Consider the following 69,100-nt stretch of genomic DNA (forward strand, 5'->3'; position numbering starts at 1 on the left):
CCGATGGGTCCAGCACCCGTGCAGACCCCGAAGGAGCTAGCACCTGTGCCGACCCCGAAGGATCCAGCACTTGTGCTGCCCCCGAAGGAGCTAGCACCCGTGCCGACCCCGAAGGGTCCAGTACCCGTGCTGCCCCCGAAGGAGCTAGCACTCATGTTGACCCCGAAGGATCCAACACCCGTGCCGTGCCCGAAGGCCCCGACACTCGACCCAATGAAGGATCCAATGGAACCACTGAAAGTGGAAAATAAAGGAAAATTATACAGAAATAACTGAACAAAAATTACACGAAAAAAAACTTGTGGAAAGTGGTAAGCCGAGTCGAGGAGTCCTCTTTCCGCAAGACGAGATACGCTCCGGTAGTGCTCTCGGTTTGGCGTGTCGTCCCCAAAGATAAAACGGCTTCGTCTCTGAAGTTGCAGCACCGCTAGCAACAGAGCTCCGGCGAACGGGAGTAAGGCGGGGGTAGAGCTTCGACGGGGAAGATTATGCAGAGAGGGAGAGAGCGTGTATACAAGATGCTTGTGTATGTTCTGTGTTGAATGCAATGGATGCATGCCTATTTATAGGCCAAGTCCACCTGCAGGGCATTGATGGAGCCAACAGCCATTATGTGTGCCATGATGACTTGACTGTAACCGCCGGGGGTTATTGGCTGGTGCACTAGCCAGTGGGAGTTGAAGAGACACGATGCACCTGGACATGCTACACGACGGGATACACCATGGACCGTCGGGGTCCATCGGGGACCTTTTGACTCCCATTGTGAGTCGGGGTCCAGCGGGGACCTTTTGTCTCCCGTTGTGCGTCGGGGTCCAGCGGAAACTTTTGTCTCCCGTCATGCGTCGGGGTCCAGCGGGACCATGACATGGACTAGGACCCGTAGGGGATAGCGTGGAGTTTGAGGTGGTCTAAAAAGAACAAGCGAGGCTCGAACCACGCTCAAAGAACAGCTCCAAAGAATAGCCCAAAGACCACCCAAACACCAATTGCCAAGATCCCAGGCACCAGGCACGGTGCGCGGGTCGCAAGCTGGCGGCGGCGGCGCGCGCGTGGGCTCTGTCACCCGTCTTATTCTATGATAATTATTACACATGATAATTCATCTGATTAAATACTTCATCAAAGAAGTTTATCATCCCCGATGTGGGATAATTAACACCTAGTTAATTAATCCCTTAGTTTTTTCACATAGCTCATTTCTAGCTTTATTGTGACCAACTTTAATATATTATTTCTCACTCACCGGGAATCGGATTTGAGAAAATGAATATACTATGGTCATCTAATCGGAACGTAGATCGACGCGCATTTAATTTCACAAAATTAAATCTCTTGTAACATTTATTATTAGTCAAAAATCATTTGACCAAGCACGATTCCAACAATCTTCGGCTGCATAAGCTGCTTCCATTATTCGCATTTCCAATGGATCTGCTTCATCTTCATCATCCGGAGGGGATGCATAGTGCTGAAGAAATTCCTGCAAGAAGGTAGAGAATTAGGTGATAGATTCAACTTGATTTTTGTTGATACAAATTGGAGGCCAGGGATGATTCTCGATATCATCTATGAGATTCATATGGGAAACCATGGCTGCATAGCCTGCCATATCCAAACGCAAAAAGACTTTGTTTGTTGACAAAGACTTGAATGGAATTTTGGAGTGGACAAGTATATGCGAAGAGTGAACTATAAAAATGGTCTTTGGATTATGAGTTTATCTCATCTATAGTATCTGTCTTTAAAAATATCGCAGACATCCCTAGACTAAGGGCTTATATAAAAAATGGTCCTTTGGGCTTTTTTTTCAACCGAAAATGCCCTTTTGGGGTGTTGGACAATTTGATCTTTTTACACTTTTAACTTTTTAAATCTGATATTATTTTAGTGATGTACTAATTCTAATATTATTTAAAAATTATCATTCTTCTTCCTTTTTTCCATCATTCACTTTGCTTCTTTATTTCAATATTAGATTTAATTTTATAAAATTAAATTTTAAATATAGATTTCTAAATATAAAAAAATTTAATTAAATTATTAATTCATGGACACTATAAATATTGATTAACACTATAAGAGCTATTGTACTTAGCCTTCGTTCAGCTGTTATAATTGCCTGTGATTAAATATTATGAAGTTGACTAAAAAGTTGATACTACTATTATTCTATTATACTCCATCCATTCCAAAAACAGTCTTTTTTTTGTCATTTTTGTCCATCCCACAAAATTAGTTCATTTTTAAATTTTTTAAAACCTTTTTTATCAAAACATTATACTCCGTACTATAATAAGTCTGTGCTGAGCTATCCATTATTTCCTACTACTTACCCATTTGAAGTATTTATATAGGAGTATTTTTGTTTAAATTATCTAGTTAATTTTGATTGTTTTCAAATAAATAAACAAAAATTACATAGTCTTACATTAGATGCATATTTATTTATGATTAAAACTATTAAATATTGATTAAAACTAAATTGACATCAGCATATCTTATTGATTAAATATTAGACACTATCTAATATTGATTAAAACTATTAATTTTTATTATTTAATAATTTTAATAATTAATAAAATTTATTGATATTTAAAAATCTAAATTTGAAATTTAATTTTATAAAATTAAATATAATATTGAAATAAAGAAACAAAGTGGAGAATGACAAAAGGGAAGAAGAATGATAATTTTGAAATAATATCAGATTTAGTACATCACTGAAATAATATCAGATTTAAAAAGTTAAAAGTATAAAAAGATCAAATTGTCCAGCACCCAAAAGGGCATTTTCAGTTCAAAAAAGCCAAAAGGGCCAATTTTTAGATAAACCCTTAGTCCGGGATGTCTGATGATATTTTTAAAGTCCAGAGATTATGACCGAGATAAACCCATAGTCCAGGGACAATTTTTGTAGTTCACTCTTATAAATAAAATACCGTGTATATTTTAGTACAACATCCCATATTATACAGATCCGGATCTTTATAGGTTGTTTGAGGTATTTTTTGATTGGATAGTAGTTTTAATGAAAAATTGATAATATATAAAAAAAATATTATATTAGTTAAGAATGAATCTAGGCCGTAAAATATTGAATGAATCTAAAATTACAAAGTACACCACATACTCTAACGAATTAGAAAGTGAATTAAAAAGGGAAGAGCATCTCGTGAGATAGGGGAGTACTATATTTCTTTTAATATTTTCTAATACCCCGTATACATTTATTTGAAACATGATAATTCTATAAAATAAATGATTAAAATAAAAATCACATAAGTATTTTTCTTTCAAAATTCACATGTATTTAACCTAAAATCACATGCTAGTACTTTAACTTCGACAAAATCAACTAGTACCAATATAATCACAAACAAAATTAGACTTAAAAAGAAAAAAATGAAAGAAAAAAAAAAAGAATGGAAATTGGGTACAGATTGCACACACATATGTAGTTACAATCACAAGTGCTACTCTTTTATCGTTTGAGAAATTTTGTGCATCTCCTGTCATCTCTTCAACTTGAAAGTGCCGCCATGAGCAATCTCGAGCTCAGCTCAGCTGTGCTGTGCGTTCTCTGTTAATAATTTGACTTAACTTATTATTTGGGAAACTTTCATTATAAACACAAGCCCGTGAAGACCTTTACACACTCAAAACTCTCTAAGCAAAACCTAATTACATTCTTTCATGCCAACAAACCACCATCTCTCTCTCTCCTTACAATCAAGTTTCTCCTTTTTTCTCCAACATACAAATATCTGCTTCAACCACAAGTTTAGAAGAAGACTGATCATCAACACTTTCTGCTGTCTCACCTTCAGCACCAGCTTTATCTTCTACTACAATAGCATCATTAGCATTACCATCATCAGTCATCTTCAACTCACACCACCAACGTGACCTTCAACGCCTTCCCCAACCTCACACCACCAACGTGACCTTCAACGCCTTCCCCAACCTCACACCTATCTTGTTCTTCATTCTCCCCTGTTGAATGTGTATTGCTCTCTCCCTCATTTCCAGACTCATTCTCAACAACCTCCTCATCCACTCGCCCCCTTTGCCTTTCAAGCATCAGCAACCTCCTCCTCAGATCTCCCAACTCCCCCTCCATCAAGAACAGCCTCTCCTTGAGATTCAAGTTCTCTTCTTCAAGCTGTGCAATGTGAGTGTCCTGATCATCAACCCGATTCTCCAACACATTGTGATACTCTACCCCACCACCATTGCCGCTATTCGGATCATAGATCATCTCAAACCTACTCAAATCTTGATCCAACCTCCTCTCCACCTCAACATGCTCCTCAACGTCGCTCTCACTCGAGTCACCCTCATCCTCCTCCTCATCTTCATGCCCGAGAGATCTCAGCCTGATCAGCCCCTTCATCGAGCCATAACCATCCACCCCCCACTCTTCCTTGGCCATGTTCCCCAAAACCTCAGTGGAAGGGGACAAGATTGGGGTCGGCAAAACTGACGGGGTCACTGGAAATGGAGAAACCACCGGTGCTATCCCGCCACTTTTCTTCGCCCTAATCAGAAAGGAAGTGGTATTCCTAGGAGCAAATGGGGCAGATCTCCCACCATCACCACCCACATTCATACTCATATAATTATTGAACTTCTTTTTGGGGAAATTTTTCCTCGCCCTCACCCGATTCTGATGCTGCAGCTCATTCAATGTCGGAGGGTTATAGTTCCTAAAATTTAAATCCCCGCCACCACTACCACCGATTCCACCGGAGCTAACTAAAGGTTGCTGCTGCTGCTGCCGCTGCTCCATCCTCGGTTTATTTACCCTCTTGCCCTTCCAATTGCTCCTAGGACCTAAAGACTTATTGAAGGCAGCACGCGGAGGTTTTATGGCGTCGGAGCTCAAATTAGGGTTTTGAAATTGCTGCTGTGGCCCCCACATTCCGTAGCACCGATTCATCGGAGGCATCTGAGGCCGAAAATTAGTCGAATCAGCACGTTTATAAATTACTGGAAATTTTGCCAAGGGTTTATTGTGGATAAATTTGTTTACCTGCGGATTCAATTGACTTGCATTCAACATAGTTTGATTCATGTTCATCAGCTGCTGTTGGTTCATCATTGTTCCTTTCTCGTTCATTTGCTTTTTCTCACAAAATTATTAGTGAAATGAAGAAGAGCTAAAGAAAAATAACAAATCAGAAACTAGAATCTCGATCGAAATATTAAATCTCCGCCAGAAGCCGCGTTATCCCCAAAAGAAAACAAACAAGAAAAGAATTGAGAATCGGGAACCCTAGAAAAGTGAAATCACAACACAGCCTTGAAGCTTTTCAGAGGAATTTGTATTCGCGAGAATTGAAAATCGGAGACGATTAATAAACATGTAAATCTCGAATAATTATTCTGTCTCTACTAAACCCGTTTTTGAAGTTTTGAAAGCAACCACCGGCCGCAGATCTGTTTGGTTGAGATTAATGAGAGACGTCTAATCAAGTTTCCCTCTCACTCCAAATTTATGTAGGAGTAAGAGCATCCACAACCGTGCTCTTGCCAGCGGCACGGTTGTGGGCCCGGGCGGTACTATTCATGCCTGCTCTCTGGCAAGAGCACAACACCCACAACTGTGCTCTTCCGCAAGGACGAGCACAATTAATATAAAATTCAATTACACAAAAACATTTTCATAATACTAAAATTCATTAAAAAAACCACAATAAAAATAACAAATTACAAATAAAATAAAAAGACATAATTAAAATCCTAAAAATTAAAAATTACATAATTAAAATACTAAAAATTAAAAATTACATAATTAAACTCCTAAAAATTAAAAATTACATAATTATTGGCTAATATAACCCGAGGAAGACTACGCATCCGGCGGCACCAACCCCAATTGTTTTTGGAGACCCAATATCATGGACTCGTGCGTTTGAAGTTGCGTGGGGGTCATAGTTGACCTATCGGCCATATTGAGTTGGGCTAAAAGGGCCCACAACGAGTTGTTCGGGGGTGGAGGTGGAACATAGGGTGCGGGTTCGGGAGCAGGGGCAGACGGAGTCGCGGCGCGACGTCGTTCGGCCGCCGCCTTCTTCCTACCTTGCGGTCGGCGTCGGGAACCGCTTGGTTGGGCATCGGGGCTACCCAAGTTAGCTTCGGCGAGTTGGCTAGCCACTTCTTCGCCGGCGTCGGATAGGGATGCCGACCGTGAGCGTTTGGAGGAGCCGCTAGAGGAGGATGTTATGCCTCCCTTATACTTCGGGTGCGTCCGCGTCTCCTGCCAAACGTTAAGATATTTGAACGACTTACCGTTCATGGATTGGTAGGTGCTCAGCGAGGCGGTGATGATGTCGACCTCGCTTCGGCCGCTCCCGGCATTCCGGGACTCCTGGATGAAATAGCCGTTGAACTTGCCAATTTCTTCGTTGGCTCGGCCGATGCAGTTGCGCACCATACTCTCGTTGCGCTCGATCGTTCCCGGCGGCCGGTGTGCATTGTACCGGCTAGAGACGCGCCACCAAAAGTGATCGCCGGATTGGTTCGTTCCAACCACCGCATCTTCGGAGATTTCCAAGTACGCCTTGAACAATCTTTCCATCTCCGCCGGTGAGTACGGTGTGCGGACACCGGCGCGAGATGGAGGATTCGGCATTTGGGAAGGGGCGCGAGGCCTAGGCTCCGGTGTCCACCCGTAGCGCCCATCGGAGGCACCTTGATCGTCGATTGGGTATGGCCGGTAGCCACTCGGAACGCCCGAATCTTGGGTGAGAGGAGGGGCCGAATATTCCGTTTCCGGACTATGAAACGGTTGCGAACCGAACCATTCGGGGTTCCAACCGTGAGAGCCGCTTGGGTTGTCGTCGTTACCGGACATAGTGGTGTTGTAGGGTGTGAGAGGAAGATGAAAATGGATATGAGAGATTGATGATGAGAATTGTGTAGTGAAAGTGTGAATTTTTTGGAGTGAAATTGGGGGTATTTATAGATGAAAGTGTGTATTTTTGGGGTAAAAAAAATAAAAAAAATTAAAAAGTGGGGAAAAACGGTTATAAACGGATATAATTTTTTGGGGAAGTGAAATTTTTTTTTTTTTATTTTTTATCGATTTTTTTAATAAAAATCCGATTTTTTAAAAAATAAAAATAAAAAAAATGTTTGAAACCAACGGCTATGCCGTTGGCGAATGGGAGACCGCCACGTGTGCGTCCGCTGACACGGACGTGCTCGATACATCGAGCAGCGCCGTGCCAGCGGCGCGGTTGCAGCGGTGGCGGTCCTTCGCCTTGCCGCTGGCACGGACGGCGGTGGCGCCAACCGCCACCGCTGCGGATGCTCTAATAATTAAAAAACTTTGGCCATTTACATAAAAAGTAGTAGTATTATCAATAATATATCAACAAAATTTCGCTTTAGTCAGAGCTCTAGTTTGAAATACAAAGAGATGATAATGAATCAAAATAACATACTACTATCTTTCTATTTTTTTTCCTTTCCATTAAGGGATAAAATTGAGTGTAAGTGTAAAGTAAAAAAGAAAGATAGAAAACTAAGTAAACAAAGTCACAACATCTCTACGATATCCTCGCACAATCAAAAGCCTGGGCACATTCTCAACCAACAGATCCATATACTCCATGTAAAAATATGCAGGGTGGTTGAGTGGCGGCGGAGGGAGACTGACGAGCACTACCGCTGCCATCCTCGAGTACCGGAGTATCGTCGAGTTCAGCTTCAGAGTGGTGTAGAGGAACTTCTCCACTTGCTGCTCGTTCACGACGACCTGCTTCCCGTCAGCCATCAACGGAGCACCTTCTTTCCGAGCTCTATCCTTCATTTCACCGAGATAAGCACCGATTCTCTCCTGAGAGGAGCCGAATGCCTCGACTGATTCGTCCTGCTGCTGCTCCGCTTCGGGATCCCACGACTTCATCGAGACGACAATCACCTCCGCTTGCATCCGAAGGTCGTAGAGGAACTTCTTTACGTCGGCCTTCAGTTCCTCTGCATCTGAATCCTCCTCCGCGATGCAGAAAACCTGAATCTTGCAGCTCTCAAAGCTTTCCTTCGTGAGGAGGAGCTGGGAGAGAAGCAGCATCAGACCACCGTCTCGTACGATCCAGTACAGATCGATGGTCCCGTACTGTCTTTGGTACTCATTAGGCCACTCGTCCAGACCCTTGACAATGACAACCGCCTTGTTCGCCACAATGCAGTCGTTTATGATCCCCACGAAAGTGGCCGGTATTTCAGTCAGATTTTCCCTGCGCCAAATCTCAGGGTACCGCATCACAACGATGTTTGGCTTTAGATTGCCGAGACCCATAGTCTGGACAATTCCGCGAAACCCTTCGGACATGTTAGGCGCAACGACTATCTCTGCAACTCCTTCACATCGTTTGTATTCAATGTAGGTACTAAGGGCCCTGCAGGCAACCTTTGCATCCTCGGCACATTCTTGATAGTCACCGTCAAGGATAGAGACGAACATGGACATTCCCCTGCCTTTCTTCTTCATAAAATTGGCAAAATCTGCAAGTTTCGGATGGCAAGGAACGTTCTCCGGCAACTTTCCCCATGGCCGGCAGAATATGAGGGGGATAGGGTACCAGTTCTTGGGATGCACCTGATTTGCTGCATTTGAAAGTCGATGAATGAGCAAAGGATTTTATATACTGTTATCAAAGATATGAAATGAGTGATTATAAGGGAAAAAAGCAAACAAACCTCCTAAAGATCGTAGACTACGGAGAGCGAGCTGAAAGTATGCACTCTTAAAACCATCACCCCAGTCGCCTGCTTTTCCTTTGATGCTTACATAGTAATAGATGAGTGTTGCTAAGGCTAAAGAGATCACTGTGAATGTCCAAGAAATCAAAAACATGATAACTGCAGTAGAAAATTTAAGTTAGAATATATGAATATTTATGTTGTGCAAAGAGCTGAAACATAACTTATGGAGTATTTCAGTAATATAATTGCACAAAGACCGAATTCTATGTAGTATGGCATGGAAACTAACCTATACATATGACAGCCCCAAAAAGAGAGAGACTCCAGTGGTGAAACTTCCATCGGGGACGCCAGCTGGGAGCATCTAAAAGATCCAAAAGAAAGCAGGACAAATTCACGCCCCCATAGCACAGGAGGTAGAACATTGTGATAGTTGGGGTAATAAGGTCCAGATTGCCAATAATAACACATCCGATACAGATCAAGGCTGTAAACAGGGTGGCGGCATGAGGTTCATTTCCATCTGCCACTTTGAAGTAATTAAGGACAGGTAGAATATCATCATTAGCTATTGCTGCAAGAAGCCGGGGAGCACCGGTCAAGCTCTGTAGAGCAGCACCTAAGGTTGATAGAATAATGCCAAGATATGTGATTGCAGGGATAGGCCAAGCAACAGTCGCTGTAAGTAACCTGAAAAGAGGCTCAGTAAAGCTCAAGCAGAAGACATTTACCCTCATCAACCAGCTTTCAGATAATGTCATGAATATGTATATGATTATCACTCACTCACTGGAATCCTTGATCATTCATTAAACATGATAGTTCATTTGCAAGCAACAATACTACCAGAATTCAAAACCCCACAAAGAGTAAAATCTTCTGTATTGTGAGCACAAGATACATCATTTAATATGCTGAACAAGTATAGCTATCCCACAGTGATGATAGAATGAAAGGTACAGGGATGTTGGTCATTGTCCTTTACCACAGAATGACCTAAGAATAAGGAATCGCATAAACATAGGCAAAAACAGGCGGAACATATAATAGCTACAAAATCTAGGCAAGAAATAACAAGCAGCAAAGCCTATGGCTGTCTTGTTGACTAAATAAAGAATCTAACAATAACTAACCAGAATTTACAAACTAGTACCTGTCTGTCAGAAGCTTATCCCTGGTTGCCAGAGCTCCAAAAAATAGAACAGTAATCAGATATAGAACTGAAGTTGAAACAGTTGCAGCTAAGGTCCCAACAGGAATTGAGCGCTGAGTGTCCTTAAGTGAGGCAGACCGATTCGAACCTGCCATAATCCCCGTTACAGCAGGGAAAAAGAGGCCTACCAGTGCGCTACAAATAATAGAAAAGGTAGCAGTTAGAATTCAAATCGGATGGTTACCAACGTCCATGGGCGGAGCCACATGAAGCATTGGTGGGGCAAATGCCCCTCCTAAAAAATTTATAACCATGCTATTTTTTATCAAATTTACAAATTTATTTGAATTTCTCCTTTAAATGCCCCTTCTCAATACTTCAAATTTTTGTTTATAATATATTTTGCCCCTTCTCATATCAATTCCTGGATCCGCCCCTGCCTACGTCCATCTTCAACAATCCTAGCATCACTAGCACAAACTCATATTCAACTATAAGATCATTACAGACATTTTATGAAGTCCACATAGGTCATCCCCATGTCTGTAGTAGGAGTAGGATATCAACAACCAGCTTCAGAAAGGCATTACAAAAATTTGCCACATAACATATGTATAGTCCAAGCATATATTTTAGAACTAAAAATTCCCAAGTGTTCTAATAATCTCATCTGATTGTGCAGAAAAAGCATCTAGTTAAGACCAACATTTAGCAAGCCTCACACATAATGCAATGTGGAAGCACACTTAAAAGGACAGCGAACCACTATCTTGCCAAATTGATGACCTCTATTGGAATTACTTATAACAAGAGTATTTTCCAGAAATCAAATATATGAAAACTAAATCTACATGGAAAAAGGAGAAATTGCTATCAAAGTTAGCATATTGGATAAAACTATCTGTTAATTAAGAATGTTGCTCATGACAAAGAGGCTAGAAAGAAGCACCATACTTATTTGGAAAGACTGATCATTCAGTCCTGAACATGACAAAAGAAGTACAAGTGGAGACTGGAGAAATAAAAAAAGAGTTCTTTTAGAATCCTCACTTGAAATCCCAGTATATTTTCCCATTAGGATCTGGGACTCCAGCATGGTTAGTTGTCTGATAGGCTGAACCCCAATTATCTCTGAAAGATTTCAAACTCAAGCCAGTGATTCCATCTGTTTAACGCATGGGGACCACATTAAGTCATCAAAGAGTGAAAAATACAGCCAGGACAATTACCAAAATCCCGTAATTGTGCCTCCCTCCCCAAGAGAAAAATTAATGAAACATACAAATAACATGAGCATAGAAACTCACCAGTCGGATCATCTTTTCTCGCCAAAAATATCCCAATAAATATGCAGAACAATGAGAACACAACTGGTACAAGAAAGGCTGGTGCGACTCGGTTTATTATTTTGACTCCACCAAATACTATGAAACATAGGATGATTGTCACAACCACCCCATAGACTTGCAAATCATGTAAATTTGGGCTTGTAACAGCAACAGTTTGCGTGACATTTGTGACATTTACCACCATAAGAGTTTGTGTATCTACAAAAATCATATACAGAGTTTCAGCATAAAATCATAAGGTTGACACTAGCTCAAGGAAACATTTTATGATATACTACAAAATTACAGGGGTTCTATCAAACACATGGTTTTATCAGTAAGATGTTTCCATTCATTAAAAATTAACTTGCCAGCATCCTTCATAAATCATAATCTAGATGAACCTAAATGATTATAAGGGATCTTGAGAGAATAGATTGTTTTATCGATCCATTACTTCATGTCAGTGTTTAAAACAGATAAACAGGCTTATAGCTAAGAAATGGAAGAATGAGAAAATCAAATGCAACATTACTGCAGGCCATAAAAAATACGCTAGACATAATAGATTCATATGTTTGACTGTTTGAAACTAAGAAACCACTTAACAACATTTCTAATTGCACATGAAGGAGACTAGTTATACTGCAATTATAATTATACTCTCCCTTTTCCTGATAGCCAGTAGGTAGCATAATCAGGATTTGAATTGATAACAATAACTTTGGAGCAACAAAAGGGAACCACATATTTAGAAGGTTAAACAAAAAATAAAGGAACCTATAAACATTTTACGAGATAACTGGAAACGGGGATTTACCTCTAAAAATCCCTGCAGCAGGTATAGCATTAAGGAAGGTCTCCACAGCTCCTAAGACATAACTGTGCCAAAAGAACATATTTAAGCATAAAAGTCAAGAGGCACAGTAGTTAATTGTGTCAACTATGAAATATGAAAAGAACAGGCAAACCCACAAGTATAGCTTCAGTATACTCACAGTGCACCTGCTACTGCATTTCCAAGGAAAAAGCATAAACCAATGCTCACTCCGACCTCTGGACCCAAGGCACGACCAATAAGATAATAAGGCCCCCCTCCCTGAATAACAACATATAGTTCAACAATGCTGTAAGAGTCGATCGACTTACCAAAGTGAACTGTACCAAAGTTCATATATTGGGTAATCACTAAATGCCTCTATCTATGAGAAAGCATAAATTTTACCAATAAACTTCATATGTACATGCAATACCTTCATTGCACCATTAGTAGCGATTGCACTCAAAGATATAGTTGTGAGAAAAGTACATGAACCACAGAAGGCAACCAGCAATAATGACTGACCAATCCCAGCCATACCCACAATCCTAAAGTTACACAGGTAAATCAGAATATATTCGTTGATAATATAAAGAACAGAACTACAATAAATGGTGTGCGGCTTGTATTACTGGTTAAGAACAAACCAATATAGAGATTGGATTGTCCACACAGCCCTAATCCTGACAGGTCTATATAGTAATGTCATATACAGTTAAAATAATTCTTCTGGTATTTTGTGAACTGGAGTCGTTCAACATAAATACAACTCCATACCAAACCCTGTAAGTAGCTCCTTAGATATAAAACGAACTAACTACAAATAAGAAAAGATTTATTATAGCAACCTTCACATGATATGCATACACGTACTCAAAAGAGTATTCAGACTATTCAGTACAGAAATTGAGAAATTGTCTTACCATGAAAATCTGATGTAGTAGATAATTCCCAAAATATTTTGAAGACAGGGCACAAACACACCCATCATAGTCCCCATTTTGACATTATTTCCCTGTTGACAACTTATATGCTTCAGAGGACATTGATAAAAAAAAGTACTAGTTTCTACAAGACGTGCATTTTATTTTTATTACCAAAATGTGTATTAAACTTTGAATTCATGGTAACAGCATAAACTTTCAGTTCACTCTGATTGCCTAGCTATAAGGGGAGAAGACAAAGGGGCAATTTGGAATTCTGAGTCATTAGGAAAACCAAAACTTTATTCTAGTTCAAAAGGATATGACACATTCATAAAACTAAGTAAATAGGGACAATCAACCTACGGAGTTAAAATTCTTCTCTCTGGCTATAAGTATAATTTACGATTTTGGGAAATTTTTCATCAACAGTCCAGCTTCCCATAACACTTAAAATACTTTGAAGCTGCTGCATCATCTTACAATAAATAGTGGCAAAGTACAGTATGAAATGCTATAATGAAAAGCATGAGCACAACCTTAATCAACCTGGGCCTTATCACCAAAAGTATTAAGAGAGAACCAAATATTCAGAAGGAACACAACTAGTACCAATATGCACTGGTACCTTAGGACGCTCAACACGAATAGGTGCATCTTCTCCATCTCTAGGGCTAGAGGGCGCCTGCTGCTGGTCACTTGCCATGCTGAGAAATGAACACAATCAACAAAAGAATTTAAGTCTTTGATTAAAACAAACACCAGAACACAAAATACAAAGAAGATAGACAATCCTCATACCAAGTTTTTATTAGAAAGAGACACAAATGATTCCTCAAATCTTTCATGAAAATAAGAATGAAAAATTTATCTTTCATGCCATACCTTTTAAGGCCCAAAATATTGACAAGTGAGTCAAAACCAAATAATTCCAGCTTCGATTCAGGATGTGAGCCATTGATGTCTCTATCATTAAGTTGGTACCCATCTTTTCCATCAGAAGCCACTTTAACTCTACATATGCACGAGGGTCAGGCAAATAGAACTTACTGGTAAAGGAATATGACTAGAAAATAATTACTAAACAAAGATATCCATAAGCACCATGCCATGAAACCATGCCCCAAGCACAAAGCAATTGATACAACCAATTCACAAGACCTATATAAAAATGGGAATAACCACAAAACATGCATCTAGCACTCACCCATTAAAATATTCTGAACAAAACAATACGAGGAAATCATTCCTTTTACATGACTGTCATTAACATTTATAAGCTCCAGGATAGCAGCAGGCGAGTCTTGATGGTAAAACCTAAAACCTCCTCAAATAAAGAATTGCAGCATATTCACATAACTGTTTTATTACAGGAACCTAGCAATCTAAGCATAGAAGTCAAAATACAATGACAAACACATTAAACCAAAATAGTGAAGAATAACCAGCAATCAGTGATGAGAACCAACTGTGAAAGTCAGAACAAGAGTCAGTTTTTTGCTTTCCTTTTGCTGCAATACCATCTAATTCTTCACAACTATATTCTCATTAAACCCCTCTCCAATACTAAATCGCAGACTACAAAACCTATCCAAGTTTGGTAAAAACAGTGCCATGATCACCATCAGACCTAACAAAACCAGCTTAATTCAGCTCAGAACGAGCAGATAACAAGCAAATGCACAGCTTCACCAAGTCCACAGCTATTATTCTACTGAAACACAACACGCTTGCACAAAAAAACACAGCTAACAGAAGCGATCCCAATCCAAACACTCAAAATCAAGTCAAACGAGAGTTACTTCAGATTACTAGAACCGATGAGCGAAGCGGAGGACGAAGCGCGGGCAATAGGATCGATCGACGACATTTCGAGGACGGCTCGATCGCTGTCGTGCGCGAACACTGGGCGGTACTGGCGGCCGCCCAAAGCCCTTCCCGCCGCAAACTCATTTTTGTCCGCCGCCTCTATCTCGACGCCATTGTTGTAATCCGCCATTGCATTGATTCAATTGAGGTGGATCTAAATCCCTAGGAAATTATAGGGGTTTAGAATGGGGGGAAAGAAAGGGATTCAGATCTACGAGGAAGGAAACCAATTTGACAGTTCGCACAAACGGAGATTGGAAGTTAGGATTTCTAACTGATGTGGCGCGTGAATGCCACTGTACTGAGTCGGTAGTTCCCTGCGGTTCTGTACAGTTAATTTATGTGTTTATTTTACTTGACAAGTAATTTAGGTGTTAATTTTCGGAAATGTACACTATTTATATTGATCCAAAAATTGAATATGAATTGTTTTAATTGAGCTACCAAAATTATTGTTATTGTGATTGCTGTATGATTATTCAATTAATAAATGGAGCTGGTACTGATTTGAAAACAATTGACCTTTATATGGACAAAAGTTAACAGTGTGTCCTAGTGTTAAACATTGGGATAAATTTTCGGTATAAAAGTAATAACTGATATTTGATGTAAATGGTATAGTAAGGAGAGTTGGATTAAAATTATGAAATTGTTGACGCTAATTAGAGAAAATTAAATTGAATTCTAGAAATAACACCACTACTAGCATAGGCCTGATTTATTCGTTCATGGGCTTAGTAAATTTTGGTAGGCTTGACTTTTTTTTTATTTTATACACTAATAATAATAATAATAATATTTAAGCATCCACCATGGGGCGGAGGATGCATCGGAGGGCGGAGGATAGCCCGTCCGATGCATCCTCCGCCCTATCATCCGTCACTGTAGGTGGGCGGACGATGCTCGCCCCATCCTGCGCGCCCTATCCATCTTCCGGTTTTGCATCCTCCGGCCTATCCTCCGCCCCATTACGGGGTCCGGACGATGCAGCGTACTTTCCTAATTTTTTTTATTTTTTAAATATTTTCTTCAATATATATCACCATTTTTTTACTTCATTTCACATCTTTCACTCCACTCTCTTCTCCCATCTCAATTTTTCTCTAAATTCAAGAATGAATCCTGACAATTGTTTTCCATATTTGCAAACATAAAATATAAAAAAATAAAAAATAAATACTAACAATAGGGTTTGCCTTTAATTTGTGGTGTTTTTATATTTATTTGCAAATCGGCATATTTACAAACATATTAAAATAAATAAATACAAAATAGTACTCCCTTAGTCTCACGTTACTTGAGACGTTTCTTTTCAGCATGAGATTTAAGAAAAATTGTGTTTAGTGAGTTAAATAAAGTAGAAGATGGAATTAAGTAAGAGAAAGAATTGAGAGTAAAGTAAAAGAAAGAATAAAATAGTTGTGATTAGATGTTTTGTTTTTAGCCAAAAAGAGAAATGACTCAAGTAACTTGTGACAACTAATAAAGGAATACGACTCAAGTAACTTGGGACTGAGGGAGTAGTAGTTAAAACTATAGGGCGGGTTATATGGCGCCCCACAGCAGATGGATGAAGTGGGGGGATAAAATGTTGATGTAGCGGAGGATAGGGCGGCCTATAAGACGTCCCATTGTAATGCTCTTAGGGCGTAGACAATAATTCGTTGTTATTTTAATTTGATGGCAGGTTTTTTCTCAAGAAGAATGTATATTTTTCTAAATTCGATTTAAGATGTTATTGCGATTTACAACTTGGTCAATAATTTGTTATTATATTAATTAGATACACATGTATTAGATTATAAAGTCATATTATTAATTTATTAAATTAATATTTCACATTTCTATGTTCCACCATAGCTTTGATCTCTCATTCTTAACAAAACAAAGATAGTCCCAACTTAAAATAAATAAAAAATCATTTATAAATTTCAAACATATTGATGACCTTAGAAATATTGAAGTACTAACGTATCAAAATCACAAAATAAGTTAAATTCTTATATTATCTGAGAATTAATCAAAAATCATATCACGGCATTTTTACCGGCGGCATTAAACTCAAGTATCATAAGTCGACATTTTTCCAACTATCCTAAAATTTATAGTGCATCTGTTTTTAATAATAAAATTAGAAAAAGTTAAAGCTATTATTTCAAGATTTATAACATATGTGAATAAGGCCTTAATTTGGCCTAACCTATGTTAGATAACAAAGAATTGTACAATGGGCTAGAGCTAGACCAAGCCCTCTTCTAGGCACGAAAACAGTCGATACAATGCACGTACATATGTCGCAAAGTCAATGAGTCATCGTCTCTGACTCTGAATCTCGATGCAGATTCGGATTCGGAGACGCTATTATGAATAAATACACGAACTTAAACATCCGAAGTCGGTTAGTTCTTCTCTTTCTCCTTCCTTAGCTTGTCTCGAGATTTCTCATTACCCTCGACACGATCGTTCTGCTTGCTCCCTCTTGCGCGCTGCACATCTGAGACTTCAACCCGAGCTTCTTTGACACGTTCCCCCAAATGCTCCATTTCTTTGCACGCCCCAAGCTCCCGATCTCCTACCTCATGTTCGAGCACTCCTTCTCAAGCTCGGATAACCTACTTCTCATGTTATCCATGCCTGCCTTCAGCGCGTGGTTCTCCCTCATGCCTGTGGCCGTCTAGCCTCCTTCGTTTGGCGCTTGTCTCGAGACCTCAAGGTTGTCCGAGATGAGCAGGCAGCCAGCCACAGAAGTCCTCAGCTGCAGTTGCTCGAAGAACAGGACTTGGATGATTTTTCTCAACGAGAGCCTCTCGTTCTGAGCTGCATGGGTGCACGCTTCTAACGAGAGTTTCTGGCAGTCGATCAGCCGGCAGAGGTGGTCCCTGTCGGAATCCACTAGCCGGCAGAGCTCGTATATTTTAAAACAGATATACATAATTTACATATTCTGTAGTATAATGCGTAGTTTTAGTTTCTGTAATGCATTATTTGTGATATCTATTGAACATTTATCCTGCCCCGTTTAATTTAAGTTGTGTCGTGTTTCGATGTTTGGCGCACGTTTCTTGTTTTCCCTAAGGGTTTAACAAGCCTAGGGACTAGGGTGTAGTATGTTCTAAGTCTAAAAAACATTGTCCAAATACACGAGCTGGAGTAATTCGTCTGGGGTTGCAAATGCATAGCGCGTAGGTATATTTTAAAACAGATATACATAATGTACATATTGTGTAGTATAATGCGTATTTTCATTTCTGTAATGCATTATTTGTGGTATGTAATGAACATTTATCCTTACCCAGTTAATTTAAGTCCGTGTTTCGATGTTTGGCGCACGTTTCTTGTTTTCCCTAGGGGTTTAACAACCCCAGGGGCTAGGGTGCAGTATGTTTGACAAACTCATATTTTCATAGGTGTAATCGGTAGGTTGAAGTGCTAAATGTCGACTTTATCACTCGAAATTGTCTTTATCCAGCCAATTATCCTACCTTTCGGAGTTTTATGTGTTTGTTGAGTGTTCTAGGAAAAACAGCTGAAAAGAGGAGAAAATGAGGCATATAGTGCTCAGAGGCAGAGGAGCAACGAAAACGGAGACCTGGCCGGGTGAATTTACGGTCCAATAATTCGACCCGGCCGGGCAGAGCCAGAGGCCAGTTACGGGTCTAAAAGGGGGACCCGGCCGGGTGTATTTATAGTGTAATAATTACACCCGGCCGGGTACTGTGGTCTAACGCGTCTGAAAGCTGAAAATGCGATTTTTTGAAGGAAATTAAATAAGAGAAAAGGGCTAGGGTTGCAGTCAACGACATTCATTCTACACCTACCGCCTCCAACACTCACACACACCCCAAGAACACCATTGAGAGAGAATTGAAGATTGGAGACTCTAGATCGGAAGATTGAAGACTTCACTCCATAGATTCGTTCCACAGGAGTTCTTAGAATCTATCTTTCATGTGTTTGTTTGGATTCTTTGAGTTTGACTTGGTTTTCTCCATGAACATGAGTAGCTAAACATTTCTTGTAGAATTCTTGGTGATGATGCACTGATTTCATAGCTTTTATCCAATTAATTTTGTTCTTGCCTTGCTCTTGTAGTTATTTGATTATTCTTGGGTTTATTCCTTTCAATTGCTTTATCACCACTAGATTGTGTAGGATTAATTAGATTAATCGGGAGATGAAATAATTAATCTGGAAATAAGAATAAATCACACCTTAATACAATAGAACTCGGGAGAGTTGAGGTTTTGAGTGAGGCCATTGACCTAATCGAGCTTTTGGGAGTTAGGAGTTTAGGATTAGAAGGGGACTTCGATCCTAGCACCTAATCTACATGTTTCTCACCTCGGGAGGGGGTTTAATCTATAATTGTGGTCGGCTTAGTAACTCTAGAGACACCAAAAGGTAAGGCGAATCGATTGGATAAGAGCTTGGAATTGTGCATCGGATCCTTGAGTTCTGCAATTTTCTCCATATTATCTTCTCACATCCTTTTCACACTGTGTTTCCTTACCTTTTCTTGATTGTCTAGATAGTAGTTGATTTTTGTTCGTGGTAGTTAAGTTGATGCAAAATTGTCTCTGTGGGATACGATACTCTTGCTTACTAATTGCTACACTAGCCCCGTACACTTGCGGGTATCACTTGTGTTAAAATAAGTTGAGTCGAGTTTTTGGCGCCGTTGCCGGGGTCAATTGTGTGTCATTGTAGCTTAATATCGTGATAATAATTGAGATTACTAATCTAGATTTTACTCACTTTATTTGTACTTTTTATTTTGAGTTCTCTAATAGATGTGTTCCCTTGTTCAGGTTGTATGCACACGCGTTCTAAAGGTCCACCTTTAGAGCCTATCGATCCCGAGATCGAAGCATCCAACAGAAGGAGGAACGCGCAGAGAAGGTTAAACCAAAGGATTCCGGTTTCTTCACCCGCTCATAGGCGTCTACCTTCTCCTATCCAGAGAACTCCATCACCCAGTCCATCTTCACTTCCGTCACCTATACAGTACGAGCCTCATTCTCCAATCCTAATGGAGAACGGAGGGGAGAACAACAATGAGAATAATCATGAGAACAACAACGAGGATCCTGTCATTCGTCAACTCCGTCTGCAGCTGGTTTCCATGCAGAGGCAATTGGATGAGCAGAACGTGAGGCCAGTGTCCGTACAAAATCAGTTCGCCTACAGACAGGTTACTAATCCACCAGTCAACAATGCGGAGATAGCAGCCAACAGCTTTGAATTGAAACCGGGGTTGATAGACAGAGCAGAAGCAAACGCATTTGGTGGAACAGGCTCAGAAGATGCCAACAAGCACCTCACCAAGTTCATACAAATCAGCAACACAGTGAAGTCGAACGGGGTCACAGATGAGCAAGTCCGCCTCAGATTATTCCCATTCTCCTTAAAAGACGATGCAAGAGACTGGTATGACAACATGGGTCCTAACTCTGTGCCCACATGGGATGCAATGGTGGAGCTGTTCTTAGAGAAGTACTATCCACCTAGCGAGGCACTCAAACGCCAAGCAGAGGTCATTCAATATAAGATGCAACCTCAGGAGAACATTTTGGAGGCCTGGAAAAGGTTCAAGCAGTTGATGAGAAGATACCCCAGCCACGGGTTAAGCCAGGGGCAACAAATCCTAACCTTCTACAGGGGAGGCACGCTGGAGGCAATGCGCGAACTGAACATGAGCGCCGAAGGATCTCTCTTGAAGTTGGGAGAAGCTGAAGCACTTGAGGTGATTGAGAGAGTGGATTCAAATGATGATGGATGGAGAAACGATAGAAGCAAATCCTATAGGATTGCATCCACCTCCGATTTTGATAGGATGGATACAATGTCCAAGCAGCTGGACTTCCTAACTGACAAGCTTGGGTATATGGGAACAAGGCAGGTTGGGACTGAGATGCAACAAGGAATCGAAGATGTGAACTACGTTCACCAAGGTGGCAATAACAGAAATTTCAACAATTACCGCCCCAATCAAGGAGGAGGCAATTACAACCACTATGGGAACAAGGTGCATCCCAACTTGTCCTACGGGAACCCAAATAATGCCTTGCAACCACCACCCAGATTCCAGGTATCAGATGGCCAAATCAAAGAACCGAAGAAGGATGAGCTGAAAGACGTGTTAATGGCTTTTATGAAACAAACGGGAGAGTGCATGAAAGACTCCAACAAAAGGCTAGTGCAGGTTGAAGCTAATGTGAATGACTTGAATATTCACATGAAGAGCATCGATAACCAGATGAGCCAGATTTCACAGGCTGTGGGTATCCAGCATCAACCAGGCCAATTCCCTTCACAAACGGTTGTAAATCCTAAAGACTGTAAGGATTGCAAAGCCATTAATCTGAGAAGCGGAAAAGCTATGAAGGCTCAACCATGCCTGCAGAGAAGGAGAAAATCTCTCAAGAGGGGACAATTGTAGAAGATGTGGTGGAAGAAGAAGAACTAGTGAAAGAGGTGCCGCCTCCCAAGGCAAGCACCGTGATACCTGCACCCCCTGCTGAGGTTAAGATTCCATTTCCACAGCGCGTGCAGAAGAAGAAACTAGATGATCACTTCTCTAGGTTTCTTGACATATTCAGAAAAGTGCACATCAATATCCCGTTGGTAGAGGCGTTACAGCAAATGCCTAGCTATGCAAAATTTCTGAAGGAAGTGATCTCCAATAAGTGGAGATGGGTGGAGCATGGAGAGCTGTAGTGCTATTATCCAGAAAAAGCTGCCTGCTAAGATGAAAGACCATGGAAGCTTCACTATATCATGCATAGTGGGGGATAGCCAAGTGGGAAAGGCTCTATGTGATTTGGGAGCGAGCATTAATCTTATGTCGTTCTCATTCTTTCAGAAGTTGAAGATTGGGACACTGAGGCCCACTACCATCACACTCCAGATGGCCGACCGATTTGTGTCGTATCCTAGGGGGATTGTTGAAGATATACTCGTCAAAGTCAATGACTTCATATTTTCCGTGGATTTTGTGGTGCTTGATATGGAGGAAGACCGGAATGTTCCTCTTATCCTGGGAAGACCTTTCCTCGCTACAGGGAAGGCAATGATTGATGTGCAGAAGGGAGAGCTCACACTCCGACTTAATGATGAAAGCGTCACATTCTCTATCTACAATGCGATGCAAAGACATGATGACGAGGATGCAAGGAAAGCAGAGCACTGCAACATGGTTGAAGTGGTCGATGATTGTGTGAGAGGGGTGGCCCGAGCCATCTCTCCACAAGACCAATTGGAGCGATGCCTATCGCAATCTATCTTTTCTCCTTATTATACTGAAGTTATTGAGCCCAATGCTGATTTATTGAATTTTGTAGGAGCTCTCAACTCGGCTGAGGAAGTCCCAAGGCTTCGACAGAAATTCCAGCCATTAAGGGATCCGAATGCAGAGGAGAAGAAAGAGGAGAAGGAAGAGGAACTTAAGCCGTTGCATTCACACCTTAAGTATGCATTTCTCGGGGAGAATGCTACTTATCCGGTAATTGTATCATCCTCACTCACTACTAATGAACTTGATAAACTACTGAGAGTGCTTAGGAAGCATAGGGGTGCAATTGGGTGGTCTATCTCGGACCTTAAGGGGATAAGTCCTACGGTTTGTATGCATAGAATTCTCCTAGAAGAGGGGTCTAAACCCAAAGCTCAAAACCAAAGGAGACTTAACCCAATAATGCAATATGTTGTTAGGAAAGATGTGTTGAAGTGGTTAGATGCTTGGATTGTCTATGTTATATCGGACAGTGATTGGGTAAGTCCTACCCAAGTGGTAGCTAAGAAGGGGGGAATGACAGTCGTGAAAGGGGGAGATGATGAAATGATAGCCACTAGGTTGGTGACCAGGTGGAGAGTATGCATAGATTATAGAGCCCTCAATGCCGCGACTAGGAAAGACCATTTTCCCCTCCTATTCATTGACCAGATGCTAGATAGGTTGGCGGGGTATGAGTACTATTACTTTCTAGATGGCTACTCCGGATATAATCAGATCTTAATTGCCCCAGAGGATCAGTATAAATCTGTTTTTAGTTGTCCTTATGGTGTTTATGCTTTCAGGAGAATGTCATTTGGCCTTTGCAATGCCCCAGCCACCTTTCAGAGGTGTATGATGTCCATCTTTCACGACATGGTGGAAGATATTATGGAAGTCTTTACGGACGACTTCTCCGTCTATGGTAGCTCCTTCGATCATTGTTTAGAAAATCTAACCCGTGTTTTGCAGAGGTGTGAAGAGACAAACTTGGTGCTCAAATGGGAGAAATGCCATTTTATGGTGAGAGATGGTATTGTGCTTGGGCACAAGATTTCTGCAGGAGGACTAGAGGTGGATAGAGCCAAGATTGTGGCAATTGAGCAATTGCCACCACCATCTAATGAGAAGGCTGTGAGGAGTTTCCTTGGACAAGCCGGGTTTTACAGGTGTTTTATTAAGGATTTTTCTAAGATAGCAAGGCCTTTATGTCATTTACTTTCCAAGGATGTAAAGTTTGAATTTTCTCTTGAATGTTTGCAGGCATTCGAGACATTGAAGAAGACGCTTGTGAGTGCACCCGTGCTCATCTCACCGGATTGGTCACAGCCGTTCAAGATAATGTGTGATGCCAGTGATATAGCAGTGGGATCGGCTTTGGGGCAGAAAAGAGACAAGCTATTCAGGGTGATCTACTATGCAAGCCGGACACTGGATCCAGCGCAAGCAAATTATACTACTACAGAAAAGGAGATGTTGGAGGTGGTATACTCGTTCGACAAGTTCCGTCCCTATCTCATCAGGGTGAAAAATATTGTGTTCACAGACCATGCCGCCATCCGCCACCTCTTTGCCAAGGTGGATGCCAAGCCGAGGTTGATAAGATGGGTCCTGCTGTTGCAGGAATTTGATTTAGAGATCCGGGACCGGAAGGGATGCGAGAATGTGGTGGCTGACCACTTATCAAGATTGGAGCACTTTTGAAAGTGAAAATCTGAAGGTGCCCATCAATGAAGAATTTCCCGATGAGCACATTTTCTTTACTCAGGGCTCATCTCCGTGGTACGCCGATATTGTGAACTTTTTGGTGGCAAGAGTCATCCCCGAAGAGTACAAGGCATATCAAAAGAAGAAGTTCTTCCACGACGTCAAGTTCTACTTTTGGGACGAGCCGTTCTTGTTTAGGCGATGTGCCGACATGGTGATAAGAAGATGCATTCCCGAAGATGAATGGGAACTTGTGATGAGGAAGTGCCACTCTAGTCCTAGCGGAGGACATTTTGGAGCCAACCGAACGGCGATGAAAGTGCTTCAATGCGGTCTTTATTGGCCAAGTATCTATGGAGATTGTCAGACCTTTGTGCTTCATTGCAATGAATGTCAAAGGACCGGGGGAGTTTCGAAGAAGAAAGAGATGCCCATGACTACTATTGTGGAGGTGGAGCTCTTTGATGTATGGGGGATTGACTTCATGGGTCCCTTTCCACCTTCATCCGGGCATCAATACATACTCTTGGCGATTGACTATGTCTCAACGTGGGTAGAGGCTATCCCCACCCACGCCAACTCCTCCAAGGTCGTGATTAGCTTTGTGCAAAAGAACATCTTCACAAGATTCGGGGCTCCAAGAGCTTTGATTAGCGATGGGGGTCCCACTTCAAGAATAGGTGGCTCGAGCTAGTGTTACAAAAATTTGGTGTCAAGCACCGGATTACTACCCCCTATCATCCTCAAGCAAATGGTCAAACGGAGCTAGCTAATAGAGAGATAAAGGGGATACTTGAGAAGACGGTGAATGCCAATAGGAAAGATTGGTCTATGAAGCTCGACGATGCTCTTTGGGCATATAGGACGGCGTACAAGACGGCGATTGGCATGTCACCATATCAATTGGTGTTTGGCAAATCTTGCCATCTTCCCGTGGAGCTAGAACATAAGTCTTATTGGGCGGTGAAGCAATTCAATGCCGACTACTACAAGGTGGGAAATGAGAGACAACTCCACCTTAACCTTCTCGACGAGTTTAGAAATGAAGCATATGAGAACTCTTCCATCTACAAGGAGCGTCTCAAAAACTATCATGACAAGATGATCGAGAAGAGGGAGTTCTTCCCGAGAGATTCCGTGCTACTCTTCAATGCACGAATGAAGCTCTTCCCCGGAAAACTCAAGTCCAAGTGGTCTGGACAGTTCAAGGTGAAAACGGTGATGAAGAATGGAGCCATAGAGCTTCAAGGAGATGATGGAAGAATTTTCACGGCCAATGGCCAAAACTTGAAGATTTTCCATAGCAATGAGCAAAAGGAGGAGGTGTTCATGCTCACCTTGGAACACTCCCAATGAGCTTGCAAACCGTCGAGCATGCGACGATAAAAAGTTGCGCTATAGGGGAGGCAACCCCTAGTAGGTACTTTTATTGTTTTTTTTGTGTGTGGATGTGGTTTTTATTGTTTTTGGCTTGTTTCCTTTTTGATCCTTTTTCTTTGGTGTGCTTGTTTCCTCCTTCATCTAGTGTTGATTCTTTCTAACTCTGAGTAGTAGTGGCTTCCTCTTGGTATTTTGGAATTGGGACTCTTGGTGTTTGAGTTTGGTGCAGGGATTTGGAAAGGAAAAGATGCATAAGGCGACAGAAACCAACCAAAAACTGCACCCGGCCTGGTATGAGTTACGAGTCACTTGAAGTCCAGAAAATAGTTTAAAAATACCACCCGGCCGGGTGAATATTTAGTTCAGAAATTCGACCCGGCCGGGTAGGTGTTACGCGTCACTTGAATTCCAGGAAGGGGTTTAAAAAATGCCACCCGGCCGGGTGAATATTTAGTTCAGAAATTCGACCCGGCCGGGTCCGTCTGCGCGAGCCTTAACTCTATTTAAGGTACAATCTAATATGGCCAACTTTGCTAATCCTCGGGCTTTGAACGTGACTTTAAGAAGCAGAGAGGAGAAGAACAGATGGGCAACGCTGGCGCTATTGGATAGTATGCCGTCCCGGTACCCGGTCGTCGACCTACTCACCGATATGGGCATTCAAGCATCTTAGGAAATCCTCATGGAAGCGGGCCACCTCAATCTCCTATTTGCACACTGCTACAGATCTTATAAGGCCTTAACCTTGGAGTTCATGTCCACTCCCCAAGTGAACTACGTCAACAAAGTCTTGGTCTCCATCACCTTCCGTTTGGATAATATCGCGCACACTCTCACATTGGCGGAATTCAACTCCATCTTCCATTTACTCGATGAAAATGAGGAAGGGTACATTGAAGAGCCTCAAGATTATGACAGGAATGACTTCTGGGGTCGCATTACATTGGAGGAGGCTACGTCTAGCCATGGCCCTACTTTTATCCCCTCCCGTGCCAAGATTAACTCCATTCGGAATCCGGTGTTGAAGTACATGGCCAAGGCCTTGGTCTGTTTCCCGTTAGCACATAAGGAACTGGGTAGCATTTCCTCTGAGATACTTTTCATTCTATGGGGCATGTTGGCCCATCGAAGGATCAATACTGGGTATTATATGATCAAACACTTGGAGAGACACGCAAAGAAGAAAAGTGGCAAATTATGTTGTGGAGGTATGATCACCCGCCTGGCCCTCCATTTTGATGTTGACATAGAGGAGCGACACCCAGATTCGGGAAGCATGTCAATTGATTGGGACATTCTTAAAAAATCAGGCATGATCGCTGTGGACAGCAGGGGCGCCGGGTACTTTGTTCTAGACCCGAATACATTTTTCAAATTCCCCTCCCCTCAGCTAACCGCAGTTGGAGGGTGGACCTATCAAGCAACTGGAGGATGAACTCCGATGATCATATGGCAAGAATAGCAAGTGATCCCCCCAGGGCGAAGGATTTACCGGTCAGCGGCCAATGCGCGTGGGCGCACATCACTTCCCACACCCCGAGATCCCCGACGAGCCCCTACCCAGTCAAGATGCTGAGCCACACAGGGAAGAAGATGAAGAGGAGACCGAGAGCAGCCAGCTTAAGAGGAGGCGTCCGGTTGGCCGGCCATCTAGGGACAGCCAATTGGCGGAGATAGTTGAAGGGATTCGAGGCATACGTCTTGACCAGCAACAGTTGCGTGAGGAGAACCAAATCTGGAGGACTCAGCAGGAGTCCCGACTAGATCACTTTGGGGAGCAGATAGACCACCTTCAAGCTCAAGGTGACGTTAGGTGAGCGGAGGAGCAGGCCTTCTACCGTGGCTACTACGCGAGATTTCCTCCACCTTCCGACTAGAGGTATTCCACCCCATCCACTTCCTTTCAAACTTATTCATTCCTTCGTATTGAATAAGTTTGGGGGAGTCTGACGTGGATTGGTGGTGCTTCCCTTCCTTCCCCGCTATCCCCGTGGATGATTGTTGAACTATTTGCTTTATTTTGTTTTTCAATTTGATTCGTGTACGTCTCTCCTGTGGGACTTGAATATGGGCATGCACTGATCGTATAATTATTCGTACTATGAGGTGTTTACTTTGGGCGCTTATGACGATTTCTTCTGAAAATGCTTTGTGAAAATGGTGGGAATATGCGTTATTGGTTATGATTTGCTTTTGAGTGAATTGCTTGTTTGCTTGTTCAATGCCAATTCCCAGTGAGATTTGAGCCGAACCTTCATTTCAGTGTGATATTATCATATACTTGTTGTTGTTTCTAGAACTTGCTCACGATCATATTAAGTCTACATAGTGAATGTGAGTTTAGGAGATGACGTTAGGCCCTCTTTGTTCCCCCTTCACAAGTGTACATAATTGTCTTAATCCCTAGTTAGCCCTCCTAGCCTAAAAAGTGTTCCGATGATGATTAATCGTTAAATTACCCTCAAAAGTGATAAGCTTACAAAAATTTAGAAGCACATTTTGGGCGACGTGTTGAAAAAAAAAGCAAAAAAAAAAACTGGAGGTATAAGCTAGACGAAGTCTAGAGGGTCATTGGTTGGGTTCCTAAATAAATGGGGACAAGATGGTAGGAAGAAGTTTGACACTGTGTCTTACTTTTCTGAGATGCGTTTTGGGAACTCGTTGTTTGTTGGTAACTGTAATTTGTGGGGTACTTGTGCTTCCTATTCTTTTAGCCACTTAAGCCAAAATATTCCCTACCTTCCAAAAAGCCACGTTACAACCTTAATAAAGTCCTTTCTGATCCCAAACTCACATTCACACCTAGTAGAGGAGATGATTGATTTTGAGCAAGCATATGGTAAACACTGCTTGTATTTTGATTTGAGAGATTAGTATTGAATTTCTATACACTTGAGAGTGAGTGAAACATAAAAAAAATTATACTTCATAAACCTGCGAGGGCATTGAAACCAAGTGATACACGAGACAGTAGCTCAAGGTAATGTTTGATTGATTTTGCAGGATTCCATGACGTTGTTTTTATATATGAATCTGAAGCAAAGCCCAATTTCACCCCTTGTATGAGTTTATTTTTTTGTGATCTTCTTCTTGTTATTTGAGTACAAATAAGGTTTTAAGTCTGGGGGAGTTGACAAACTCATATTTTCATAGGTGTAATCGGTAGGTTGAAGTGCTAAATGTTGACTTTATCACTCGAAATTGTCTTTATCCAGCCAACTATCCTACCTTTCGGAGTTTTATGTGTTTGTTGAGTGTTCTAGGAAAAACAGCTGACAAGAGGAGAAAATGAGGCATATAGTGCTCAGAGGCAGAGGAGCAACGAAAACGGAGACCCAGCCGGGTAAATTTACGGTCCAATAATTCGACCCGGCCGGGCAGAGCCAGAGGCCAGTTACGGGTCTAAAAGGGGGACCCGGTCGGGTGTATTTATAGTGTAATAATTACACCCGGCCGGGTGTATTTATAGTGTAATAATTACACCCGGCCGGGTACTGTGGTCTGACGCGTCTGAAAGCTGAAAATGCGATTTTTTGAAGGAAATTAAATCAGAGAAAAGGGCTAGGGTTGCAGTCGACGACATTCATTCTACACCTACCGCCTCCAACACTCACACACACCCCAAGAACACCATTGAGAGAGAATTGAAGATTGGAGACTCTAGATCGGAAGATTGAAGACTTCACTCCATAGATTCGTTCCACAGGAGTTCTTAGTATCTATCTTTCATGTGTTTGTTTGGATTCTTTGAGTTTGACTTGGTTTTCTCCATGAACATGAGTAGCTAAACATTTCTTGTAGAATTCTTGGTGATGATGCACTGATTTCATAGCTTTTATCCAATTAATTTTGTTCTTGCCTTGCTCTTGTAGTTATTTGATTATTCTTGGGTTTATTCCTTTCAATTGCTTAATCATCACTTGATTGTGTAGGATTAATTAGATTAATCGGGAGATGAAATAATTAATTTGGAATTAAGAATAAATCACACCTTAATACAATAGAACTCGGGAGAGTTGAGGTTTTGAGTGAGGCCATTGACCTAATCGAGCTTTTGGGAGTTAGGAGTTTAGGATTAGAAGGGGACTTCGATCCTAACACCTAATCTACAGGTTTCTCACCTCGGGAGGGGGTTTAGTCTATAATTATGGCCGGCTTAGTAACTCTAGAGACACCAAAAGGTAAGGCGAATCGATTGGATAAGAGCTTGGAATTGTGCATCGGATCCTTGAGTTCTGCAATTTTCTCCATATTATCTTCTCAAATCCTTTTCACACCGTGTTTCCTTAATCTTAATTGTTACTTGCTTACTATATGCTTTTATTAGTTGTTAGAACAAACCAAACTTTTCTTGATTGTCTAGATAGTAGTTGATTTTTGTTCGTGGTAGTTAAATTGATGCAAAATTGTCTCTGTGGGATACGATACTCTTGCTTACTAATTGCTACACTAGCCCCGTACACTTGCGGGTATCACTTGTGTTAAAATAAGTTAAGTCAATGTTCTAAGTCTAAAAAACGTTTGCCAAATACACGAGCTGAAGGGGCTGGCAGCGGAAGCGTGCGTTCAAAACGGATCACATGAATTTGATCTATTTAGCAGATTATTTAGACAAAATCTATTCGCGTAATTATCACATGTATCATGCTCATAACTTGAATTAAAACATGCTTTAGCACATAAAATCCCTAAAACTTGCTTACTACGGAATTAGCTAATTTACCTTGTTGATTCAATCAAGAATCGATGATGGCTTGCTCCGTCTCCACGTGAAGATCTTCAATACAAGACCTCGGATCTTCTGACTGGTGTCCCGGACTATACGCTGATATTTGTGTGGGCAAATCTCACCAACGTACTAGGACTCGAATAATGGAAGACAGAACTCAGCTCACGGAGGAGGCACAAATTTCGAGCTCTCTCTTTAGAGGGGAACGAAAATTTTGATAATAAATTCTTCTTTTTTCTGTCTCCTTTATTCTCCTATTTATATAAGTCACAAATTGGGCCCAGTCAGGGATCTAAGGAAGAATTTGGAACAGGCCTCACCCAATTAGCTTTTTACTAATTAAATTGAACCCACAATTTAATATAAGCTTATATTGGAATATTACGAACAGCCACTACAGAAGTAATATTGCACTGCCTTCCAAATCCAAAATTACAAGTATTCCGGGTTTCCTTTAATTGCATTTGATTCATTTCCCGCGCTTAAGATGGAAACATCCATTAATTAATTAATATCTGCTATAGACTTAATTAATTAACATATTTCGAATTCCAAGAGTGGACTTAGCAAGAAACTCTTATTTATTATTCATAGAGTAATCAAACTCCAACTAGCTAGGTTCCGAATAATAAAACCTCATTTCGAGCTCCTCTTGTGGATGTTATCAAACGAGACTCTCCTCGCGCACGTTTCAACATAATAGCAATCCTAGCACCTCTAGATAATGATCACCACTACCCAATATACCTGGATCGTTGGGTTACGAAAAACCTGCACCTTTGGTAAGTCAAAGTAGTGGATCCTCAATATCGTATGCTCAATGCTAACGTACATTGATTAAGAAATTAATTTTCAAGACCTCGTCTTTCAGTAGATAGCATAAAGACTCGTCTTGCTGTTAGATCCATTCAGTGCTATACCACACCAACGTCATCTTATTTCAATAAGGTTTAGAAATAATCGGACTGACATTGCAACCTTTCGCGATAGGTAGTATAGGCCTATCTAGGTTGTGAAATTCTTATTTTTCTTTGTTTAGAACTGACTGTGTTAACTTAAATTGGACGACGCCCACAACCGGTCTACTAAAACAAAGACTTAGACTTTGTTACGTTTGCTCATACATTTAAATATGTAATAAACAACCATTAAATGTAAAACATAACAACATTATGACAAAAACCCTAACACGAGCTGCAGTAATTCATCTCGTGTTGCACATGCATAGCGCGTAGGTATTTTTTAAAACAGATATACATAATGTACATATTGTGTAGTATAATGTGTAGCTTGGTTTCTGTAATGCATTTTTTTGTGATATGTAATGAACATTTATCCTACCCCGTTTAATTTAAGTTGTGTCGTGTTTGGATGTTTGGCGCACATTTCCTGTTTTCCCTAAGGGTTTAACAAGCCCATGGACTAGGGTCTAGTATGTTCTAAGTCTAAAAAACGTTGTCCAAATACACGAGCTGCAGTAATTCATCTCGGGTTGCACATGCATAACGCGTAGGTATTTTTTAAAACAGATATACATAATGTACATATAGTGTTGTATAATGTGTAGCTTAGTTTCTGTAATGCATTTATTGTGATATGTAATGAACATCTATCCTGCCCCGTTTAATTTAAGTTGTGCCGTGTTTCGATGTTTGGCGCACGTTTCTTGTTTTCCCTAAGGGTTTAACAAGCCCAGGGTCTAGTATGTACACATTCATAACAACGTTAACAAAGACCACTAGTTTGAGTTATAAAACCAGTGTTTTGTTATAATCGCGGCTATGGACTAATTTTAACTGATTTACATAATGTACATATTATGTAAGAGACGATCGCCCTTTCTTTCTCTAGGGTTTTTCGGCTCACCCTGATCTCCAGCCATACTTGTGCCACCTCGGCCAATCTATCCCTGAATCTTTTCGCAAGTATCTCTGGAATTACATCGTCGACCGCTTCGTCGATGTCGAGTCTTAGCTGCTTCTCTGATATGGAACAAACAACATAAAACATCAGAAAATTATCATTAAAACAGAATACAACATGATATGCGCACTTGAATCTTCACTGAGTTGATTAACCAATATAAACAATACCTCTCATAATGCCTAATATACTCCAAATAATGACAATTACCAGCTACATAATGCACTGCCTAAACTAATTAATGCACATATGTAATCTTCACTGAGTTGAGTAACCCATATACAAAATACATCTCATAATGCATAATATCCTACAAAAAATGAAAATTACCTGCTACATAATGCACTGCCTAAACCAAATAATGCGCATATGTAATCTTCACTGAGTTGATTACCCAAAATACAAAATACCTCTCATAATGCATAATATACTCCAAATAATGACAATTACATACTACATAATGCACTGCCTAAACCAAATACAATACTGCACATAGGTAATCTTCACCGAGTTGATTAACCCATGTACATGCATAATATACTGCAGATAATGCACTGCCTAAACCAAATAATGCACATATGTAATCTTCACTCAGTTGATGAACCCATATACACAATACCTCTAATAATTCATAATATACTGCAGATAATGACAAGTAACACATTCATAATGCACTGCCTAAACCAAATAATGCACATATGTAATCTTCACTGTGTTGATTAACCCATATACGCAATACCTCTAATAATGCATAATATACTGTAGATAATGACAATTAACAGCTACATAATGCACTGCCTAAACCAAATAATGCACATACGTATCTTCCAATAACACAAATTCCCACAACAACAAAAGTATCGGGTACATAATGCAAAATATTAAACAAATAATGCATCCCAATACATCAATAATGTAAATTTTAGATTATCTAATGCGCACAAAACAGTCATGCAATTACCCTTCCGGCCATTAACCAGATATGAAGATGAATGCACACTGCAAGCCTAACTGATGTCGAACAACTGAAGCATTTATACACTCATTTTATACACTCAATCAACAGACGCAATTATACACGGAGTTATACCTGCAGCTTGTGTAGGTTGAATGCGAGACGGACGACCTCGTTTAGTCATTGTGAATCTGTCATAACAAAAAAAAGAATACGATACCTGAATCCATCATTTTAAACCCAACACAATGTCTGAGTTTATTAACTAATACACGCAATACCCTACAAAATTCCTAATATACTGCAAATAATGACAAATTATGAATACATAATGCACTGCTCAAACCAAATAATGTATATATGTAATCTTGACCGAGATGCATAAACAATATACACAATACCCAAAAAAAAATAATATACTGCAGATTATGACAATAAAAATCTACATGATGCACTACCTAAACCAAATAATTCACATACGTATCTTTCAATAACCACTTTTCGCACAACAACTAAAGAACCTGGTACATTAATCAAAATTTTAATTTTTGTATCTACAAAATCATGAATACGACTTCCAGAAAGCTCTTTCCGCGCATACCTGGGCGAATTGATGGATATAACAGGACCGTTCTTGCCGGTTTGGCTACGACGTTAGCAACGTTGGAGGGTGGGTAACGGGATCTTCGACGATTAATGGCAAGATTTTCGCGGTCTCCCTCTGAGAGTAAACGGCGGACGAAACTAGGGTTTCGAGAGGGTAGAGAGTGGAGAGAGTGGAGAGGAAATACATAGAATTGAATGTGTGAGAATGAACCGTCTCAATGTTTCAAATATCCAAATCACACAAATTTCGGACCTACCAAATTTCTGGCGGTTCATTATTCGTTCTTTGTCCATAATACCCTCATAATGAATTAAGACAACCCTTATAATGCAACGCGGATATAAAAATGAAGCGTCAATCTGGACCGTTGGTTAAGACGAGCTAACGACTCATATTAAGAAAAACAAAGGATCTTAGGGATGAATAGGAGAATAATGCTCCCATATATATATATATATATATATATATATATAGAGAGAGAGAGAGAGAGAGAGAGTAGTGATATGTGGCAAGTGCCCATTAAGTACATAACTAAAGAACAAATATCAGCCACAAGATTAAGAAAATCAAGGGCTGACATTCAACATATGATCAAGAAAATTAAGGGCTGAATTGGTTCACTATAATAAGGCGGGGGCAAAATAGTCATTTACAAAAGTTGGAAATAGGAGCAGAATGAGCGATCCATGGGATGCCGATCGCGTCGTCATGATCGGCGCCAGAGGCAGCGGTGGAGCTGTGGTCGGTGTTGGTAACTGCACCGCCCAAAACAGGAGAAAATCAAATCAATCAACAAACCACAAATTATTAAACAAATCCAAAATTAAAGACTCACCGTCACAGGTTCGAGAAGGCATCCCATCAAATTGAATATGTCCCTGAAAATTGAACACGAAATTATTTGAATTTAGTAGAACAGAACAAATGTGTATGTAGTAGTAGTAGTAATGGAAATACCCGAGAATCCAAGTGAGGAGGAAGAAGATGGAGATTCAGTGGCCGGATTTGGTTCGGAAATTGGTGATGATTTGAGGAATTTCAACAAACTCCCCAGCAGATGAGGCTGACGAGGCCGGAAGCGAATGAAATCTCGTCGCAATTGTTGTAGAGGCAGTCTTTGAAATACGTCTCCACCCACCCGGCGATGCATGCCTTGTCCGTATTCTGCAATATAGTGATCCTTGCTTATAGTGATCTATTTTGTTCACATCAATGAAGTAAAAACATGCTTAGAGTGATGTATTCCATGGTTAGAGTGATGTGTCTGTGATCCTTGCTTATAGTGATCTATTTTCTTCATATCAGTGAAGTAAAAACATGCTTAGAGTGATGTGTTCCACGGTTAAGTGATGTTTCTGTGATATATGCGTATAGTGATATATTTTCTTCATATCAGTTAATTAAAAACATGCTTAGAGTGATGTTTTCCACGGTTAGAGTGATGTTTCTGTGATATTTTCTTATAGTGATCTATTTTGTTCACATCAGTGAAGTAAAAACATGCTTAGAGTGATGTGTTCCACGGTTAAGTGATGTTTCTGTGATATATGCGTATAGTGATATATTTTCTTCATATCAGTGAATTAAAAACATGCTTAGAGTGATGTTTTCCACGGTTAGAGTGATGTTTCTGTGATCCTTGCTTATAGTGATCTATTTTCTTCATATCAGTTAAGTAAAAACATGCTTAGAGTGATGTGTTCCACGGTTAAGTGATGTTTCTGTGATATATGCGTATAGTGATATATTTTCTTCATATCAGTGAATTAAAAACATGCTTAGAGTGATGTTTTCCACGGTTAGAGTGATGTTTCTGTGATATTTTCTTATAATGATCTATTTTGTTCACATCAGTGAAGTAAAAACATGCTTAGAGTGATGTGTTCCACGGTTAAGTGATGTTTCTGTGATATATGCGTATAGTGATATATTTTCTTCATATCAGTGAATTAAAAACATGCTTAGAGTGATGTTTTCCACGGTTAGAGTGATGTTTCTGTGATATATGCATATAGTGATCTATTTTTTCATCAAAGTGAAGTAAAAACATGCTTAGAGTGATGTGTTCCACGGTTAAGTGATGTTTCTGTGATATATGCGTATAGTGATATATTTTCTTCATATCAGTGAATTAAAAACATGCTTAGAGTGATGTTTTCCACGGTTAGAGTGATGTTTCTGTGATATATGCGTATAGTGATCTATTTTTTCATCAAAGTGAAGTAAAAACATGTTTAGAGTGATGTATTCCATGGTTAGAGTGAAGTTTCTGTGATCCTTGCTTATAGTGATCTATTTTTTTCATATCAGTGAAGTAAAAACATGCTTAGAGTGATGTATTCCGTGGTTATAGTGAAGTTTCTGTGATCATTGCTTTAGTGATCTATTTTGTTATAGTGATCTATTTTGTTAACATCAGTGAAGTAAAAACATGCTTAGAGTGATATGTTCCAATGTTAGAGTGATGTTTCTGTGATATTTTGTTATAGTGATCTTTTTTGTTAACATTAGTGAAGTAAAAACATGCTTAGAGTGATATATTCCAAGGTTATAGTGATGTTTCTTTGATATTTTGTTATAGTGATCTATTTTGTTAACATCAGTGAAGTAAAAACATGCTTAGAGTGATGTGTTCCAATGTTAGAGTGATGTTTTGTGATATTTTGTTATAGTGATTTATTTTGTTAATATCAGTGAAGTAAAACATACATCACAATATTACAAAATTCTACTCCATTTAAGATCTGAAAATCTAAGCAGATTGAGAAAAAAAGACTGAACATGTACGATTCCTATTCACATATCAAATAATCTCAAGAAAGGCGTATACATGGAAAGAAAGCACAATATAACAATTAACAACACACCAATGTATATTCAATTATTAATTCCTTGTATACCAAACACCCCCACCCCAAAAAAAGAAGAAAAAATGAAATCAAAACAAAATGAAGAATTGAAAAGTAAAATTAATAAGAAAGAATATTAGATAAAGCTGAGATGCGGAATCCGTTCAGCTCCTGCAACATGTGATGGCGCTGCAGCCGTGCCTGTAGGGGTTGGCCTGAGCACCGGGGTGGCAGTTGTAGTAGGACACTCCGCGCCGCGAGCAAGGCACATTGTTCCTCTGCAGAGCGTCGTAGCTGATGTAGCGGCGCGTGGCTTGGATGCACCTGTTCGACTCCGAATCCAGCTCGAATTCCTCCTCCTCGTTGGCCAGACACTCCGCCACGGTGCCCCTGCACCCTGATCTAACCGTTGGCATCACCCACCCCATTTCCGCCGTGGCTATTGCGTGTGGGAGTATGAGACAAGCGATTAAGCATAGTGCCAACAACAATTTCCAAGCGTCGCCTGAGAGGAGGTTGATTTGTGCTCCTCCACCTCCTTCGTAGAGAGAGAGAGTATGCATGAATGTGGTGTGTATGTCAAAATATGGAACAATGTATTTCCCAAAATACCTTCATGCAATTTTTATTAATAGAAAATGAATACTTAATTTAGTCATTAGATTAAGATAATGAGTAGCTGAGATTTGATCTCTAGTTATACACTTAATATTAGTTATACTTTGATCATCTCCCTATATATATATATATATGTATATAGAGGAATGATGTGTTACATACCTTATGTGAGCACTATTCTCGTTTGACGCTCGTTTAGCTTTGTTCGTTTCAATTTATATATTTGGTTTGATTCTAATACATTAAAAAATGTTATTGCAATTTTTAATTTCACAAAATTCATAAAAATCAAAGCTTAATTTGTTGTTTTATTAATTTATTTGAAATTATAGAGAAAACGAGCAAATCGAGCTTTGATTTTTATGAATTTTGTGAAATTTAAAATTGCTTTAACATTTTTTAATGAATTAGAATAAAACTAAATATATAAATCGAAACGAACAAAGCTAAACAAACGTCAAACGAGAGTGGTGCTCACGTAAGGAGCCCACCTAAGGTATGTAGCATACATATCATTCCTATATATATATATAGGGTTGTCTTCTATACAAAACAATCTAAAGTGTATAACCTAGAACTACATTTCATCCATTGGATGAGGAAAAAGGATGGTCAAGATCAAATTTCATACATAATCACAATGCATCGGTTATAACCACCCCACTAATCATGTTTTCAATCCAAATTTGGCCTTGGTTCTACATTTAAGATTGGTTCTACATTTAAGAATGGTTCTATCTTGATCACAACCCTATATATATATATTTATATTTATATATATATATATATATATATATATATATATATATATATATTAAAACATAGTCCCTCTATTATAAAAACTAATATATTTTATTTCTCCTATTTTAGCCTTTTTCTATTTTACTTTTTTTTTCTTTCTAATTTCTTCTGTTTTATTCTTTTTTTCACTTATTTATTTTGTTATCTTTTTTACTTTATTAGGTCTCCATTCCAAATTTACTGCATTTCTTAATACCCGTCGAAAATAAACAGGATTGAAGAGCATATTATGAGTAAATCATGAGTAACAATTAAGTAAGAGTATGTTGGAATTGAAGATCAAGAGAATCCATGTGAATAAGTTAGAGAAAGGAAAGGAAGCATGAACATTGTGCCAGTGATTCTTGAACTATCAACTAAGCAAAGCATATTATATAGCCAAAAATTAATCAGCTCAATAATAAAAAAAAGTGACCATTATTAATTTATAATCATTAAGCCCTAGCACAAAACCTTTTTAATTTGTTGGTTGTTCAAAATCTTTTCCCTACATCTGCAGCAATTTATAACAATTCATTATTTTGTTGATAAATATAGAAGTAACATTATAACTACATCAATCTCCCTCCAAATGCTTTGTGGCTTGTACTTGAATGATGATGCTGATGAAGCTCTCAACGACCTACATATATAAATATAGGGTATGAAAAAGATGTTATCTATCTAATTATCATAAAAGTAAAATTGTTATATGATGAGAATTGATGAAATCCAGTTTGAGTGTATACTTACTCGGATGAGCTGAAAGAACACCTTCCATAACCTGACATACATACATCATCCTTATGAATAACATTGCCAAATCCAATTGAAAATTATTTATTTATTATTCTTTTACATATTGAAGTTTGTATGAGAAAATAGTTGGATTAAAGATAAATATATAGTGCTCACTTGGATTGTGCCTAGTGAGAACGGCTGTCCCTCCAAAGTGGCAAGCAATGGCATTGTTTCCATTTTGTTGATAGTAAATGTTGAAAGCATAAGATGCATGGGATAATAGTGTACCGGGCTCGAAACATGTGCCCTCGGCTTGTATGGCGCGACAATCAGCTTTGCCAAGCCCACAAGCCCAATCCAGAGCGATCTTCAGATCGGCCTGAGGGACACCTGGTCTGGCCACGCACCAGTTGGTGCCGGCCAGGAATGTGGTGTTTCCCTCCTGTGGCGATAGACTTGTGATTGGAATTGATGCATCGAACTTCTCTTGTACTATAATTGTTCTTGCCAAGAGTGATCCTTTTTAGATGGAATGTAGGATTAGTAATCATGATGTTGTATTAGTATCATAGGTATTTAGAATTGAAGTAGTTTTTACCATCAAACAAGCAAAAAGTGAATGAATGAGACATACCTTGAAAACATTGAATAATTAAAATGCTCAAGAAAGCCCAAAGTGTAAATGTTCCCATGTCTTCACCAACTAAGAGAGAGAGAGAGGAGTTATAGTGGAGTGAGATGGTGAGGGTACCCTATTTAATGCATAGGGTACATGAAGAATCAAGACTTTCTTGAAGAAAAATCTTCTTCTTTGCTTCATCGTGTAGTTTTTACTTTTCCTTTATGCCAGTTAATGACAGTCTCCACACATCTAATTCCCTATTTTTATCCTATTTTTGTTTATTTTATTCCTACAAATTAGAATTAAAACAATAATTGCGTTGAGTTTATTAGGTAAATGCCTTAATATGACTGGGGAAAAAAATAATTGTAGTATATGTACAATGAAAGGCCTTTATTGATGTAGTTGATGCCAATGCCACTGAAAACATTTTTTTGTCAGGATAACTTAAAATTTGCATGATGCATGCTGATGAATCAAAATTATATCTATTCCTTAATGTATGATGGATTCGATCATTTAACATCATTTAACTGTTTTCTTAGACTTATTTTCAATTTCTTAGTTTTCATTTTATTTCTTTTTAGTATTAAGTTCATTTACATTTTTCACAAACTAGGAGAGATTTCTCTGATTACTTACATTCAATCATGCTTTATTAGTACATTTTTTTTCATTAATTATATAGCAAAAGTGTAAATGATTTCCAAAATTAAGAGCAAAACATGTATTAGAATAATCTTATGAAATAAAATAAAAACTATATAAATCACTTGAATATATAGAGATAGTTCGCTACTAAATAATGATAGTTTATTATCCTTAAAGATGCATAAGATGTGTGTATGTGAATATGGGCCGAGACTAGCTTACGGAAAATATATACTACTACTATTCTATAAGTAAGATAGCATAAATATAAAGGCTTAAAATATGCAAGTATAATTCTGAAAAAAATAATATTTTCTAGAAAATTATTTAATGAAAATCTACTTACACGTACGTTTTAATTTGTTGCCTTTATTTATGGATAATCATCCATGAGATTTTAACCATTATTTTGACAATAGCCCTATTAACAACAAACAAAGCTGGCCCAATTTATTATCTTTTGTGCTTCTTTTCTTGCATTATTTACACAAAAAGTGATAATTGTAATTTAATTAAAAATATTTCGTTGATTTCTAGTCAATCCCATAATTTTTTATATTGGAGTATAAATCACAATTATCAATTTTTGCAATTCTCCCGTGATGGTTAAAATAGAAACTAAGATGTCAAAATTAAAGCCGAGTGTTTTAGGTATATTAGTACTGTAATAATTAACAGTACTTCTAATATAATAACGTCGTTTTGTTGTTATATCATAATTGATTTTCAAAAGTTATTAGACTAACCAGAAGTTCGATTATAACGGCAATTATACCTAAAAATAAGGTAAACTTATCCAACGAAATATATATATAACATCATATTGGTTTTTTAACAACAAACCATTGTGACCATCTTCTGCCCCCAACAGCCTGACATTCATTCGACATCTCATTTTCTAACTCTATGAATCATTTTCTCCTTTAATTTCCTCACATGCCATTTTCAACTTTCAGTCTATTCCATAAATTTATTTTGAGTTTGGTAGTTTAAATCTAATACTATGGTATTTCCAAAATACACGTATGTGAAACTCTATGAATTGTGCCCAATTTTCCCATTTATAACTTAATGAAGCATGATGTATGGTCTATATATAGGTTTCACGAGCTTAATTAATTAATCTAGGGATTATGTTTCACTAATTTGATGTGGCCAATTTCTTCATTTTGCGTTTCTTTCTCCTAGAAAGATTGATGCTCAAGATTTTATGCCTTCCAATAATTGAATTAGATTTTATGCTTTCTTTATGTGGCTAAACCTTGTCCATATTTTTTTATGACTTAGAAGACCAGCAATCGCAATGTGAGGTGCGCTTGCACTCACTATTTCTTTTCCAATGTCATATTGTAGATATATATATACATACTTGAAGCTAAATAATATTTGAACACATAAACAATGGGACACACTATCAAGCTTCGATTTTATTAATGTAATACACATTGTAAACAAAGTTCACTAGAAAAATAGAAGTGACAAAAAATATAGAAATTGAAAGTGGAGAATGAGCTTACTTAGACCAGAAATGAAATTATCAAGACTTTCTTCCCTAGACTAGACTCTTTATGGTTTCTACACAGCAATATGACTTTCTTCCCTACAACGGCGGTCGATGATCAGATGACTTACTAGCACGGTGAGCGCGACTTCATGTGTATGTTCCTCTTTCTCTTCGCTTGCGAGTCTTACCTTTGGATTGATTTGCTGGCGAGATTTGTATTTGTCCTCGTTTTTGGTGTATTTATTTTGTACATATTGCATAGTGCTTTTAGTGGTACTAGAAGTGCTCTTCACCTTTTTATGACTTGTTGAGATTAACTTTTTTTTTTAATCTTTATTTTTGGTTATTACTTTTGTCTTGACAATTCTTGCCGAAATCAAACACGACATGACAACAGTGACGTTATCTTTATTTTGTCATATTATTTTCCGTGTTGATTAACTGTAGGACAAATGAAAAAGTTGAAAATTGTGAATATTAATCAATTGGATAGATAAAAGTCAAACCAAAATTATGATTTAAATCGCAATTTAATTTATGGACTTTCCCTACTTTGAAATCATTGTATCTCAACCTTTTGATTTATAGTGAAATTCGTCCTTTGGTTTTACTATAATCAAATTTGATTAAAGGCAAGATCATCAATTACTAGAATGTTATCCCACATTATCAATTTTATCACTAATTGATGCATAGAAAACCCAATTAGAATCGGAACAATTGAGGTAGAGTTTCTTAATATTAGTTCACAATTGTTGATCCATTACAATAAAATAAATTTTTAAGGACATTTTTAATGCAATTAAGGAGGTTAACGTGTGTTTTTAAATATACCACTGATGTTTCAAAAAACGTCCTTATTAGGTCATCTTCAATCATTTATACCAAATCACTCATTTTTTTCAGGAGTGTCACATCAAACGGTTATTCTACTTCAACCATTTACGTCAATCCAAAACCAAAAAATATTCCAAATTTACCTACTTTTTTTACTTTTCAATCTTATCTACATATTTATTTAAATTATACATTAAGCCCACAACACTTTATCATTAATTTTCCAAACATAATTAAATAATTTAATACAATTTTTTATATTATATTGTATTAAATATCTTAGTATTATAGTATAAAATATCACAAACTATACAAAATAAATAATTTATACTCCCTCCGTCCTATAGAAATAGACCATTTAGGGTCAACACGAGTTTTATTAATGTGTAATTTGGTAAAGTAAGAGAGAAGGAGAAAAAGCAGTTGAAAATGTGTAATGGATGGTGGGACCCATAAATAATAAAGTAAAAAAGAAGGAGAAAAATGTTGCCATAAAATTCTATGAATATGGACTATTTCTATGAGACGAAAAAAGAGAGAAATATGGTCAATTTTTATGGAATAGAGGGAATAGTATAAAATAAAATAAATATTATTTAACTGTTTGACTAAATAATTGATAAAAACCGCCTCACTTAAAACAAATACTCCCTCCGTCCGTCATTAAATGACCCATTTTACTTTTTTTATTCGGCTGCCAATAAATGTCTCATTTCACTTTAACTATATTTGGTAAGTGTATCATACGTTTCACTAACTCACTCTACTCACATTTTATTATAAAATCAATATATAAAAGTAGGTCTCACATTCCACTAACTTTTTCTATCCACTTTATTTTATAAGTCAACAATTTCTTAAAACCCATGCAGGTCAAACTGATTATCTTTGAAGATTAATAATTACTAATTAATTAGTAATTATTCGGGTTCAGATTTGAAAGTTCGGAATTTATGCAATTATCTTTACTTTACAACTCCCAAAAGAGAATGAAGAAAAGACCAAAGGCAAAAGATATAGAATATGATGAAATCTAAAAGGTGTTTTCTTCATAATACACTGTACAAAGCAACCAGATAGCCAATAATAGTACTAGCATATTTTTATTATGTATTGCTTGCTTTGCCACTTATTTTATGTATTGATAGTTTGATACGTGTGTGTATTGTATTCCTCAAGAATATATATATTTATATTATATTCCAACTCTTGGATTCCTAACCTATGTAATTTTCCTATATTTGGGCTGTTCCTGATTTGGTGATTAAAGTATCACAATTAAACTAAAGTTTGTACAGCAATAAATTATATTTTACATTATACTAGTATAATTAATTGGGTAGTGATAAACGTACATAATCGAACTTTTTTAACATTTTACATTGAAAGTCGTTTCGTAAACATTAATTGATTTAAAATAAATTTCATACTAATCATTTTGCAACACTTTAAAAAAAATTAAAATTTTAACTTAATAGTTGTATATTTAAGCAAAAAAAATTATTTTCTTACTAAAAATTATATAATTAATTCGAATCAAGCTCGAAATAATGTTACGATTCGACTTAAAATTTATATATCTCTTCTTTCTTATTGCTACATATTATACAATAAATAATAAAACTAGTTTTTAATTAAATTCACTTAAATTTAAAAATTTAAGGATATTATGTACATGTATGTACATATATCTTTTCTCTAATTATATATGTGGGCAGGTGATTAGGGTTTGTCGATGCGACAACATATATTGTCTGTTTGTCTCCCTATCAAAACTGCGTGAATATTGCTATGAGTAAAGGCCAAAATTGGTCCTGAACATATAGCCATTTTACGATTTTGGTCCTAAACATTATCTTTTGGATTTTTTGGTCCTGCACATATGGACATTTGATCATTTTGGTCCTCCGTCAATATTTCCGTTAAAAACTAACGGTCAACATTATCTTTTGGATTTTTTGGTCCTGGACATATGGACATTTGATCATTTTGGTCCTGCACATATGGAATTTTGATCATTTTGGTCCTCCGTCAACATTTTCGTTAAAAACTAACGGTCAACGGCCGATTTTTGACTAAAACAATGGGTTGGGTCGGGTCGTGTTTGGGTCGGGTTTGGGTTACACTTACACGTTAAGAAAAAAATAATATTTTCTTAAAATCTAAGCATAATATTTTCGTTAAAATCTAAGCATAATATTCTTAAAAATTAATTAATATTTTTTAATTAATAAAATTAAAGTATAGATTTTATTAAAAATAATTTTTTAATTATTTAATTTTATTATATAGATTTAATATTAGTATACTTTAATTTTATTATTTTGATTAAAAAATGATTATTTTAATTTGGTAATTTTTTATTTTGTCGTGTAATATCATGTTTAAATCGTATAATAACATCATGTTTTAGTCGTTATAATATTTTTAATCAACAAAAATAACTAAAAATTAAAGTTTTATAATTTTTTAATTAATAAAAAATAATTATTTTTTTTCTTAACGTGTAACCCAAACCCGACCCAAACACGACCCGACCCAACCCATTGTTTTAGTCAAAAATCGGCCGTTGACCGTTAGTTTTTAACGAAAATATTGACGGAGGACCAAAATGATCAAAATTCCATATGTGCAGGACCAAAATGATCAAATATCCATATGTGCAGGACCAAAAAATCCAAAAGATAATGTTGACCGTTAGTTTTTAACGAAAATGTTGACGGAGGACCAAAATGATCAAATTTCCATATGTGCAGGACCAAAATGATCAAATGTCCATATGTGCAGGACCAAAAAATCCAAAAGATAATGTTTAGGACCAAAATCGTAAAATGACTATATGTTCAGGACCAATTTTGGCCTTTACTCTATTGCTATTGTGTTTCTCATCATTTAATACTCCATCATTTTTTTGTTATTTTACTTATTCTTCATCTTTAAAATTTGGTATATTTAATTAATATTGGCTATTGAATTTTATATTTTTAACAGAAACTTCGTATTAATTTTCTACAAAGTAATCAACCGTAGCGAAACACCGTAAAAATTATAAACAAGTCAATAAATAATGATTGGGATCTCAATAATAAACCAAGACACAAATTTTTATGCTAAGCAAACAATTTTATATACATCCAATTATACGTACAGAAGTTTGATTTTTGAGAACTCTTTTTAAAATGAGATCGTAAAATTTATTTTGGTGATTGACATCTAATGACAGCCATGTCGTCACAAAAAAAAGTCAATAAGAGTGTCCACTATAAGGCGGACACCCCAATAGCCTCACCCCAATTTTTATTCATAGCCCCAGTTTTTTTGTCCATAGCCCCAAAATTTTATTTCCGCCGCTATGGTGGACACCTCCAATAGCCCCCCAAATTTTATAATCAATTTTCATTTTATAAATGTTTCAAGTAATTATGAATAAATTTATCGGACTATATGTAATTAGAAGACGACGACTATACGTGAAGAAATTAAAATTAAACACTAAATTTTCGTCGTATTAAAGTACAAGAAAAATTATACAACGAAAATTTAATCTAGTAAAAATCACTAAGATCTTCACACTGCGCCGCCACCTCCCCTACGTGCCCACACTTCTTCAATCAAATCGGCATGGAGTGTGTTATGTGATGTGATCCTGCGCATATCAGCGAAGCGTTGGATCAAATATTCATTGCTCTGTGGTACGCCCATCTGGATCGGCAAATTTTTAGTAAGAGAAATTTTTAGTGATGAAGAGTTGGAATGGTGTGAAAAATAATGAATGGAATGTGGTGTATTTATAGGTAAATTAAATTAAATTAAAAAAAAATTGGGCGTCCACCGGCGCGACGGACACCACGCCACTATAGTCGCCCCGCCTATTCGCCGCGTCCGCCCCTGAGGAGGCGCGTCCTCGCCCCGGAGTCGCCGAAGGCCCGTCCGCCGCCTACCGCCTACCGTCCGGACGCCAACTCCACTATAATTCGCCCCGAGACCGCCCCAAACCGCGGCTATAGCAGCTGCTAACCATAGTGGACACCCTAATAAATTACGTCACACAATTGTGACTTTTGATTCATATGCTGACATATCTCATGGTAAGACGTTCTGGTGCTTATCAATTTTGCACCATTTCCTCGATACACCTTGCCCCAATTTTTAACTACTCCCCTCTGTCTATCATTTTAAAAACTATTTTGCCATTTTGGATTAACTATCAACTATTTGTAAAACTATTTACTTTATTCTACTTTAAGTATGCGGACTCCACATTCCACCAACTTTTACACTCACAAGTCACAATTATACTCCCTCCGTCCCATTAGAGTATGCACTCTTTCTTTTTTTAGTCTGTTTCCCAAGAATATACATTTTCTAATTATGTAATCTTTTTTTTTCTTTAATGAGGTATAGTTCATTCTCCACTAACAAAACTTCAATTATTTTTTCTTTCTATCTTTTTCTTATTTTACCAATTATGCATTAAAATTCTTACACAATCATAAATGCATACTCTTGTAGGATCAATGGAGTATAAAACTAATAAGAGTACTTCTCAAATTCCACTTATTTTATCTTTTCCTTTTCTTTACAAAGTCAAATAATTTCTTAAAATTCGTGTCAAGTCAAATGGACTCTTTAAATAATGGACGGAATTAGTACTCCCTCCGTCACAAGCTACTCGCACTTATTTCCTTTTTGGGCGTCCCAAGTTACTTGCACTCTTTCCATTTTTAGTAAAAATTTTCACCTACAGCCGTCATTTTTGACTTTCCTATACACTCATTCCTTAATCTCCGTGCCGAAAAAGAAAGGGGCGAGTAGCCCGGGACGGAGGGAGTATTTCTTTATTAAAGTTGATTAACCAAATAAGTTTCTTATATGATTAAGGATAACTTTTAAATTTTATCTCATTGTTTTAACATATGGTTTCTTTTTCACATAAAAATATTCTGCAAAAAGTTTTTGACCAATGTGGTGGTGTACGCGGACCTATGGTAGATGTGATTTTAGCAATTACACATCAACAATTTTCTTAATTAATATAAAATTCCATTTTAGCTATTCAAACCACGTAGATTTAGAAAATTTTTACAAGACATTTTTTAAAAGAAAATTGGAAATTATATACTCCCTCCTCCGTCCACGAAAAATAGAGCACATTTGTCATTTTTTGCTGTCAACGAAAAATAGAGCACATTTTAAAAAGGAAAGTTTTCAACTTCTCTCTTACTTTTTTTCTCTTCTCTCTTACTAATAATATGAACTTCACATTCCACTAACACTACTTTTCTCTTACTTTTTTCCCTTCTCTCTTATTAATAATATAGACTCCACATTCCACTAACACTACTTCTCTCTTACTTTTACCAATTCCACATTAAAACTCGTGTCATTCATAATGTGTCCTATTTTTCGTGGACGGAGGGAGTATCCCATGTAATTATTTTGAAGTTGGAATACTTTTGTTAAAACACTAAAGTGACAAGGAAAAATAAATTATTTAACTTTTATTAAATTATTATCTTCTGCCCTACAATCCACACACCAAAATGGTTTTGTTGCTTCAATTGCTTTAGTGAGTTTTGTTTTGTTGTATTTTGTGTATTTTTTTGCTAGCTTATTTATAAATAAGAAGCTAGTATGATGCGGAATATTCCTTATTTCCAATATTATAGTTTCCGGCGACGTGCGTAGCCCGTTTTATTTAAATTATAAAAGGAATTAAATAATAAACATGTTACCAGACTTTGAAGATCTTTTGTCCTTTTAAATGATAAGAAAATCATAAATATTTCATTTTCTTCAATCTTTTTAAATAAAACAACCCATATAATTAACAGTATAGTGACAACGTTAAAAAAGCAAATTATCTGAGCCAAAATAACTAACACTCTTACAAAGTGCACTATGAATATATGATATTTTCATTCCATATTTTTAAATAAAAAGATATACTCTGGCTGACTGGCATTTTCGCATACAATACAACCCTTTCCTAATTAGCTTTTTTACTTTGTTTTTTATAGTACACTTTCCACTATCTAAGATTCTACATGCAGGTTTTTTTTATATTTTCCACATGCATATGAGTTGTTTCATTTTTTTACTTTTTGTATGTATTACTGAATATTGTCCTCAATTAAATAAATTTTCAGAGTTAATTAGGAATTAAGTTGTTCCATTGATTTTTTTATTATCATAAATAAGAAGCACTATTATAAACATTAAAAATATCATAAAAATTTACACTCGATTAGTTCCGTATGTTAGTATATAGTGAGTGCCGACTGCCGACTACTTGTTGGAATATAATGAAATATCCCCACCCCCTCAAATTGATTCTATGCACCTCAAATTATTGATTCTATGCATTATTATTATTATTATTATTATTACTATTATTATTAGTAGTAGTAGTAGTAATTGCCAATATTAAGAATATTAGAATAACATCTTAGTGGCCGATATATTTGTGCAACACTACTGATAATAAGTGGATGAACAGGTGGCAATTACAATCGATCATTTTAGCCCTTTTCCAAGCTCATGATATCTTTTGGATTCTCTCACTACTTCTATCATGTGTCATATTCAATTATAATTGTCTAGATCTTCATAATTGCAAATTTATACATGTCGAGTATATACTTTTAGTCGGACATGAATTTTAATACGTAATTAGTAAACTAAGGGAGCTAGAAGAAAAAATAATTAAAATATTGTTATTGAAGAATGAGCCTCATCTCATTAAAAAAACTTTTTAAAATTAAAAAATGCTGACACTTATAGGACAGATTAAAAAGAAAAGAGTATACTCTTATAAGACGGAAGAAGTATAATAAAAGAAGTTATTTATTGTATATTTTATATTCATGTCAAAGTTATAGCCGCTTTCACCAATATATCCTTATTTAATGATCTTAATTTACCAAAGTTTCACTTCCCTTAGTTATTGTTATTCGACATTATAACGTTATTTTAATTATCTTAATTCATCAACATTTTACTTTCGATACAGTAAATAAGAAAGCACCCACAATATGTGTGTAAGTTGGTCAAGTGATAAAGAGATAATGACCGAAGTTAAGGGTCTTGAGTTTGAGTTATTCGTGGCGTGACCTCTAAATTTATATTCATTTACCAATCAAAGAAAGAAAGAAAGTATCCACATTGTGTGCACCAAGTGGTGAAGTGGTTAATGCTCTAACAAATGGTTAAGAGTTCAAGTCCATTGTAGCACGCCCTTTAAAATTTATATTTATTTGCTAATAAAAAAGAAAGAATGCATCCACAGTGTGTGAGTTGGTCTAGTAGTAAAGTGGTAATATCTTATGCCAAAGGATCGGGGTTCGAATGAACTGCGACAGTCTTTAAATTTAAATTTATATACATTTTCTTGAGTTTCACACATTTTCTTTACAATATTCATTAACTTCAAAATAAATTTTTATTTAAAGTTTTGATACTCACAACAGATATAGACCCTTATTCTATTCATTAAAAATTTCATTTTTTTATTTTTAATCTGAACTATTTTCAAACTCGGACTCTCACGGGTGAGGTGCATTTGCCATTCAACTGAGTTGCAATATATAGTCAAAATAAAAAAATGTCACGGGAACCCAAGAGCGTCCTCCTATGCCCCAATGTGGCTTCGCCAATGTTAACCCAAACCGTAAAATATTTTTTGTACCGACAAAATCTAGACCAATCCATTTCTCGAGCTACTTAATTAACTCGAAATCGGGTGAAGATGGATACTTCTTGACAGCTCTAACGACATGCAACGTAGCATGGAGAATATAGTTTGGTGCAAATGGACCGTGGGTGGGGTTTGCAACATGAGATGGTCCCTAATTGCAATTCCAACTGTAGATTTCCCTTTTGCTCCCAACAGTGATGGCATATCACACATGCTATTGCATATGCCAATGGGTCAAGTGGCTTTTTGATGTTAGATGCCTATTATTGTCTTTTTACATCATTCCAACACCTATATATATTGCTCCTTTTATTTCCTATTTATAAAAAAATCTACCAATATTGCTTTAATAAATGGCTCTATGTTACTCCCTCCGTCCCATTCAAGATGACCACATTCTTGAGTGGCACAAGATTTTAGAAAGTGTTGTTAGGTGAAATAAAGTAGAGAAAAAAAAAGTAGTTGAATATTTTAATGAGGAGATAGAAGGCTATTTCCAGAATTAGAAAGTGACCATCTTGATTGGAACAAACAAAAGAGGAAATGTGACCATCTTCAATGGGACGGAGGGAATATATTATTATCTACTCCCTCCATCCGCGAATAGGAGTCCCGTTTTTCCATTTTGAGCCGGAGCGCGTTGCAAGCGCGATGTCGCACTGCCAGATGTGATGGAATGATATGATATGAATTTTTTTATTGTTTTTAAAAATTTAAATTTCAAACTCTATAAATACAACCATATTTTCACTTTTATTTCCTCTACTCACTCCCACAAAAACTATCACTCTCTAGAAATGGGACTGATTCTAACAACTACAATATAGGAGTATTAGCTTTTCTCATCTATATGTTTGTTGAGGTTGAGCAACTAATTCTCCGATTGGAGATAGAAGATATAATTGGATAATTGAGCGTTGTTGATCCATGCATTTCACGACCAAGGACGTATATTCACTGAGACTGTGGGTTGCAAGGCAGTTGTTCGAAGATTATTTTGCCAAAAAGACTCGAATAAATAGCCAAATGTTTCAGCGTCATTTCCTCATGTGTCGACTATTATTTGAGGTCATCGCAAATACACTAGCTACTCGTGACGGGTTTTTCCAACCACGCTTCTACACATTCGGACGAGAGGAGCTATCAACACTGTAGAAGTGCACAATGACGGTTAGTCAACTCACATATGACACTACTGCTGATATGTTTGACGAGTATGTCCATGTTGGTTAAACAATAGGAGGTTAGTTGTCCCTAAAGAATTTTTGTTGTGGGATCATTTAGGCATTCTGCAACACTTATTTAAGAAAATCAACCGTAGACAATGCCTAGTTGTTGGTGGATATGCACGAAAGGGTCCATGGTCCTCGGGATTCTTGGCACATCGATTACATGCACTAGGAATATAAAAACTTGTCTCGTGGCATGGAGGGATGCCTACACCAACAGATACAAGGGCACAAATCTTATATTTTTTTGCTAGTAGCGGGTTATGACTAATGTCTGTTGATCTAGCATGCATACTTTGAAGTTGATAGGTCGAACAACAACGTCAACGTCTTCAATGAATCGCCTCTACCTAACCGGTATGCATTGGGAGATATATTTTTGTAAAAATTATTGTCTAACGCATAAATAGAGGAAAATGTGATGAGAGGTATACATGGCTCGTTTAATAAGAAGAATAAGATATAAGAAGATTTGCAAAGTAAGATAAGAAATGCGGGCTTCGTGTCAAGATAAGCTCATATGGGGTTTTTTCGTTGTTGTTTGGTAGACAAGAAATGAGGTAGAAATGCTATCTGACCAAATTTGTGAGATACATATCCTTGTATTTTGAGGAACAAACTGCGGGCTTAGACGACCATAGAGGAAAACACCGACTTACATTATAGGTTAACTATGATACCAAACACTTGGAAATAGTAATATAAGTATCTATATCTAGGCATTACCAACACATAAATATTTCTTGACTCGAGATTTTATTCAATGTTGTTTAGGCCATCCGCATCCCTGTCTCTTATCCGTCTCATCTCTTCACTATTCATGGGCCCCACTGTACATTTCACCACATCTCTTAACTAAGAGACAACACATGCACCCCTCCATCTCTTAACCGTCTCTTAACCATCTCATCCCTTAACTATTCATTCAATTTCATTTTTTATTTTTATTTCCAACAAATTCAATTAATAAAAACACACTTCATTAAATAAAATAAAATTACAACTTAAAATTCTAAAAAAATAAAAAACCACATTAATAAAATCCAAAAAAAATAAAAAATACATAATTTAAAACTCAAAGAAGCAGAAGAAAGAGTTGTCTGATGACGATCATGTGCGTCTACTGGTTACCAAATTTTGCCCAATGACGATCATGTGCGTCGATCTTCTTCTAGCGATTCTTCCATTATTCGACGCATTTGCTCAAATGGATCCATGAATGGATTAAATTTGGGAGAAGAATAATGTTTTGAGATGAAGAATGTAGAGTGTTTGAGTGAGAATAGAGAGTTTTTTTTATGGTGGATTAATTTATGGGAATGATTTGATATTTATAGAAGTGATTGGGGCTTAAAAAAATAAAAAATTTACAAAAAAGGCTATAAACGGCTAGTATATTTTTTTTAGATTTTTTTTTTAATTTTCGAATTTTTCCTGAATTAAAAAAAACAAAAAAGTATTTTTTTCGGATAAAAACGACGCACACTCGTCGGCCGACTAGTGGGCGTCACGGACGAACCGAAGCTCGCCACGTCGCCAACGCGCGTGGAGAGCTGTCTCGCGAGACTTCCCTCTTCGGCGAGACAAGGGACGGGATGAGGACGGGCTGGGGACGAGACAGATCTTGCAGCGCTGTCTTGATGCGGTCTTGTCTCTCCAAGACGAGATAGAGCCCGCAACGAGACACGTTGCGGATGCCCTTAATGAATTAAGCGAGAGAATAACGTATGTATGAGAATAAAATAAAGATAATGATTTTCCATTTTTAAAAATACCTCATTTAAAATGTACTAATATTTAAAAAAAAGGAAAATGCACTATATGACGTATGATGGTGAAAAATCAACAATCAAGGCATTCCACACGAGCAATACAGTCTCAGCACGTGCCCAACACAAAATAAAATGAGTGAATTAATTACTGCAAAAGCATTTAGATCAGAACAATGAAATAATATTTTAATCAGACACTAGTTTTTACGTCGCGTGATTAGTTCCCAACTCTCTCTCTCTCTCTCTCTCTCTCTCTCTCTCTCTCTCTCACAACCATTCACATATATATACGCACACAGACCCAGAGCTGTAAGCAGAAGCCATTACTCCTTTGTACAGAAACCCTCTCTCTCTCTACCCCGCCATTAAAACCTCTGAAAAGCTTCTTCCATCAATTTAATCATCCTCGGTTTCTGATATTGTTCGGATTTCGGATTTGTTTTTTCTATTCACTGTTGATTGAACGTCAAACATTCATTATATCACCCGATTTCAGCATTAGATTTCCCCCAAAATTGGTGACCAAAAACCTAATCATCGAATTGCACTCCTTGTACATGAGCTCGCGCGTAAAATGTTAGTCGAATCGCGGCGGAATTCCGACGAACTCATGAGCAGCGACACCACCACTCTAAGCCACTGCACCAGCTTCAGCCGCCTCTCCTTCGAGCTTCCAGCGTGCTCGCCTGATCAGGCGACGGCGATGAAGCCGCACCGATCGTCGGACTCCTCTTTCCAGGCTATCCGCCTCAAATCGAACCTCACGTTCCGCGATTTCAGCCTCGTGCGCCAGATCGGCAGCGGCGACATCGGCCGCGTCTACCTCTGCCGCCTCCGCGGCTCGGCGGACGACGGTCGCCTCTACGCGATGAAGGTGGTGGACAACGACGTCCTCGCGTTGAAGAAGAAGTCGCAGAGAGCGGAGACAGAGAGGAAGATCATGCGCCTCCTCGATCATCCGTTTCTCCCCACGCTTTTCGCCGAATTCGAAGCTTCGAATTTCTCCTGCGTGGTTATGGAGTTCTGCGCCGGTGGCGATTTGCACACGCTTAGGCACAAACAGCCGCAGAAACGATTCTCTCTCAACGCCGCTAGGTAATATTCAGATTTTTCAAAATCGTAATCGCGAATCCTCAGTTCAGATAAAATCAATTTTTAATTTACTAATTTAGTGTTGTTGCAATTATTTAATTAGTTAGAATTGTTGTATTTTTGCAGATTTTATGCAGCAGAGATTTTGGTAGCTCTAGAATATTTACACATGTTAGGAATAATCTACAGAGATCTGAAGCCGGAAAATGTGCTTGTTAGATCGGACGGTCACATAATGTTGACCGATTTTGACCTCTCTCTCTGCTCCGCCGCCGTCCCCACCGTCGAGTACTCTGACTTCTCTCCGCATCCGCCGTCGCCGGCGAAATCCTCCGCCGCGTCGGCGAGGACTCCGTTCTCCTGCATCTCCAACCGCCTCTTCCGGTCGAAGAAGATCCAGACCCTGGCCGAGAACCGCATGTTCGTGGCAGAGCCGGTGGCGGCGCGGTCGTGCTCCTTCGTCGGGACGCACGAGTACGTGCCGCCGGAAGTGGCCGCCGGCGGCGCCCACGGCAACGCCGTCGACTGGTGGGCGCTGGGCGTGTTCATCTATGAGATGGTATACGGCCGGACGCCCTTCGCCGGGGGGAGCAATGAGGCGACACTACGCAACATTACGAAGCAGCCTCTCGCCTTTCCCGGTGCGTCGTGCGGCGCAAGTGAGACGCACGCGCGGGGACTCATATCGGGGCTGCTCAACAAGGACCCGAACCGCCGGCTCGGGTCCAAACGCGGTGCGGCCGAGGTGAAGACGCACGCGTTTTTCAAGGGGTTGAACTTCGCTTTGGTCCGCTCCGCGAGGCCGCCGGCGGTGCCAGAGGGCTCGAACTCATCGGCGAGGCGGGTCGAAACGCTGCCGTTTTGTGTGTTTTGATTAGCGGTATTAGTATTTAATTTAACGTAGAGTTGATGTTTTTGGATTGTGGTTTAGGTGGGAAAGTGTATAGACAGTCCACGGGAATTGATGCGGCGAATAAAAAGTTTTATTAACGTAATTATTATGTAATGAGAGTTTATTAATGAGGTTAGTACGATGATAATTAGTAATTATCATAATTAATCCTTTGTTTCAATATAGTACTGCATTCATACTACTTATACTAGGTACTGTATTTTCTATTCATGGGATTGAGGGAAGTCAGGGAACGGTGGATATTTAAACATTTTGACTTTATCAACTTTGAAATAGTATAAAATTAGAAATGAGTAGTAACTTTATTTTACGACCCCTAGTTATAAATCTTGTAATTTAATGGTATCCTATCAGTATCATCTCTATAAAATTTGTCATATAAAATTAATTCTGTCTATTCAAGAACTCAAATATATCGAAATCAATAGAAACTCTTATAATTTACATTTAATTGGTTCCAACGGTGTTTTCAGGCTAGGTGTACAGAAAAACCGGCAGTTTACGTCAGAAACCAGCGGTTTCTGCCGAAACCCGTCGGTTTCTGACGTAAATCGCCGGTTTCCGACGGTTGAGGACCTTTTTCAGATGGCAGCGTATAGGTGGCAGTGTGTAGGCTTGAAAACCGGTCAGAAACCGGCGGTTTCCGTCAGAAACCGTGGACTGAACCGCCGGTTCAAGTGGTAAACCGACCGAAATTTGAAATTTGAACTTTTTTTTATTTCTTCCAATTTTACTCCTATAAATACACTCCTATAAATACCCCACTTCCCCTCAATTTAGTTATGTAGAAACATCCCCTTCACTGACTAAAAGTATATATACTTATAAATTTATTGTTCAGAACTTCAATTTTTTTTTGTAATTTGTAATTAGCTTCGTTGTAGACTAGTAGTCTCGTTGTATTTAAATTTTTTGTTTAAGACTTCAAGTTTTTTGTAATTTGTAATTGTTGTAACTTGTAATCTAAATAAAATTGCAACTTTCATCATGATTTTTTGAATTTTATTTACGCACATTTCATAGATAAATAAATAAAAAGGCAAAAAAATAATTACGAACCGGCGGTGTTTGGCCGGAAATTGGCGGTTCTGAACCGCCGCCTGAACCGGCGGTTTTTTGAACAGGAACCGGAACCGCCGGAACCCTTGGCGGGCCGGTTCATGTTCATGAAAATGTTGAACCCTTGGATCATGATTTTTCATCAGTTATTAGGAACCGGAACCGCCAGAACTCTTGGCGCGCTGGTTCAGGTTCATGAAAATGTTGAACCGTGAGGAACCGACGGTTTATGAACCATGTGCATGCCTACTTGCAAGTGTAATCACTTATTGGATCATGATTTTTCATCAATCATTTCAAAAATAGGTGGATAGATGCCAAAAATATGTGCGGCAAAACATGCGCCGCGGAACACTAGGGATCCTTTCATGTGGAGCGTTTGGCTGATGTGTTCAAACAAACTGCAGCTTGCCTTCTCATGTTGTGAATAAATTATACTCTCTCGGTCCCGTCATAAGCGAACCACTTCTTTTGGCATTAAATTTAAGGAATTGATATTTAAATAGTTAAAATGGAGAGAATAAAATATAAGAAAGAGAAAAGTAAAGGAGTGAAAAAAATAAATAGGTGAAAAAATAAAGTAAGAGAGATGATTTTTTGTTTAAAATGTAAACTCACTTATGGTGAGAATATTCCAAAAAGATACTACATCCGTCACACATTAAGTGTCACATTTTGCCATTTCGGTCCGTCTACAATAAAATTCACATTTCACTTTTACCATAAATGGTAAGTAGACTCCACATTCCATCAACAAATTCTACTCACATTTTATTATAAAACTAATATATTTAAGTGGAACTCATAGTCCACTAATTTATTCAACCCACTTTTCTTTGCATTTCTTAAAATCCGCGTCCACACTAAATGTGACACTTAATATGGGACGGAGGTAGTAATCTATTAGTTCCAACTTCCCGAATACCCCCTCCCCCGTTCCATAGTAGTAAAGTCATTTTGCCATTTTGGTACGTTCCATAGTAGTTGAGTCATTTCACTTTTTAGTAAAAGTCAACACATTTTTTATCACTTACTTTATTATCTTTTTATTTAATACTCCATTATAGTACATCATTTTCTTAATTTATGTGTCGAAAAGAAATTACTTCACTACTGTGGAACGGAGGGAGTAAGTGTTTTTAACTGTGAACAAAATGTAGATTGGTAAAGTTGATGTTGTGACAGAATAGAGCAATTGTGTAATCGACAAACGAAATAACATAAAGAGACACCGAATTTACGTGGTTCGCCAATTGGCTACATCCACGGGCAGGAACGAAGAACAAATTTTATTCAGAGTGTTTTCAGATTATGACTACAGATTTCAGATTGGATCTAAGATCACAGAATTATGTGATCTACTCCCATATAAATAGGCACACACGGGATCCTATCCTAATTCGGAAACATAATCCTATCCCAATTAGGAAACATGATCTGAACATATTCAAGGCATACTAAACTGTTGATATAGTAAATCTTATTATGTTGTATAAAAACTGAAAAATATGAAAAGTTTGATAGTAGTATGTACTATATCTCATATTCTAAAACTTCTGAAATAAGTATGTAGTTGGAGGGTAAGTTTCATTTCCAAATATGACACTCATTTGGAGTAAGAGGGCGTAGTCGTTCGTAAAATGAGGGGGAATTATAATGGTCGTTCATCAATACTTAACAATTTAATACTGACTTGTTAACGAAGTTGAAAAATCAGGTTATTAATGGAATGATAAAGTCTAACGCATGATTCAATCATATTGGTGAATTTTGAAATTTGAATTTTTAATAATATGGCCTTTAGAGCATCCGCAGCGGTACTCGCTGGGACGGACGGCGTCCGTGCCGCTGGCGCGGCACCGCTGTCGCCGCTGGCACGGCGCTGCTCGATGCATCGAGCACGTCCGTGCCGCTGAGCGGGCTACGTGGCGCGTTTGTATTGGCCAACGGATTATCCGTTGGAAATTCATTTTTTTAAAAAATAAAAAATAATACCAAAAATTAAAAAAAATTCAGATTCTCAAAAATATGACCGTTTTATTACCATTTTTCTGAAATTTTGTTTGATTTTTTAATAATTTTTTTATTCCCAAAATCACCTATAAATACACACATTCATCATCCATTTTTCACATCAAATCATCTCTCATTCATATTTTTTCATACAACTCGTCTACATCTTCCTCTCTCACTCAAACCCTCTCAAATGGATTTCACCGATATCATGGCGGAAGCGGAGCGCGAAGAACAAGAATACTATGAACAATATCGTGCCGCCTATGAAGCCTAAATCGCCGCCACTACCCCCACCCCTCCTCCTCGACCAACTAGATCAATTCATCGCTACATCCCTCGTGACCAGGAGGGAGCCAACGAAAGGCTCGTTGCCGACTATTTTTTCGACCAACCGCGGTTTCCGGAAGATTACTTTCGGCGCCGTTTTCGCATGTCAAAACTGTTATTTTTGCGTATTGTCAACACATTCTTCGCCCGTGTTGAATACTTTCAATCTAGTAGAGACGCAACCGGTCGGCAAGTCTCTCGGCGTTGCAGAAGTGTACTTGGGCCATCCGACAACTTGCTACTGGAAAACAGCTAACCTCTTCGACGAGTATTTGCATGTCGGCGAGTCAACTGGAATCCTATGCCTTAAAATTTTTTGCGACGGCGTTCATTCTACTTTCGGTGAGGAATTCCTTCGGGCACCCACCACCGATGATTGTCAACGGTTGCTTCGTCTTCACGAAACAGTCCACGGTTTTCCCGGTATGCTTGACAGCATTGACTGCATGCATTGGAAGTGGAAGAATTGTCCGACTGCTTGGAGGGGGCAATACTTAAGCAAGGCGGCGACCCAACACTTATCCTTGAAGCGGTCGTCGACTATCGCCTATGGATTTGGCATGCATATTTCGATATTGCCGGATCCAACAACGACTTGAACGTGCTCTATTCTTCACCACTCTTCAATGATGTTTTGAATGGTGTAGCACCGGCGATCGACTTCACCGTCAACGGAAATGCATACTACATGGGTTACAATCTCGCCGATGGTATCTACCCAAGGTGGTCGACTTTCGTGAAGACGTTCAGCAATCCGCAAGACCCGAGACAGGTTCTTTTTGCGCAGCGTCAAGAGTCTGCTCGGAAAGACGTCGAAAGAGCTTTTTGGTGTCCTTCAAGGCCGATCCAACATTGTGAAGGCCCCGTGTCGGCTATGGTACGTTAAGAATATCGCCGACATTATGTACACGTGTATTATCTTGCACAACATGATTATAGCTGACGAAGGACCGAGGGCGGCTAACTTTTACGACGAGGATGAAGCCGGAAGCTCAACCACGAGGTCTCCCCCACGCCGAGGTGTGCTTACGATGGTGGGGAAGAGAATCGAAATAAGAAACACAATGCGTGATACCCGAACCCACACTGAGCTACAAGAAGACCTAATTCAGCCACGAGTAGTGGGTTTTTTTAATTTTATGAATTGAATTATGTAATATTTAATTTTAAGGATTTTAATTATGTAATTTTTAATATTTTTATAATTTGTAATAGTATTCCGAGTATTTTTAATGCATTTTAATATTGTGGAAATGTTTTTATCTAAATTGAATAATAGAATGGTGGACCCCTTGAGCATGTCCTTGCGGAAGAGCATGGATGTGGGTGTGCTCTTGCCTAAGAGCATGGAGTAAAAAAGTAATAAAAGTGGGTTTGGGCCCAAAGAGCACGGATGAGGATGCTCTTACGTTTATTACTTAGGTCGGTATATTTGAAAATAAAATTATGATAGTATGTATCTACTTCCATTGTTTCATTATAAGTGAGACATTCCTTATACACTATTAACCTAGAATAAAGTTGAAGAGATTAATAATTGAGTAGGTTTTTGCTCAAAAAGAAATGACTCACTTATAATAAGATAGATCCAAAAAATAATACAACTAATTTATAATTGAACGGATAAAGTATTAAAGAACTACTATCGCAATCATAACACAAAGAACCCAAGCGAAGTAGTCATTTTTCTTGAAACAATTAGGATATTTCTATCTCTTCTCATGTACTAAAATGTTGATATATAAATGATTATCAGGCCATCTGCAACGCTGTCTCTTATCCGTCTCTTAAATTACTATTTATGGGCCCCACTGTACTTTTTTACTTCATCTCTTAACTAAGGAACAAAACCTGCAACCCTCCATCTCTTATCCGTCCCTTAACAGTCTCTTAAATTACTATTCATTCAATTTCATTTTTTATTTTTATTTCCAACAAATTCAATTAATAAAAACACACTTCATTAAATAAAATAAAATTACAACATAAAATTCGTAAGAGCCTAAAATAATTAAAAATACATAATTTAATAATTTCCACCGCCAAATTTTGCCCAAATGTGCTCCATTAGATCATCTTGGAGTTGGGCGTGGGCGGTAGAGTCACGTGTCCTTGCCCGAATAGACAACCGTTCTTGTATAGACGGATGCACTCCACTGTGAGGCGGACTACTTGCGGTAGAGCTTCCGGGGGCTTCAGGGACGAACCAATTTCCCGCCTTAGGCCTTTCGTCTTGGACAATCATGCTGTGCAAGGTAATGCACGTATACATGATGTCGACCATACTCTCCATGAACCACGTACGAGCTGGGGCTTTGATTATGTTGAAGCGCGCTTGGAGAACCCCGAACGCCCTCTCCACATCCTTGCGAGCAGCCTCTTGCTTCTGGGCAAAAAGAGCCTGCTTTGCATTCACAGGCCTGTTGCACGTCTTCACGAAGGTTGGCCACTTCGGGTAGATGCCGTCGGCAAGATAGTACCCCATTTTATACCGCCGGTTGTTAGCCATGAAGTTGATGGCCGGCGCTTTACCATCCAAAACTTCGGCGAAGAGGTCGGATTGGTGGAGCATGTTTATGTCGTTGTTCAATCCGGGGACCCCGAAGTACGCATGCCAGATCCATAGCCGGTAGTCGGCAACGGCCTCGAGTATAACGGTGGGGTGGGTGCCTTTGTGGCCGCTAATGTACGGCCCGCCCCTCCATGCCAGAGGGCAATTCTTCCATTGCCATTGCATGCAATCGACGCTGCCAAGCATCCCAGGGAATCCGTGCACTTCTTCGTGAAGGTGGAGCAGAAACTGACAATCTGTCGTGCTTGGCCTCCGGAGAAATTCGTCGGTGAAGACTGCCCGAACGCCTTTGCAGAATTGGATCAAAACATTCTCCTAGTGCTTTCTCCAATGTGGAGGTATTCGTCGAACACATCCGCCGTTTGTCCAGTCGCAGGTTGACGGATTGTTGCAGTACATTTTTGCAGCGTCGTGTGGCTGGGACGGCCGACGGCGTCGAACCTTTCTTGGAAGAACTCTTCTCGGGCTGCCAATGTATTTGCAATGTGGAGAAATAGCGGTTTCCACATGAGGAAACTTCGACGGAAGTAGGTATCTCCCTAAACCAGGTTATCGCACAAGTAGTCTCGGACTAACCTTGCGGCAGCTTCCTCTGCCTCCCGGCGTCAATCTTATTCAAGTGATTCTTCCATTATTCGACGCATTTGCTCATATAGATCCATTATATCGATTATTTTTGGGGGAAGAATAAAAGAGTTGATTTGAGATAAAATTGGAGTTGAAAGAGAGATGATTTGAGAAGAATAGATGTGTGTTTGTGTGTGAAATGAGGATGAAATAGGAGTATTTATAGAGTAAAAAAATAAAAATAAAAAAATAATAGGAAAACGGTCAAAAACCGGTAATATTACCATTTTTTGAATTTTAATTTTTTTTATTAAATTCAAAATTAAAAAAAATGATTTATTGCATCAGCGTGACAAAACCCACTCGCGGGGCGGCGTGTGGGAGTCACGCATGGCGCAGGAGCGCGCCACGTTGCCCGTGCGCGTGGCGAGTCGTCTCGCGGGCCGTCTCGGAGAGACGGGTCTCTCGGCGGGCTGGGGACGCGACAGGACGCTCCAACACGTCCCGCACGTCTCGTCACGGAGGAACGGGCTTCGAGCCACCCGCGTAACGCGTTGCGGGTGGCCTCATGTACTATTAACTGAAGTATGTAAATAATGTAATATTTTTGCACCGCACTTAAAATGTCTTACTCAAACAAACTGACACATTCAAAATAGAAACAGTAATTCTTCAATTTGGTTTACTTTTTTTTTCTACTACTTAGCAATAAATAACGTTGCATAGAATCTGGTAACTAAAGAAGATATACTTCTTATACACTCTTCGTGTCACTCTAAATGACACATTTTTCTTTTTGAATGTATTATTCTAATTAACACATTTTCTAAAATGAATATATTATTATTTCTACTTTATTATCTCTTCACTCAATTCATAAAATAATACTCCATCGGGTCCTCTTCTATGCTTATAGCATCATAATCCAAAATTAAGACCAAATCTCCACCCTTAGATTTTAAAATGAGTGGATGAGATTAAATCGTACGAATTTCAATAAATAGTAGACAAAATATCAACAAAAGGGTAAGATCGTCATTATGTTATCATATCATAATTTTCGCATTTATTAATATCAACATAGTGTATTACAAATATCAACACAAAGACATGAGTATTTCAACATAAGTACACGAAAATATCAACACAGTTTTATTGAGATTTTACGTGCATTATATTGAGATTTTACATATATTATATTGAGATTTTTTGATGTATTTGTTGATAAAAAATCTATTTATCAACATATACGAAAACTGAAATAAAATGATCAAATTTCATCAGCCGAAACGTCGCCGGAACATATGCAATTGAGATCTCGTTAGAACCCTTATAAAATTACCTTTAATTTGATATATTTTTTGCGAAAAAATAATTTATATCGAGAGAGTTACATAAATTTAAAGTTTTAGGATAATTTTAATATGAGAGAATTGACATTAATACCCTTTAATTTTATTTAATAATTATTTCAATTTAAAATATAATCTCACTTGCCATTATATCAACCACTATATCTCCAAATCTAATGGTTAAAAATTAGTCTTAATTTTGAATGGCTAATTAGTTAGCAATTGATCACATCTCATACTCCATCTATCACAACTAAGATGATACAAAATTTTTAGCACGAAGATTAATAAATTGTATTGAATAGGTTAAATAAAAGTAAAAAATAAAATAGGAGAAAAAAAAAAGAAATATAAGAGAGTAAAATAGACGATGAAATAAAGTATGAATGATTGAATGCTTTGTTTTGTTATCCAAAAAAGAAATGACTCAACTTTGTTGAAATATCTAAAAAAAGAATACGACTTAACTTACTTAAGACGAAACTAGTACGGTACAAAATGTCATTCTGAATATGAAATATTCCACTTAAAGTAGAACATGAGGTAAGTATTTAGGTTCTAGTAAATCAAAATGATAGTACTAATGTAGGCTCGAGAGAAAAAATTAATGAAGTGAATTTAATTTAATTAGGGGTTGTGGTGAGATACGTGACAACACATGGGATGTCATGTCCACCCCAAACAACCATAACAAACTGATTGTGGAGCCAACTTTGTTCTTCCTTGACGTGGAGTCTATAGCTAACGAACCGACAATGTCGTTTCAATGCAAATAATTTAGTGTCGACGCTTGATTAAATATGTATCATCTTGTAACAAATGATAGTATGTAATAATAAGTGGCAACATTTCATTTGATGATAATCCAAATTTCACATACACATATGGAGTGGGATGAGTACTATAACTATAATCTATTAAGATAAATACGTGGAGTAAAAACTTAAAACTATTCTCCTTGTAAATAAAAAATTTCTTAATTGTAAAACATTTTAAAGAATGGATTGATGTCCCAAATTAAACAATGAAAAAAAAGGGTTTCGCGTATTAAATCTACATTCATTATTAATTACTCCATATTCGTCCTAGGCTCTATAAGTTTGCTGGTAGGGCGAGAAAATGATTTGACTTGTATATATCGACTGCAAAAAGTTAAGAAATGATAGCAATAATTATTACTACAATGAAGAAATGAATGGTTCAATCATGAAGGAATGACAATGCTATTTTATTTTTTATTTATTAAATTTGTGCGCTCTATTCTAATGACAAAGCTATTTAAAGTTATAAGGAGTATTTGTGAATATCCTTTATTATAAATGGACATAATTATTCCGAGAGATTTACTAGCACGGAAGAGGAAATTAGATTTTCATTATTGACTTCAAGATAGTTCACAAATCTGGTCCTCCCTCAGTCAATTCAAAATGTCCACATTTTTTTAGCTTATCCCATTTAAGATGTCCACTTTCTATATTTGAAATTAAATCTCTCTCTCATCTCTTCTCATTAATATATTCAATCACTTTCACTCTACTTTATTACAAATAACTATTTCACCTAAAACTTCGTACCACTGAAGAATGTGGTCATCTTAAATGGGACGGAGATAGTATATTCCAAAATGACCACCACAAGCACATTTTGTTTGCATGAGATAGGCATTCTATCATAAATAGAGAAGAAATTGATACTCTCAGTCCCACAATAATTGTCACTCTTATTGTTGGCACGAGTTTTAAGAAATGTAAAGAAAAGTTGGTTGGAAAAGTTAGTGGAATGTGGGACCCAATTTTTTATATTGGTTTTATAATAAAATGAGAGTGAAGTGAGTTAGTAGAATGTGAGACCTACTTACCATTTATGGTAAAAATGAAGTGTGACAATTATTATGGGACGGACCGAATAGGAAAAAAGTGACAATTATTGTGGGACGGAAGGAGTATAATTTTGTAGATTTTCATTCTAAAATTAATTGGTGATAAAAAAAAGTATTTCATGAGATTTATGTAATAATTTTAATTATTTTTTAGACTGATTTGAGATATTACTCATTTCGTCCCATAAAAATATACACTCTTTCTTTGTTTGTCCGTCCCACAAGAATATGCACTTTCTAATTTTGAAAACTATTTTCTCTCTAATAAGGTGAGATCATTCACCACTAACAATACTTTATTTACTTTTTCTCTCTACATCTCTCTTACTTTATCAATTTTTTTATTAAAACTGATGCCAAATTCAAAATAAATATTCTTTGGAGAAGGAAAGAGTATTATATTTATTTCAATTTCATTTGCCAATAGGAAGGTCCCAAGCTTAAATATTTAATTTTGAGCATATATTTGCAACTATATACGAGTCAAAAATATTACTCCCTCCGTCCCATAAAAATATGTGCACTTTTCATTTTTGTACGTCCCATAAAAACACGTGCATTCCATTTTTGGAAACTTATATCAATTTAATAATGTATGTCTCACTATCCACTAACACTACTTTTACTACCATTCTCATCCTCTCTATTACTTTACCAACTTTATCTTAATTTCCGTGTCATATTCATTGCCCATATTTTTATGGGAAGGAGGGAGTAATTTTTAAAAAAACTAATAGGTCGGATATCAAACAATAATCGCCACTTTAAATTTATTTGACATTTTATTCTCAATATTAGATTGATAACCATACATTCCTTGTATCCCATTAAAAATGACACATTTACTAAAATAAAAATAATATTATATCTATGTTTTCTTTCTTTTAATTTATTCTATTCACTTAATTATCAAATAAAACTACATAAATTTTCATACTAAATAATAAATATTTCATATTTAATGAAATGAAAAAATATAAACAAATAAAAAAGCAAAAATAAGACAATATCTCTATCGGAGAGCATTAGCTATGATGTCCCATCTCCGGAGCCAATCTCAGGTAGAGCTGCCCAAGGTTTACCGAACCGGTGGTTAAAACCGAAACCGTAACCGACGGTTACGGTTCCGAACCTAAACCACGAGAAATATCCCGAACCGAAACCGTGAATTGTAGAACCGTGGTTCGGTTCAAGTTCCAAATTTTTTGAACCGAAATCGCGACCGAACCGCTGGTTCCTAACCGTCGGTTAACCGACGGTTTCATGGTTCCGAACCGCCAATGCAATGATTAATTTAAACATAGTTAATTCTTATATTAAAACTATACTCCATTAAATAAAACATTGTTGAATGATCCGGTTTTTGAGTTTATACTTTTATAAGTAAATTTTATTTTTGGATTTGGTAATATCTGTGGAAACAATAATGTGAGACAAAATTTTGTAGCAAAAATAACTTTATAATACTATTTAGTAAAATTAGATGGTAATTTGGTAAATATAAGAGAAAAGATAATAAAAAATAGACTAGATTACAAGATGGAGTCTATGGAGTATGGACCATTGATTATGGTAATAACTTTATAATACTATTTCCGATTTTATTAATTAACACAGTTTTTTTACGTATGGAGTCTATGGAGTATGGATCATTATTAATAAATATTTATTGAACACTGTTTAATAAAATTTAGAAGAATTGATTACTTTAAATAAAGCATAATACTCTAATTAACATTAGTTAATGAATTTGTAGTCTTCAAAATTGATTAGTTGAGTCTTCAAAATTGATTGGTTGGCGGTGGGTGATGGCTGCACTATTCAAAATTGATTGCACAAAACACTATTTCTTTTATTTTTAGTTATTTATTTATATATTTAAATGAGAATTTTAAATTTAAATTGGATCTCATTTCCCCTATTTATATCACTTTGTAATTTATTTGTAAATTATATCACATTGTAATTTGTTTATAGATTTTATCACATTGTAATTTGTATATGTAAATTGTAAATTTGATATCATTTTCACCTTACTCGTCTTAATTCAATTTAAACTATCATTTCCTTGTTCCAATTTATTTTATAATTTCAAACTACATGGCAAAAAAAAATTAAGGAAAAAAACCGCGAAATCGCGAAACCGAACCTAAACCGCTAGTTTTCGAACCGAAACCGTGAAACAACCTCATGAACATGAACCGTAGGCAGATCTAATCTCAGGGCCTATCTTTATTTTCTCATGCCACTTCAGCTGATCCATCTCAGAGCCAATGAGAGCTCATCCCAGAGCCTATCTCAGAGTCTATCTCTTTTCCACGCCATCACTATTTTATATTTTTCACATTTAATTTAGTGTGAAATAAAATGATATAAAATAACAAGAAATAAAGACAACTCAATAAAAAAAAGTTCATTAAAAAGAAAACATACTACATATAAAAAATATAGAAAAAAATAAAAAAACATTGATAAATATATTAAAAACATTGTGACTAGAGAGAAGTAAAATGTAGAGTGAGATAAAATGAAGTGGGATGTATGTGAATAATTAGTGGGGAATGGGGTATATATAGTGAATAAAAGATGAAAAAAAGAAGAAAAAAAAGAAGAGGAGATCGGCTGAGCCGATCCATCGGACTTGGGGCGGAGGCGGAAGGGAGAAGCCATCAGCTCCATCCCCACAGTTGGAGACGATGGGAGCCGATGGGGGGGCTGATCGCTCGGCCTTTGGGATCTGCCTCCATTGCTAGTGCTCTGAGAGCATCCACAACGCGTCTCGTTGCCATATCTATCTCGTCTCGGCGAGACGAGACGGAAAGAGACGGCGTTGCAGCCCCGCGTCTCGTCCCGGTCTCGGCGAGCGTCTCGTCGCAGTGAGACGGATGGCGTGCCAGCTCGCCACGAGCCAGCGCCACATGGCGCGCTCTGGCGCTAGGCGTGACGCCCACTCGCCTGCCCGCGAGTGGGCGTCGTCACTGCTAATGCAATAAATCATTTTTTTTTAAAATTCGATTTTAATAAAAATAAAAAATAAAAAAAATAAAAACCGGTCATATGACCGTTCAACGGTCATTTAAAATTTTTTTTACTCTATAAATACTCCTCTTTCATCCTCATTATACACACAAACACACATCTATTCTTCTCAAATCATCTCTATTTCCTCTCCAATTTTCATCTAACATCTCCTATTTTCATCTAAAAAATGTCCGGCGACGGAAACGAGGGCGGCTCCGGCGGATATGACTTGAACGCGTTTGGCGATTGGGGGGCATGTACAATGTCTTGGGTGGTTCCGTTTCCGGTTCGTCGACGCCGGGCACCCAAGGCTCGTCGATGCCGGCGGCGTACCAACCACCCTATTTTGATGTGGATGCATACACTCGTCCCTCCGCCCCAAGGTATTCGCAGGGATTATCCCAAATTAGGGAGGATTATCCGAATGAACCCAATCCGGGGGGTGGATGAGGCGGTGGAAGCTCCAGGGGTCGCACATTCGACGCCGTGGAGGAAGAGGAGGAGGCGGCCGAGGAGGAGGAGGATATAGGCCGCCATCCATACAACCGGGCGGACACAATGACTCTGTTCAACGCTTGGGTCAACGTCTCGTATGATCTCATCGTCGGGAATCAACAAACCCGCAAGTGTTTTTGGGAAAAGGTCACCGCCGCTTACAACGAGTACAAACCGGCCCAGTCCCGCCGCCGCACCCTGAAGATGCTCCGCAGACATTTTGACCGCGAGGACAGAGATGTCAAAAAATTTTGTGACTTCTACAAGAATGAAGCAGCTCAATACCAAAGCGGAGCCAGTGGAGCCGACATTATGAGAGCGGCTTTGCGAGTCTTCTTTGACGACAACGACAAAGAATTGAAACATGTAGATGTTTAGAATGCCGTCAAAGACGTTGAAAGGTGGGCCGGCAGTGTCCAGTTCAGCCAGGGCTCGAGCTCGAAGCGCACGAAGCACACGACGGGTGGCCAATACTCGTCTAGTGAGGGCGGGTCAGGCAGCGCCTCACAAGAGGTTGAGGGCACGACCACCGATGCAGGGGGGTCCTCCCGTGGGCGCCGTCAGCCGCAAGGGACCAAGGCGGCTAGAGGGAGGAGGGGCCGAGGCGAATCAAGCCAGGCGGGCTCGAACACCCTATTGTCCATGTACTTGACCGCCACAATGGCGGACACTTTCCGCATGACGCCTCCACAATATCAAGCCCATCTTGCCGGAATTGAGTATATGGCAAGACAAATTGGTATTCCGCCTCCAGGTAGCTTGAGTGAACCGCCACCGCCTTCGGGGGATGATTCGCCGGCGGAGTAGTTTTTTTAATTTCTATAAAATTATATTTTAAATTATATCTTTATTTATATATTTTTCCACGAATTTAATTATGTATTTTTTTTAGGATTTTAAGTTATTATTTTATTTTATTTAATGAAGTGTGTTTTTATTAATTGAATTTGTTGGAAATAAAAATAAAAAATGAAATTGAATGAATAGTTAAGAGATGAGATGATTAAGAGACGAATAAGAGATGAAGGGTTGCATGTGCTGTCTTTTAGTTAAGAGATGAAGTGAAAAGTACAGTGAGGCTCATGAATAATTAAGAGATGAGACGGTTAAGAGACGGATAACAGACAAC

At 38.0% G+C, this 69,100-nt stretch overlaps 5 protein-coding genes across 7 annotated transcripts; 2 read left to right on the forward strand and 3 right to left on the reverse strand.

Moving 5' to 3' along the window:
• Positions 1-3,229: 3,229 nt before the first annotated feature.
• Positions 3,230-5,455, reverse strand: LOC121787690. Its single transcript, XM_042186503.1, has 2 exons — positions 5,036-5,455; positions 3,230-4,951 (listed from the first exon to the last, which is right to left on the reverse strand). Exons 1-2 carry the CDS (start codon positions 5,120-5,122, stop codon positions 3,893-3,895), a joined length of 1,146 nt encoding a protein of 381 aa, XP_042042437.1. The 5' UTR covers positions 5,123-5,455; the 3' UTR covers positions 3,230-3,892.
• Positions 5,456-7,343: 1,888 nt separating this feature from the next.
• LOC121787345 (cation-chloride cotransporter 1-like) lies at positions 7,344-15,058 on the reverse strand. 2 transcript variants are annotated; one of them, XM_042186051.1, is made up of 13 exons: positions 14,742-15,058; positions 13,825-13,953; positions 13,568-13,646; positions 12,940-13,031; positions 12,450-12,564; positions 12,195-12,295; positions 12,017-12,078; positions 11,176-11,415; positions 10,919-11,033; positions 9,869-10,063; positions 9,005-9,405; positions 8,710-8,871; positions 7,344-8,616 (listed from the first exon to the last, which is right to left on the reverse strand). In XM_042186051.1, the coding sequence occupies exons 1-13, from the start codon at positions 14,936-14,938 to the stop codon at positions 7,532-7,534; spliced, it is 2,973 nt and encodes a 990-aa protein (XP_042041985.1). In that variant the 5' UTR covers positions 14,939-15,058; the 3' UTR covers positions 7,344-7,531. The 2 variants fall into 2 exon arrangements, with proteins under 2 accessions (XP_042041985.1, XP_042041986.1); XM_042186052.1 differs by lacking the exons at positions 13,825-13,953; positions 14,742-15,058 and adding an exon at positions 13,741-13,794.
• A 9,558-nt stretch (positions 15,059-24,616) lies between these two features.
• LOC121786640 lies at positions 24,617-25,141 on the forward strand. The gene has a single exon (XM_042185272.1). The coding sequence runs from the start codon at positions 24,617-24,619 to the stop codon at positions 25,139-25,141; it is 525 nt and encodes a 174-aa protein (XP_042041206.1).
• A 12,897-nt stretch (positions 25,142-38,038) lies between these two features.
• On the reverse strand, positions 38,039-39,082 carry LOC121786533 (glucan endo-1,3-beta-glucosidase 12-like). 2 transcript variants are annotated; one of them, XM_042185173.1, is made up of 4 exons: positions 39,002-39,082; positions 38,656-38,886; positions 38,380-38,410; positions 38,039-38,269 (listed from the first exon to the last, which is right to left on the reverse strand). In XM_042185173.1, the coding sequence occupies exons 1-4, from the start codon at positions 39,057-39,059 to the stop codon at positions 38,164-38,166; spliced, it is 426 nt and encodes a 141-aa protein (XP_042041107.1). In that variant the 5' UTR covers positions 39,060-39,082; the 3' UTR covers positions 38,039-38,163. The 2 variants fall into 2 exon arrangements, with proteins under 2 accessions (XP_042041107.1, XP_042041106.1); XM_042185172.1 differs by having other exon boundaries at positions 38,043-38,269; positions 38,542-38,886.
• A 13,867-nt stretch (positions 39,083-52,949) lies between these two features.
• Positions 52,950-54,845, forward strand: LOC121785926 (protein kinase PINOID-like). Its single transcript, XM_042184410.1, has 2 exons — positions 52,950-53,773; positions 53,897-54,845. Exons 1-2 carry the CDS (start codon positions 53,253-53,255, stop codon positions 54,642-54,644), a joined length of 1,269 nt encoding a protein of 422 aa, XP_042040344.1. The 5' UTR covers positions 52,950-53,252; the 3' UTR covers positions 54,645-54,845.
• The last annotated feature ends 14,255 nt before the right edge of the window (positions 54,846-69,100 follow it).

Source organism: Salvia splendens, chromosome 22, assembly GCF_004379255.2.
Source record: "Salvia splendens isolate huo1 chromosome 22, SspV2, whole genome shotgun sequence".
Taxonomy (NCBI): Eukaryota; Viridiplantae; Streptophyta; class Magnoliopsida; order Lamiales; family Lamiaceae; genus Salvia; species Salvia splendens.

Excerpts from the sequence above, each read along its gene's own strand:
- LOC121787690 (XM_042186503.1), bottom strand. The coding sequence starts at position 5,122 with ATGAACGAGAAAGGAACAATGATGAACCAACAGCAGCTGATGAACATG. Across the intron at positions 4,952-5,035 it reads CAAGTCAATTGAATCCGCAG|ATGCCTCCGATGAATCGGTG; the intron begins GTAAACAAATTT and ends TTTCGGCCTCAG.
- LOC121787345 (XM_042186051.1), bottom strand. The coding sequence starts at position 14,938 with ATGGCGGATTACAACAATGGCGTCGAGATAGAGGCGGCGGACAAAAAT. Across the intron at positions 13,032-13,567 it reads TTCGTGTTGAGCGTCCTAAG|GGAAATAATGTCAAAATGGG; the intron begins GTACCAGTGCAT and ends AGTTGTCAACAG. Across the intron at positions 10,064-10,918 it reads AAAATATACTGGGATTTCAA|CGCACTGGTAGGCCTCTTTT; the intron begins GTGAGGATTCTA and ends TATTATTTGTAG.
- LOC121786640 (XM_042185272.1), top strand. The coding sequence starts at position 24,617 with ATGAAGCTCGACGATGCTCTTTGGGCATATAGGACGGCGTACAAGACG.
- LOC121786533 (XM_042185172.1), bottom strand. The coding sequence starts at position 39,059 with ATGGGAACATTTACACTTTGGGCTTTCTTGAGCATTTTAATTATTCAA. Across the intron at positions 38,411-38,541 it reads TCTCACTAGGCACAATCCAA|GTTATGGAAGGTGTTCTTTC; the intron begins GTGAGCACTATA and ends TATGTATGTCAG. Across the intron at positions 38,270-38,379 it reads TGTTCTTTCAGCTCATCCGA|GTCGTTGAGAGCTTCATCAG; the intron begins GTAAGTATACAC and ends TTATATATGTAG.
- LOC121785926 (XM_042184410.1), top strand. The coding sequence starts at position 53,253 with ATGTTAGTCGAATCGCGGCGGAATTCCGACGAACTCATGAGCAGCGAC. Across the intron at positions 53,774-53,896 it reads TTCTCTCTCAACGCCGCTAG|ATTTTATGCAGCAGAGATTT; the intron begins GTAATATTCAGA and ends GTATTTTTGCAG.